General features: G+C 44.1%; 4 protein-coding genes across 5 annotated transcripts in view; 1 reads left to right on the top strand and 3 right to left on the bottom strand.

Annotated features, from left to right (window-relative positions):
- Positions 1–1,795, bottom strand: part of plekhn1 (pleckstrin homology domain containing, family N member 1) — a 16,243-nt gene extending 14,448 nt beyond the window's left edge. For both annotated transcript variants that reach the window (XM_080764577.1, XM_080764578.1), the window contains exon 1: positions 1,600–1,795. In XM_080764577.1, coding sequence (XP_080620703.1) covers positions 1,600–1,673 — 74 coding nt within the window. In that variant the 5' untranslated portion in view covers positions 1,674–1,795. The remainder of the gene's footprint in view (positions 1–1,599) is intronic.
- A 17,632-nt stretch (positions 1,796–19,427) lies between these two features.
- On the bottom strand, positions 19,428–33,688 carry klhl17 (kelch-like family member 17). The gene is made up of 13 exons (XM_080762773.1): positions 33,361–33,688; positions 30,768–31,032; positions 29,325–29,446; positions 28,936–29,157; positions 26,062–26,178; positions 25,336–25,549; positions 24,026–24,170; positions 23,619–23,786; positions 23,566–23,580; positions 22,255–22,343; positions 21,735–21,808; positions 21,222–21,403; positions 19,428–19,820 (listed from the first exon to the last, which is right to left on the bottom strand). The coding sequence occupies exons 1-13, from the start codon at positions 33,361–33,363 to the stop codon at positions 19,592–19,594; spliced, it is 1,845 nt and encodes a 614-aa protein (XP_080618899.1). The 5' UTR covers positions 33,364–33,688; the 3' UTR covers positions 19,428–19,591.
- Positions 33,689–35,113: 1,425 nt separating this feature from the next.
- noc2l (NOC2-like nucleolar associated transcriptional repressor) lies at positions 35,114–62,333 on the top strand. The gene is made up of 18 exons (XM_080763298.1): positions 35,114–35,153; positions 36,242–36,376; positions 36,485–36,668; positions 36,801–37,029; positions 37,400–37,490; positions 37,602–37,680; positions 39,495–39,605; positions 39,918–40,031; positions 40,392–40,580; positions 41,528–41,667; positions 42,462–42,573; positions 44,961–45,074; positions 46,660–46,761; positions 48,452–48,595; positions 54,342–54,455; positions 57,060–57,192; positions 60,316–60,414; positions 61,905–62,333. Exons 1-18 carry the CDS (start codon positions 35,134–35,136, stop codon positions 62,066–62,068), a joined length of 2,274 nt encoding a protein of 757 aa, XP_080619424.1. The 5' UTR covers positions 35,114–35,133; the 3' UTR covers positions 62,069–62,333.
- A 2,851-nt stretch (positions 62,334–65,184) lies between these two features.
- On the bottom strand, positions 65,185–71,595 carry LOC308314947 (sterile alpha motif domain-containing protein 11-like; the record flags this gene model as incomplete). The annotated part of the gene is made up of 7 exons (XM_080762771.1): positions 65,185–66,251; positions 66,608–66,718; positions 67,167–67,300; positions 68,686–69,455; positions 69,781–69,859; positions 70,247–70,362; positions 71,555–71,595. 7 exons carry the CDS (start codon positions 71,593–71,595, stop codon positions 65,961–65,963), a joined length of 1,542 nt encoding a protein of 513 aa, XP_080618897.1. The 3' UTR covers positions 65,185–65,960.
- Between the last annotated feature and the right edge of the window lie 494 nt (positions 71,596–72,089).

Below are 72,089 nucleotides of genomic sequence, written 5' to 3'. Positions count from 1 at the left end.
ATAATGGCTCCAGCTTGAATCATGGTTTGTGTCTCGTGTCGCATAAATTGACCAGTGGCCCCCCTTTGTCCTTGTGTCTTCAATACTAGCCATTTAAATGAGCAGAACAATCAGGTCTATGTCTATGTTTTAGATAAGGAGGCCAATGCCATGTATAGGGAAATCAGCATTCAATGTCCCCCTTGTCTAGTGTGACCCTCATCTGTTATCATTAGTGTCACATCTTTATAAGGAAGCTCTTCCGTTGCAATGATAAGGCCTGGGAGTCTGCTTTTACAGTTTCAACTGAGAGTTTATCTGCTTATCTGCTCATGTGCGAGTTGTCGTCCTTAGGATAACAAGGCAGGCTTTTGTTTATGCTGCTGGGAATCGGGGTCCATCTAATCATGACAATGACATGGATGAAGAGATAGTCTTATACATGTAATATTATTACACCCTGGCTATTGTTTCTTCTAGTTATGGATCATATCATCATAGGGAAAATATGATAATTATTTGTGCTGATGTAACCCACAGTTGCAAACGGAAAGAGGAATGTGGATAATAGACAGGTACTCTCTCCTCTGCACACCTAACATTCCCCAAGTCACTGCATTGGCATTCACACTCACTTCTTGGCTCTGTGGGGAATACCTGAGCCTGGCCTAATTTACTAAATACAAGAAGAGTGCAGGAGTCTGCGGGACATAGAGGAACCAGGAACACTGGGCTTATTGTTGAAATTGAACAGCCTATTCACCTGGGAAGGTGTAGCTATCACTGTTCAGGCTAAAAACTGACACTTCTGAAGCCCAACCGTTGGTTCCACTTTCGACCAGCTCTGTTTTTATTCAAACTCAAACGGTTCTTGCCCGAGGTAATGGAGACAGAACCAGATTCTGAATACAATGGCTCAAAAAGTAGCCTATAAAAATGTGGAGTGAGTGGTGCTGCAGTGCCTAATTAGAACCAGCTGTGGTGACCAATGTGCAGAGGTGGCCACGGGCAACATGCCCAGACACATGCCCTACAGATAACCAAAGACAAAACACAACTTCATCAATGAAGGTTGATCCATTAGGTTCTAAATGTGTACACTCCCAGAGTTAAATTAACCCTCTGTGTACTATGATGGCCCATACTAAGTTGGTGGGATATTATAACCATCAGGGTCAGGTCCTGATTTTGGAGGGAAACCAGATTCACTGACAGGTGGCAGATCAACTTCACAGAGAGACAGCATGGCAAATTGTAACTGGATCACTGACAGTCTGACACCGTTGGGCAGACAGGCGGCAAACGCGGGCACGGCCGGGCCGGCGGGGGACTATCCTCTATGGTATGGCTATGATCCTGACCACGGGGCCCCATAAAACTTCACAACCTCTGGTTAACCCCAGCATCTCAAACCCTGAGAAATGCCAAGAATTCCTTCCAGCTCAAACACACGTTCTAAAATAACACACCGCAGCCGAGGGCATGACATTGTCCTTCATCTTCAACACACATAATGACACACACACACACACACACACATAGTCACATACAGTAGAGGTGAGAGAGCGGGTATGATTATGAATGAAAGCCTGACTGGCTGGTTAGGCTGTTTGCTCTTACCTGTTCCTGCGTATGAAGCTCTTGCTGGAGGATCTGAAGTTGTGCTGGGGGACACATGACATGCTGCTCCCCATGTTGTTGGCTGTGTGGAGGGGCTGTGCGCTCCTGTTCCGGACAAGCTGACTGCTGTGTTCCCCCTGTGCGTGAAGCTGTGTGTGTGCGTAATCCAAGCAGTGGCGTTGTGCTCCTCACTCACTGAAGTCAGACAAGAACTGAGAGAGAAGTGGGCAGGGTGAGGAGTACTGATAGACCGGTGAGACTGAGAGTGTCAAAAGGGGGTGGAGTTTGATGGTATTGTGTGTGTGTGTGTGTGTGTGTGGGGTGGTGATTAACCCAGAGGAGTTCGCACCTACTGTGGGATTTTCCTGTTAAATCAATCCCAACAACAAAGACAGGGGGTCTGGGTGAAGTGTGCCGTTTGACACCTTCCAGGGGCCAAATGGAGGCGATTGTGGCTCCATCCAGTTAAAGACAGGTCGGTCACTATGAAATTGAGAATTGATGGTGTGTGTCAATCAGGAGGGAGGGGGGGCTTCTACTCACTGGCATGCCTGAACATGAAATGCAGGCATAGGAGTCTGTTTATTCCCACATAGCTTTACAGAAAAAATATAATATTGAAATTAGGGTTGTCCGAGTTATTGAACTAATTTAATGGCGATTAACTCACCGTTATGTTAATCTCTATTCATTATTTTAATCGCAATTTAATGACATATTTATTTATTTTAACCATTTGGACAGTGGTTCACAATGTGGGTCCCCAAATTATTTTGGGAGGTCCCCAGATGATTATTTTAATGTACAACATTGTTTTATCACTCAAACAAACCAACATACAGTATAAGTGTATATATACAGTCATACAGGGTAACAGTAAACAAACCAACATACAGTATAAGTGTATAGGGTATCTGTACATTTATAAAGTATACTTACAATCTGCTGCAGCCTGTTTAATACAGTATCATTATGGTTTCTTTTGGGTTTTTTAATTGATTTACAATAACAAATTAACATACTTTAGCTGTTTAGCATAAAGCCAACATGTATTTTTTAGGGGTATAAAATACTTGAAAAAAAGAATGATAGAAAGTGATGATACTGTTTTTCTCTTTCTTCTTCTTTCTGGCAATTTATTTGAAATGAAAGTACACCATGCATTACATGATTTATTGATTGAATACTTTATTAACGTATTGATGACTACAGGTAGTACGGTCAAAGGTTATGCAGAAAGCGGCCATTGCGCTCAATTCATCAGTATTACAGAAATACAATAACAAAGTCAGTAGAACCATAAGGTGTGATGATGTGATATTTACATTTAGCAGGCGCTCTTAATCCAGAGCGACTTACATTAAGCAAAAACATGCATATGCGGTACATAAAAAATAGATATTGTGAAATATAACGTGGTGTTGTAACAGTCAACATGGGTTTCAACAACCACCTTGAATCTGGCATAAGGCTTTCTGTCAGGGCTGGACAACCACCTCTTTTTGATCTACCATATGTGATCAGATTGGGCAATTGATTTCTTTCCTTCCCAGATATAGGCAGAATTGATCTTAGCTTCATAATTAAAGCATATTAAATGCTGTATTCATTCATTGTTAAGTTTTATAATTTCTGTAATTTATTGACTTATTCTATGCTTGTATTATTCTAATTAACAACCTATAATAAGGTATAAAAGCAATGGTGTAGTTGTAGTGGTTTTCACAGTCTAGCACTGGGTGATCACGAAAATGGCTAAGTGATCATGTGCCAAAAAAGTTGCCCAGGCCTTTAGCTTTATGGAATACTTGCATAAAGAGAGATTCGACTCGATTCGATTAGTGAAAATCGCAGTCTACAAGCACACCCGTGTTGGGAGCTTGTAGATCGGCTATTTTCACTAGCCTTATTATTAAAAGTGTTATTATTCTTTATAATTCATGGAATTTCTTCTAAGCAAGTGTTCTCTCTCTCTCACACGCACGCACGCACACACACACACACACACACACACACACACACACACACACACACACACACACACACACACACACACACACACACACACACACACACACACACACACACACGTACACACACACACACACACACACACACACACACACACACACACACACACACACACACACACACACAGTCACACACACACACACACACACACACACACACACACACACACACACACACACGTCTCACACACACACACACACACACACACACACACACACACAAGAAATGGGATTTTTAAAATTTGGTCCGTGACCCACAAATGGGTCCCAATGGGAACCAGTGTCCTAGAGACGATGCTTGTCATACCGTACACATGTCAGTGTAATGGGACGTTGGTCTAGTTTTAACAGGATGCTTGTGTATTCAAATGCTCTCATTTTACTAACATGGGAAGGCTGCTCAAACATGACATGTTTGCGTATGGATGTGTTCACTACTTTGTTAAAGTTGAGCACAGCGATAATGCTGAGCTAAACAGAATCATCCAATGAACTATAGGACTAAGGTCATTCAATTTCAGTTCACTTCATTGTCTTCTGTAAGGGAATTCACATACAGTGAGTGCTTAATGTATTTTTCCATTAAGTTTACATAAGGGTGACATAATGTCCTTAAATAGGCGGTGACTTATAGCGTGTATGTATCATCGAGACCTACCATCAGACGGGTGAGTGAAGTAACAATAATAGGCTAATCCTTTGGTCTTGGGTGATCTCGTAGTAATGATGATACACAATGTCTACCATAAACCGACTGACAGGTAATCCAGGACCACAACCTGCTCAACCAGATTGAGTGTAGACGGATCCACCCGAGGCAGCAACAGTCATCGGCACCATGTTTAAAACAACATTTGAGTTGTTCCTCCAACTGTTGAGATAGCGATCTGTCAACCACATCTAATAACACTAGCGTCAACCCCATCTAATAACACTATAGACACAGAGACAAGATTATGCCACTTAAATCGAGTAATTTAATCAATGAGGCATGGCGAGGTCATTGAATGTATAGGGAAAATGGAACACATGAGTAATGAGTAATTTGCATTCAGACATGTTAACATCTTATTTGAGTGAAAGTCTGCCACATTGGCATTGAATGGGTTTTGTTGTCCTAATCACCAGTAAGTAAGTGTGAAACATTGATTTTCCCTCCTAGTTGTAGCCGTGTATTAGATCAAAGATTAGGCCACCAAAAGGCATGGCATGGGATATCTATCCCTAACCTTTACAGTAGTATTTATAACGGTCCAATGGTATTAAAATGTACTTTCAATGAATGTACATTTTATGTCTAGGCTTTATTTGATCAAAACTAGAGATATTTTAAACTGGATAGTAGAAACACTGTGTCATAGTTTCACATTTGCAGTTGTAGAAATGTCATCATTTCAGAGTAATCTAATATAATTTTAAACAGATACCGTAGGTTTATCAGTAATCAATAACGTATTTCCATGACGCTTCATGCCCATGTCTGGACATGGGGCATCTTGGAAAAATGGATGGTGTGACTGGTCATACCATACCTTGTGCAAACGTACAACACAGTGAGTGACTCATCTGTCTGCTGCATCATTCTCATTCCCAGTAAAAAGTCTCAAATCCACGTAGGGTATTTTCACACTTAGGTCACATCAGTTTCTGTTATCCTGGTGAGGAGCACCAGACCATCAAGATTAAAGGATAGGAACGACACTTTCCTTGGAACAGTACATATCCCACCTTTAAAAGGAAAGATTGAAAACAGGTTCTTCAACCATACAGGATAACTGGCACTATGCCTAGGCCCTAGAGCATTTAATTGTTGGATACTTATCATATATAAATAGTACTGTCATACTTTCTCCTAAAAGGAAGGTAGAAGTTCCTTCATAATCTTATGTATACGCAGTACACACGGTTTAATAATAATACAAGTATACAACAGATGTCTCTACTTGGACTGGACAAAGTTACAAAATGTAATACCACAGGCTACTGACTGATTAACAACAACCTTACCGGTAAATTAATTTCAGATCAATCAAGAACAAGATTAAGACTATTTCAGGCATGGATTGGGCGAAATACCGTAATATTGGACATTTGTATTTTGACCTAAAGTGGAACTGTTGAGTAGCCTACACACACACACACACACACACACACACACACACACACACACACACACACACACACACACACACACACACACACACACACACACACACACACACACACACACACACACTGCATCGTTCAGTTTGCACGGGTGCGAATCTTTACTCGATGAGCAGCTTGGTGCCTTGCATGGTTTCCTCCTCCCGCTGTCGGTGTGTGTGTGTGTGAATGGGTGAATGTGAAGTACATTGTGAAGCGCTTTGAAAAGCATCATATAAATGATTTATGACAAAACGTACATATATTTTATGACAAAACTTACATATATTATATCGTGCATCTCTAGAAAAAAATCGTAGTTTACAATTTACAATTTAACTTAGCTACTTTAAATACATCTTCAGTCAATACTACGTACATTCACTCAAGTCAAATTTTGAATACAGGACTTTTACTTCTAAAAGATGAATCTTATATTGTAGTATACATTAACTTAGGTAAAAAAAATCTGGTCACTGGTCCCATGTAATTCTAAACTGCTACAATAGATGCCATCACTCTACTCTGTTTGACATTTGCATGACTGTCCTATGATCTGCGATCTGACATCGCTCTACGGGAAGTGGGAAGTACAGGGTGCTTTGCCAACACCAACACTATCTTCAGTAAGAATAACAGGCCGTTCATTTTTCACCAAAAGGGTTTTCATTTCCCGGATGAGTTGTATCCCGAGCATAACTCGCATATTTTCCAATTATATACATGATCTGTAGTTTTTAGAGTCTACCAGCCTACTCACCAATATTATGTGTTGAGTCACCTTCCGCCTTTAAACAGAAACATATGAGAGTCTGACCTGTTGGTGAAACCTTTGGACAGTTTAAACTAATAGTCACGACTTTTTGTAATATTTAATATTTTGTAATATGACATACATTTTGCATCAATGACTAGGAAGTCCCATTCCATATATTAAAGCTAAATCATGTGGCATATACTGTATGTATCTCCAAATATTATATATATATATCCAAATATAGTTGCTGTTGATTATCAGAAATCTCCGTGTTGACTTAACGGCAGCTCTCTACCACATTGTGAAAAATTCTCAAAGTCACACTTAAGCACATAAACAGCTTTATTTTTTATTTATTTTATATATATATAAATATGTACTTTACTCTCTGAATTAGGAGGATGATCTGGAACCGGATCCTGGATCTGAATCACAGTGTTTGTTATTACGAGTGTAAGAAATAGTATACCTAAAAATGTGTCTGTTTTGTAATTTTATATATTGGCAGAATTGTGCTTTAACGTTTAAACTGTTAAACATCCCAAGCCAAGTTTAAACACTGGTTTAGACCACCTATTGTATTTGATCAGATGTGTAATTATGTCTGGGACGGGTCACTGTAACAAGCAATAAAATAAAATAGAGCTGGCACATCGACGTATAGATGCAGGAGGACCAATGAAAATCACAACATAGAATTCCACACACTTAAGGCTTACAGGGCTCCCACTCAAAGCTTTACTGATTAACGTTTCGATCAGAACGTTCTGATGAAGACCTTTTTGTTGAAACGTTAATCAATATAGCTTCGACTGCAGCCTTGTGAGCCCCAGTGTGCAGACGTCTATTTTTTGATGTGCCTGGCTGGAACAGCAAGCAAAACACCCTCTAGTCTACCACCTACATCTGTGCTGAGTTGATCTCTGACCCCCCTGAGAAGTCACCCGCTTGTGTTTATCCAGACTCAGTGGGTGACAGTGCTGGTGCTAAAGTCACACGTTGGGCCACTAAAGGGGAGCCTGGGTACGAGGGCCCCATCATCAGGTGTCCGACAGAGAACCAGCCGTGCCAAAGTTCTCACACAGGACAACCATAAAGGAATCTTAATTGGACTTTGACCCTCCTTTGAAGGCAAGATCAATCAGAATCAGTCTTTCTGGATTTCTAGATCCAGAGCTCTTAATTTGATTCTTTGTTAAAAAATAATAATGAAAAAGATTGCATATGCATAAGTACCACATATGTAAGTAATTTATAGGAGGTGAAAATGTCGTTTATTTCAGAATGGCCTCGGCTAAAAGGTAATTATCCTGACAACGAGGCAGTCAAGGCACACCAGGCGGCAAGGATTCAATCTGTAAAATGAAGCCCATGTGAAGGTCATGAAAATGCTGCAGGTCCGTCTCAGTAATGACCCAGCAGCTGACGCTGATTCCCCTACTCTGACCGCAAAATACATTTCATTTCCATTGAAGTGAACGGGAACTTGACAGGACTTTACACGTTTTTTATTACCACAGTAAAACTTTAGAAGACGCTAAAGTCAATCGCTATAGGTTCAAGTATTTCTTTCACACAGCATGATATGCGTTTTTGTAAATTATGGTTAATTTTATGATGATAAAGCAGGGTAATGCTTTTGGGCCTTGTGACCCTCGCTCCCCTTCACACCAAATAGCCTGCACTCAAAGCCATCTTTTGCTGAACTGGAGACTTCAAAGCCATATCCCCCGTATATATCGAATTTAATCAGAACACATCAAATGTATAAATCTATCTGTTTGCGACTGTAGGTCGCAGTTTACTATGAAAACCTACATCTCCTGTCAGTCGGTTGGTTGGTCGGTCACGCCTCCATAGTCCATATATGGTCACGCCTCGTGACATCACGCTTCCATATAATGGTCACACCTCGTGACATCACGCCTCGTGACATCACGCCTCGTGACATCACGCCTCGTGACACGTCACGCCACCATATATGGCCGTCTCCATATATGAAGATCACGACACTTACCTGATCAAACCTGGCCATACATGGAGATCACCAGATCTGCATACTGTATGTAGCTGGCCAGCAACTCTACATCTGACCTCAAACCTTTAACCTTTAGAGGGTGAGGTCGCTGTGTGTGTGTGTGTGTGTGTGTGTGTGTGTGTGTGTGTGTGTGTGTGTGTGTGTGTGTGTGTGTGTGTGTGTGTGTGTGTGTGTGTGTGTGTGTGTGTGTGTGTGTGTGTGTGTGTGTGTGTGTGTGTGTGTGTGTGCGTGCGTGCGTGCGTGCGTGCGTGCGTGCGACGCGTGCGTGTGTGTGTGTGTGTAGGTACAAGAGGTATTGTATAAACAGGTGTGGCATGCATTCCCAACTGTTCAGAGAACCTGCATCGTTCTTCAGTAATAATAAAATATAATAATAGAAAAATATGAACAGAGACAGGGGGAATGGGACGTTAGTTAGACCAGTGATCATTACAAATGTGGCGTATAGAACATCAGATGAAACATGGAAATGCTTCATTATTATTATTTTGTTTTTGTTTTTAAAATCTCAGCCACAATGCAAATGAGGCAAATGTGTAATTGCATCACCATTTCAATGATCTTAGCACATTGGCATTTCTGAGATACAAAATACAACATTGATTAGACATTTTGACGTAAATTAAACGTAAAACATATTTTATCTACTCTGAACTTCAGGGGCCAATTACTGTAAACATTGTACAGTATCAAAGTACGGCATGCCCAATTGAGGGCTCTGATAACCAGTTGATATACTACACATTGGTAAGCCAATATAATAATACACGCCTGTTGCCTAGCGCCTCTCCTGTTCTTTCGGGAGCATGAATGTGTACATGTAATTCCGTGCACTAAACACCTGCCCCATGCCAAAACTATTCATACTGTAAATAGTTTGACACGGGCTCAACAGATTTTCCATTACAGTGCTGTCTTATCTGGAGTAACAGGCCAAAGTGCCGTAGGGGCCTCTCTCTCTCTCTCTCTCTCTCTCTCTCTCTCTCTCTCTCTCTCTCTCTCAACGTGTCGTGGTCCAGTTGACACTCCATGCCGTTAGTGACAGCATCTCCAGGGCCAGATAAGACCTGGACAGAGCCTGACACCAATGGACAGCACAGAGGACTGACTCTGGGACTGAGGCAGGAATGCTAAGGAGAGACAGGGAGAGGAGGGCGGGTGGAGGGGGGACGACTGACTGGGATAAATTCATAACCACGACAGACAGACAGACAGACAGACAGACAGACAGACAGACAGACACACAGAAACTGACACACTGGTATTACTCAACATTTTATAGCAATCATATAAATGTTTCTCTTTTTTTGTGTCACACTCACAGTAAGTTGTACTTACTGTGGTTGCACACTGAAAATAGCAGATCCACAAGCTCCCAACATGTCATGTTGCACACACGCACGCACGCACGCACGCACACACGCATGCATGCACACGCGCCTGTGTCTCATCTGTGTGATGGGGTGCAGACAGTAGGCATGGCATGGGTGTGAACGTCCCATACATACAGACAGGTTGTAAACTCATTAGTAACCTCCCAAGTGGCAGAGTGATAGGGATCTGTGCAGACACGACTCTGCATGAACTCATTAAACCTTCACACGCACGCACACACACACACACACACACACACACACACACACACACACACACACACACACACACACACACACACACACACACACACACTGTAATTAATTACATCTTGTCCCTCAGGGTGTAAACATGGATGGACATTATGACCAAAAGTCAATGGACACAAATGAGCATTTCTAATTAGTGACTTGAATGTGAATCAGAGAAATGGATTGGTGTGGAGTTGGTCCCCCTTTGCTACTATTAGCATCCCCCACTGCTGCAATTTGTTTGCATTCAGCCGCAAGAGTTATTGAGGTCGGACACTGCGATTAGGTCTGACTCGCATTTGGCGTTTCAATGCATTCCAAGGGTTAGGGTGTTTGAATGGGTTTAAGGCCGGGACTTTGTGCAGGCCACTCAAGTTCCTCCTCAGTCATCTCAACAAATAGGTTATGTATGGGGGAACGTGGCTGGGGCGCACAGGGGGATTGACCTGCTGAAACAGGAACCTTCCCAAATTGGAAGCACAGTCGAGATTCTAGACACAATTTCTAGACTCTAGAAAGTGGGCCTAATTGTAATTAAGATTATCATTCACGAGAGAAAAGTGCCACTAATTAAAAATACTAATTTGAAACATTCATTGGAAAGACTTTTGGATAGTAGTAGTAGTAGTAGTAGTATAGCTCCTGTATGTGTACTGTAGGTATATACAGCCCCCACCTATGCTAACATCTCTCATTCAAAGCCATAGGTGTATTTGCATGTTCGTCTATATGCTATGCTGTGTGTCAATATTTTTGGTGTGTGTGTGTGTGTGTGTGTGTGTGTGTGTGTGAGTGTGTGTGTGTGTGTGTGCGCGTGCGTGCGTGCGGCTGCGTTTGTGTGTGTGTGTGTGTGTGTGTGTGTGTGTGTGTGTGTGTGTGTGTGTGTGTGTGTGCATGCGTGCGTGCGTGCGTGCGTGCGTGCGTGCGGCTGCGTTTGTGTGTGTGTGTGTGTGTGTGTGTGTGTGTGTGTGTGTGTGTGCGTGCGCGGCTGCGTTTGTGTGTGTGTGTGTGTGTGTGTGTGTGTGTGTGTGGAGATGTATGCACACAGAGGCAGCCACAGGTGTGCATGCCGTGTGACTGAGGTCATAGAGGGTAAAGTGAGAGTGCTCAGCTGTCCACTCAGATCAGTGTGAAAGGAGAGTAGCCTAGGCTAGGTACCAAGTGATATACTGTATGGTGAACCTAGCAACAAATGCTGTTAGCAACGCAATGTGTGTGTGTGTGTGTGTGTGTGTGTGTGTGTGTGTGTGTGTGTGTGCGTGTGTGTGTGTGTGTGTGTGTGTGTTTCATAAATCCACTGTAGACATGTTATGAGCTATACTTTCTTATTCTTATTACTTATTTTTCATTTGACGGCCCATGCGTACCACCTGTTTTGAAATTGCACATACAGGAGGCAGCAGGACGTTGCTTTACTGAAAACGAGCGCTTCCAAACTCTGATGGCAAGATGGCCACGGTCTGCAAAAGGTCAATGGAGGCCAGCTAGTGTCTTGGTTGTTAGGCTGCAGCATACTACAACCGAACACAAACGCTTCAGTGGATGAACAAAATGAAGTCAAAATAACTAGTTCTGTTCTGCAGTTCTTACACCTCCCAATATTTTCTAACTAAACCAACACTTCCACTATAGCCTGGCTAATAAGCCAGACTCAAATCACACTGTCGTGTGGGACGGCAGGCAATTCGGTCTGGCTTATGAGCCAGGCTACCTCCACTAGCCGAACATCCTGTGTGATTTGTCAGAAAGTTCAAGGTGGCCGTAATTTGTTTCCGCATTCTGCCCAAGATCGCCAGCAGCAAACAATGGATAGTTGGGTGAGAAAGTTAGGAATCTCCATGCCAATTTATTTTCCTTTCCTTTCCTTTCCTTTCCTTTCCTTTCCTTTCCTTTCCTTTCCTTTCCTTTCCTTTCCTTTCCTTTCTTTTCATATAAGGCAGTGCCGGTTCTAGGCCTTTAGTGGCCCCAAGCAATCTTATGTGCCCCCCCCCTGCTGTAAATTTGCCATGAAAATGCTTCAATCTGGTGCATTTTGAGTGACGTGGCCCCCTCAGTTGTTGTGGCCCCAAGCGACCGCTTGGTTCGCCTATGCCTAGAACCGGCCCTGGTATAAGGGTCCATTTAGTTACCAACTCTCCATCATTTAGCTGGGAACCACCTGGAACCCCCTCAAGGACCACTGGTTGAAAACCACTGGACTAAGCCATAATGGTTTTCCCTCTACCAGGTGAGCCACCACTGGCCACCAGGGCAACTTCTCAAAGTCAAAGTCGTACGATTTGTCACACACGTTACTGCAGTGAAATTTGTTCTCCGCATTTGACCCATCTCTTGGAGCGGTGAGCTAAAGCCGTGCCACGCTCGGGAATCATTTGATTAGTAGATTTGACCCCCCAATCCAACCCTTTGATGCTGAGTGTCAAGCAGGGAGGCATTGGGTCCCATTTTTACAGTCTTTGATATGACCCGGGCGGGGATTGAAACCCGACCTCCCAGTTTCAGGGTGGACACTCTAACCACAAGGCCACTGAGCTGGTTCTGCTATGGGTATGGGTTATGCAGGACTGCCAGGACAGGTGGTAAAACTGCAGTTCTGGTAGTAGTGCCACTCACTCTGTGCGACTGCGAGCCGCTGCGTTGCCGGGCAGACTGCTGAGTGGGCGGTGTCTTGCATTCATAACTCAGAGCTGAGTCGTGGGGAGTATAAAATATTTTTGTCCTCTTTATAAGTTTGTTTGTTTCGGCAAGCCCCGCCAAACGGTCCATTCCTACCTCATACCAGCAGTATAAGAATAGCATCTGCATGACACAATCACAGTACACATCCACCCCTTCTACTGGGTCCTCTTTCACAATTAAGTTTGCTAAAGCTGCATATAAGGTCCTTTAAAAAAAGATATACTTCTGAGAAGTTCAGATCACTGCGCTACCTACTGTATTAAATGAATCTATTTTTTTCACAACACAGTCGAAAGACTCAAATTGACCCATTTTGAATGTATCGGTTGGTTAATTGGAAATATTCTATTTTGCACACATACCTGGTTCAAGGAAATAATAGCTTTGTGTGTCAGCAATACAAGTTGATGCATGGATGGTTGTAGAGAATGTTGTTGAGTAAGTTTTGGATCCATTTCAACAATGCAAGGATGAGGTAATGTTAGTATGTTACTACATAATACAGTTTGAAATGTGTCTAAGAGGAAACGACAGCGCCTGCAGTATACTCCATCAACTGTCTCAGGGCCTGTATTCCTTTGGGGGAGCCATAGCTGAGTGGGTATCCTTTGGGGGAGCCATAGCTGAGTGGGTATCCTTTGGGGGAGCCATAGCTGAGTGGGTAGAGGCCATCTGATAACCAGAAGGTCACCGGGTCGGTCGGCTAGGGCCAACATATACAGTGTGTCTATGTGTTGAAGTGTCTCTGAGAAAGACACTTAACCCTAGAACAGCTAGAGTGCTCATCATGACCATCTGAGCAACCATCAGCTGGGTGAACTCAAAATTCCACTGTGGGCCAAAGCCCCCCTGTTCTTCCCCCCCCTACCTATATATTTGATTAATAACTATGTCCTTTTACACTGTATTTTTATTTGATTGTCCTAATAGCCAAATAGACTACATTTGATTTATTTCACACTTGTTATGCCATGTGACTAATTTAAACCATGGCACACACACGCAAAATGTGCAAGTGCCAAGTACTTGACAGGTATAATGACAGAGTATGACAGAGTACAGCCATTGCAATGGGCCTGGTCTTCAAGATACTCAGGACTATACAGAAACAACTATGTACAAACAAACTACTTCAATAACGTTAAAGACACACACAGGGGGAGCTCAACTGATCTCGTACAACCCAGATTCGGCACAAACATGGGGTTAAATTTGTTTTACTGCTATGCCACCAAAATGTGGAATGCCCTTCCAACAGACATGAAAAAGTGTAACTCCTTAGCTTCTTTCAAAACCGCCATAACCGCACACCTGTCTGCAGTTAGTGACTGATCCAGAAATGACCCCTCCCCCCAACTGTTTACTGTACATATACATTTTATTGCAACTAGTGTTGATGGTGTCTTGTATATTATTATGTATTTATATGAATTGAATACACAGAACCACAATGGAAACAAGCCCTTAGGGCTTTTTGTATTATCCCTTTAGTACCATTGTATAATCGTACCACTGTACTATTTGCAAACTGTTAATAAAGAAGTATTCAATCAATCAATCAATCAATCAATCAATCAATCAATCAATCAATAAATAAATCCAGGGCAATAAATCCAGGTGAAGGTACATGTAGAACAATATTGCCTGTTACTGCCACCTAGTGGAGCAAAGGAGCACTAAAACATTGTATTCCCTTGCTGGGTGATTATGGTAGTAAACAATAAACATGCATGGCAGAACCAGACTATAGCTACAATCCTAAAGTAAAAACATTCACTTTAACTTTGATTATATTATTCTATAGGATTAAAAAATACCTGATATCAAAAGAAAATAAAATAGTTTCAAAAGGCTGTAGATCTCAATCATGCCATCCCTTTGTTGTGGGAGGGGGAGCAGCCGAGCAGGTGTGTGTATGTGTAAATTGTGTGTGTGTGTGTGTGTGTGGTGTGGTGTGTGGTGTGTGTGTGTGTGTGTGTGTGTGAGACGCAACTTGGCCTGTTGTAGCGCCACCATGAGGCTGATTTGAAAACTGTGAAAAAGTGGCATTTCTTCCTCAGCCTATAGTGGGAGTAGGCATGCACGGCTTGGGAAGCCGTGGATATGCACGGCTTGGGAAGCCGTGGATATTATAATCTTTCTTTATATACTTTTATTGCAATTAGTTCATATTACATTTCATATTGCAGTACACATATTACATCTCCTTGCAATTAAAATAATTGCAAAATAAATTATAATCTTTGGCACATGCTTCCAAATTAATGCTATAGTTGCTGTATGATATAATTGCACAGTGTCTCTCTGTGTAGAGTTTACTCTTACTGCTTTGTCATTGACATCAGCGTAGAACCACCAATAATACTGTCAAAAACGTCCTGATGAAGGCTGGTGGAGAGACGAGTGAGAAGGAGACGCCACATTATAGTGCCATGTTTTGGATGGTGTGTAAACAGAGCCTCTCAACAACGAGATAAGAAAAGCATGCTAATCCACACTGTAGTAGTCAGTGTAACACCATGGTTTATTCATGGGGCTGCGGCGTCAACTGGTTCCCCCTGCTCCTACCCTCCGTTACTGACACACAAACAAGTGTGCATGGGTGAGTGTGTCCTTTTGAGGGGAGTGGCGGGGGAGGAGGGTCCGGTGTCTCCACAAAACCACTGATCCGGAGTCAGTTCCTAGTATAAGGCCAGTCCTTCCAGCACACTGATATCTGTGCTGTCAACGAGGGCTTCCCCTTTGTCTACCAAGGCCTCTAACTAACTGTTGTGGCAATGGGTCATTTGAGGGAAAACATTAAATTAGGTTTGTTTTCCAATACAGTGGAACGTAATCAACAATTGGAGGTATTCTCCCCCACACACAGAGAAAGCACTTCAAGTACCGGTGTTTCTATCATATTTTAGGGCTAGATTTGTCTCAAAGGGAAATATCACAAGAAAGTATTTTCTTGTGAAATGGTTCTTATTGGGTTGTTTAGGAATAGTAAACCGTTCATAAAAACAATCAAACGTCTTCCTCCTGCAGACTGACCTGACCTTGGGGTGGAACCTCTCCACTGAGTTGAGGCAGTTGGTGCCATCCTTGCCCCCTACCACACACAGCATGCCCTCCAGCACGGTTAATCCTGCGACTCAACATGACGATGGTGTTCCACGTGTTGCCCTGCTCAGGTAAATAACATTAACCAGACTTTGGCCTTTTCATTCCTATTTTGGCCATGTCAAAGTGGTCCTTTAATATAACATTTAACAGTGTGTTTTTCACTGCAAAGAACTGTGAGAAAACAACAATCACACATGAAATAATTTTATTCCACTTCATACAGTGTATTGCTCCATTTCACAATAGTGCAAAAAAATTCATTGTTTTTAAGGTTGCTCCTTCCTCATAAATAACAAACATAAATAAACAATATTCATCACATCGAACAAGAACTAAAAAACTGACAAAGCTATAGTCACATGGACATTGCACAACTGGATATAACATAAGTCGAGGAAGCTCTCCATTTATTTACAGTTTGATCCATAGAATGGAGACCAAGGTCTTATATGTGGTTGTGTGCACAATGACCCCTCGTGGTCCATTCCTACATCATACCAGCAATACAGAATAGAATCTGCATAACACAATCATAATTAGGGTTGCTTTAGAGCCGCATAAGGTCCTTCAAAAAAAGGAAAAAAAAGGTCAAACTTCTCAGAAGTTCGGAATGGTATCACTGCGCGCTACATATTAACTGAATCTATGTTGAAAGACTCAAAATGACCTATTCATAAGGGCATTTCTTCCCCCCCCCCCCCCCATCACTTAACTCAGATTAATCAAGTATCAATTCATCGGAAATATAGTTTTCACTTTTCCCCATACCTGGTTCATCAAAATAATAGCTTTGTTGCAGCAAGATGCATGGTTGTAGATAAGATCAACTTTTGGATCCATTTCAACAATGCAAGGATGAGGTAATGTTACAAGACAGTATTTTGAAGTGTGTTTAAGAGAAAATAACAGCACTCAGTATTCTGACAGCAATCCAGTTGACCATTACTGGTTACCGTCATCGTGTCATTTTGAATGGGTACCGTTCCCCATGAAATCATTTAGGATTGGACAACAGGCTAGCAAGTGACAAAAGCCTTTAGCACATAAGTTGTGGACATGATATGTAATTTCATTAAATCATGCTTGTGGCAGTGAACAAATACCATTTGCAAATGTGCATGAAATGGTGCATTTTAAAACTTGTAATGATAGCAGACCAAGAAATAGCTTGCAATAATCTTTCCACTTAACTACCAAAATAACAGATCTCAAATGTACAACAATAACTGAAACGGAACAGCTGTAACTTCTAGATAGACGGCTCTGTTACTTCCATCCATGATACGCACATCACTTAAAAATCAAATAAAACTCTTAAGAGGCATAGATGTGGTCCATTTGCTTCACAAAGCATTATTAAAACAATATATTATTCTTTTTACATGTTATAAATAAGAAATATAATCCAACATAATTATTATCTTATAAAAAAGGCTCAGTCATTTACAATTTTGAGTAGCATGTAGGACATAGGTTTCCTAGCTTGTTGGAGTTCATGCACATTTTGTGATGAAGGTAGAACAACAAAGCCTTTTACTGCCTCCTAGTGTGGCACAGGAGCACTACATTTTATTCCCTTGGCTGGGGGATTATGCCAGTAAACATGCATGGCAGAACCAGTCTATAGCTACATTCCTAAAGTAAAACCATTCACTTTCTCTTTGATTATATTATTGAAAAATAAAAAAAGATATCAAAACAACACAAAAAAAGTCAAACCAATAACACTTACAGTACACATGATAGACGTTTATGTGACCGCCACGGTTAAGGGAAAGAGTGTGTGGTAACACTGGAGTGGTGAGTAAGTAGTAGGGTGTGAGGAGAGACAGGTGATTGTGTTTATAATGTACAGGTTTTATCTGTGAACATTGTTTTCTGTTGTATTGGTCAAGACAGAGACAGGGCGCTGGTAGAGCTGTACATTGGAGCCTCACAAATTCCAATTTAGCACATTCCAGAGTTATTGGCACCCTTTGACGAAGAGTCCAACAGTATGTAGAATTTCATAATACAACTATTGGCATTCAGGAAACTATCCTTTTTTTAAATTGCCTAGTTTGTTTTTTTAAAAGGACGGTTGGGTCTCAATCATGCCATGTCTTTGTTGTTCCAATTAAAAGCATTGTTAACTAGCAAAACCTTGCCCAAATGACGTCCACACTTCCTGGCGGGAGTACAAATTGCGTTTCACTCCGAGTGTGTGGACCTCTCCAGTTTTATAGATACAGTATACGCGTTTCAAATATAGTCCCTCAAGGTTAATAAAATATGTATTTTTTAAACAATTTTTAAAAGCCTCAATGGTGTCAATTTGCATCTCAGTAGTGAACAGAGTGAATACTACTTACTGTAAGTCTTATGTCAAAACCATGCACCCTGGATTTTTTTTTAATCATGTAATATAAGAACTGTGTTCCAAAAGAAAGGACCCCACTTTGAGAACCACTGTTAGTGTTCTAGTTTGTTTGATGAAACAAAATCCGATGAAACACAACGTAACATGGCTTCAGTGGCCAGAGAATTTTAATCAATTTGTAGGCAGCGTTTTATTGTCTTACTCTTTGCATAAATTTGTAAGTTTTTCACCGTCAGCTGATGCTTCGTAACCATAATGGAGTAAAATGCCCTGGAACACAGTTCTTATATTACATGATTAAAAAATAAAGTGTATTTGAATGGGAAACCCTCTTCATGATCCAGGTGGTGAGGTTTGACTTGGGTACTTTATTCTCCTGGCAGCAGGCCTGAAATACCATACCTTAATACTACACAATGATGGCACCACCTCATCCAAGTCATAATGCGCTTTTTGGTACATACAGTTTAAGTTAATGGTAAAGTAGGGTAAAAACTGTGGTCTTTTAAATGAAATATATATGGTTTTTCTCTCCTTTTTTACATTAATCCTAATTGTCGTTATGCCGATTTCCCCCATGTACGAGTAATGTATCACTGCCAATCCCTACTGTTGGTCTTGCGTATCAGGAACACGCCATCCCTCCCAGTTGGGCTCCCTTTAGAACAGGCACCCTGACCAACTGGAAGAGTCCCTCCCCTGCTAGCTTCTCTGTGTTTGTTACAGGAATGGGAACTTTACCCATCCCACCCGGACCCTTTTGTTTTGTGTTTACCACCAAGTTGTAGTTAAAGTTCATTGATTGTGTTATATATTATATATATTAGATTTTCAGTGTTTGTGAAGTCATTAGAAAAAATAAAATAAAAGATTCCACCCAGACTCCCCCTTTTTTACCACCCAAGTTGTAGTTAAAGTTCATTGATTGTGTTATATATATATAATATTTTACATTATATTTTTATAGTTTGTTCAGTCATTACTAAAAAAAGATGCCAACAATTCTGGAGTGCACTGCATACCAGAACCGTTCTATCCTCTTCCCATTTCATCATCCATCCACCCTCCCTCTTCCCCAATTTCACCCTTCGTCTCCCCACACAACCCCCCCTCCCTTCTCCTCCTCCTCACCCTCTCTCTTCTCCATCAAACGGAGCAGTTGCGTCTCTTCCCAGAGCCAGTCTGGGCAGTTGCAGCAGCAGCAGTAGAGGCAGGGACAGGCGCTGAGGTTAGCCGGGTGGTGACCCCGTGTCAAAGGCTGGTCGAGGAGACCGAGAGGGTGGGCGAGGAGGGCGGCGGGAAGTTGAGCAGCTCCAGCACGGCCACGCCCACGCTGCTGCGGCGCGTGAACATGCAGGAGGCCGCCACCCACTTGTTGCTGCGCGGGTTGTACTTCTCGATGGAGTTGAGGCTGGAGCTGCCGTCGTTGCCGCCCACGGCGTACAGCCAGCCGTCCATGGACACCAGGTCGTGGGTGCTCCTGAGGAGAAAGAAGCACACCAGGAGAGGATGAGTCAGATTCGGATCAGTATGGAAAAGCTTTGATATATCAGCCCAAGTTAGGGTTGGCCCCAAACGTCCAAATGTACGTTCGTTACATTGTTGTTTCGGATGTTAATCAGATGTTAACAGTTCTCGTCTAAAAGGACCCCAGCAAACGATAATTTATTTTGCCATTTTATATGGACAGCGTTCTTGCGTAAAGGGGGCCTTATTCTTTTCCAAAGGTGCTAGTGCTCACTGCTCATACAGAATGTCTTGGGCTTAGGCTTGAGGGAACAAATGAAAAGGAGATGTGACATTATATTGCAGTGTTTTGGATGGTGTAAACGGAGCCTCAGCAACGAGATAAACACTGCTGAGGAACACTATGGTTTATTCATGGGTGTGCGGTGTCAACTGCTGTCGGGTTTCTCTGCTCCTACCTTCGATTGTTATTAGCCCCTTTTACACAGCCTGTTCAAGGCAGGAATGCCGTTATTCTCTCTTGCTGTTCTGTATAAAAAAGGCATCTACATCGAACAGGGGGCATTGTTGTGCTGCCTTTGAGCTGGCAACGGAGGTAGTCACAGAGCCAAATCGACATCCGTTTGAAAGGCGTGACAGAGGTTACATGTCATCGACGCATCTATTTACACAACACGGACCGGACCCGCTGTCATAAAACACAGTATTTTCAATGGGAAAATCTATTAGTCTACAGTCTTGACTAAATGAATAACAATACATACATATTTTGAACAAGTATTTTCATATTGTTGTAAATGTAACGGTAGGACTAGGAAGTCTACCAACAGCTACCATCTGAAGTTATGCCTGCATGTGTGAGAGACAAAACAAAGAGAGCAAGACACAGCCTTTATGTCGCTGCTACGTTGTCAGTGCATTTTGTGCCAGCATTTTGTCAAATAAATTCATAGACAGCATGAACTGACAGCAGCTGTCATCTTAAACAGCATAATGCTAGACGCCGACGTGTTGCACATCAGGCCTCATACTGCTAAATCACTACCGCAGCTGGTGGGAATTTGGCATGAGCATGTCAAACATGTTAGACATTTAAAGCCTCAATGTTACCGGCGTCATCAGGTTTAAGAGGCCAAGCTATTTTAATATGATATAATACTTTATTTGAGAAGAAACTAAGTGTCAACATTTACAAACATAAATAATTGATTGAACCTGTGGCATACCTCTTATTGATGTCATCAAAGGACACTTTATGTGATTTAATAACTTAAATCTTAAGCTATTAAATCACATTAAAAATAAGTTGGTGCAGACTGTTTCGTTGGGTATGTAAGAGGAGATAGTATGTAATAAATATTAATTATCGTGTGAAAGTTGTAAACCGTTCGTAAACCTTCTCCCTCATACAGACCTGCGGATGTTCATGGGGGCCACTGCCTCCCAGGTGTTGGACTTGGGGTTGAACCTCTCCACTGAGTTGAGGCAGCTGGTGCCATCGTTGCCCCCCGCCACATACAGCATGCCCTCCAGCACGGCTACTCCTGCGCTGCTGCGGCGACTCAGCATGTTGGCGATGGCGGTCCACGTGTTGCCCTGCTCAGGTAAACAACACAAAGCACAGGTTTCACCATTAGCCTTCACCGTTACAGGTTGCACCATTAACCTGTGACCCTCAAAGTGACACACAATGCTGACTGACAAAATAGTGTTTAGCGTAGTTTAGGTACGTTTGTTTGTTTGGGGGGGGGGGGGGTTAAGAAGAGCCGATCCTCTAACAAAAGTAGGGAGGTTGAGAATGACAAAGGCACAAGAGAATGTCTTCTGGTGCGATTCAAATAATTCAGCCAGGACAAGTGTCACCATTCTGTAGGTCAGCGTCACAAACGCTACACAATTAAATCAGCACAAGAATTCAACGGTTTACCTGGGGGTCGTATCTCTCCACGGTTGCGAGGTGTGAGGAACTGTCATAGCCTCCAACTGCATACAGGCTACCATCTGGAGAGGAAAAAGGAGTGAACTTTGTTTGAGGAAACTTATTAATTATAAGTAATGTAATTAATTAATGAAACGTAAAAATAAATGTAGATAGATCACTGGAGCATTCGTTGCCCGTGTTTATTTAACAGAGGGTAGGCTTCTCAGCCTGAACCCGAAGGTCCAATGATGGATAATCTAAATAAAGGGCAACCAATGCAGACATTATTCCAATTTGTTTATCACAGCCTTATGACAAGGACAATGCAGAAATAGGACTTTTGGTCAACACTAATACTAACTAATGAATATCATATCTCACCTTTGTTGGCAGACTACAGAATTAAAATAACAATACCAGTATACACATCGCCTGGCGCCAACAGTGCTTTCCAGAAAACATGGGAATGCATGCATCCGTGCGTGCATGCATGTATGTACAGTATGTGTGTGTGTCAAGCTCCTACCCAAAGTAGCTACACGAACATATCTCCTGCGCGTGCTCATGGCAGCAATGGAGGTCCACGTACTGGTAAGAGGGTCATACCGCTCTGCACTGTAGGATGTAAAATGGGGACATCAAATCAATCAGGCTGAAATTCACACCGACAACATTTATTTTATGTTTGTAGTTCCACAATACAGCAGTCCAGGGAGGCACATTATTTATTGGGCAAGAAGGGGAAATTAGCATCCTCCCGATTCCCTCGACAAAAGCCTATGGGATTTTGGATTATTGTGAAAAATAAGCTCTGTGGTGAATAAAACTTTGATACACATTTTCTTTTGCAAAATAAATGTCAAAACTGAACACCAAAACTGAACACCACTTGTATAAATGCATCGAACACAAATCACTAGAAGTAAAAACGAACGTTGGGCTATAAACAAACTACACTACAGTCACGTGACTCACCATCACCAGTCACCATCTCGACATATGACATATGTCTCCGACACTCTCTAGTCTCACGTAGCCTCTTGTCTTTTTAAGAACAACGTGCAGGAGGATGCTATACTCCCAGCAGTCTTAGTAGTGGTGCCGGTCCACGCTAGAACAATCTCAATGTGAAGTCTTGAAAAGACAAAGGTGGCCGCACACACTCGTAGCCAAAGTGCCGATACTTTACCGATATTAGAATAGGCAGATGTAACTGCCTTCTTCAGGGTATGATGTTCTAGATTAGAACAAAACGAAAAAATCTCTTAAGCCTGTGTTCACAACATACAGATTTCTTTTTTAAAGGAACGAGACGAGGAAGTCGTCTGTCCAAAACTGCTAACTCATTTCCGGGTTCCATGTCTACACACTTTACTGTGTCACACAAAAGCAAAGTGATTAGTTGACCAAACAATTAGCATTAAATTCTCTCTGGGTGCCACATTAGGCTGCTTTGAAAACACCATGGTGCCCGTGTGTGTGTACAGGAAGCTCTATCGTAGCCCCCAGCAGCATACTGTGTGTGTGTGTGTGTACCTCTTGAGACAGGAAGCTCCATCGTAGCCCCCAGCAGCATACTGTGTGTGTGTGTGTAACTATTGAGACAGGAAGCTCCATCGTAGCCCCCAGCAGCATACTGTGTGTGTGTGTGTAACTATTGAGACAGGAAGCTCCATCGTAGCCCCCAGCAGCATACTGTGTGTGTGTGTGTGTAACTATTGAGACAGGAAGCTCCATCGTAGCCCCCAGCAGCATACTGTGTGTGTGTGTGTGTAACTATTGAGAGAGGAAGCTCCATCGTAGCCCCCAGCAGCATGCTGTGTGTGTGTGTGTGTACCTATTGAGACAGGAAGCTCCATTGTAGCCCCCAGCAGCATACTGTGTGTGTACCTATTGAGACAGGAAGCTCCATCGTAGCCCCCAGCAGCATACAGCAGCCCATGCAGAACCGCCACGCCCAGACAGCTCCGCCGCGTTCCCATGGAAACCTCTGGTTGCCAAGAGTTAGTGACAGGGTCATAGGATTCCACGGATGCCAGGTCTGACGTGCCATCGTACCTACACCACAGGGGACCATTCATTATGGACGTTAGTAGACCGTATTCACACACACACACGGTGGCATCTAAAAAATGCTAGACCCCCCCCAAAATGATATAAAAAAGATGTGTCATCATAACAGCGGAATTTTTGTTTATATCATCATCATCATACCATTATCGAGCGAGAGGTTAGTGCATCAGCTCACAATCGCTACCGTCATATCAAAGGTCAGTCCGTTGATAGCTGCCACTCACCCTCCCACAGCGTATAGTCGGTTACCGATGGCCGCTACGCCCACCCGAGCCCTCCGAGTGGACATGGAAGACACCATGTGCCAGCGGTCTGTCCTGGTGTCATAGGCCTCACAGTCTCCATGGATGGCAAACAAGCTGCCTCCACCTACAGCAGGTTTAGTAGAACAGGTTTAGCAGTTGAGATCTCAGTGTTTATGAAGTAGCACAGAGCAGTGGTTCCCAAACTGGGGGTACCCAAATAAGTTTTTGGGGGTCCCCAGATAGTTAGCTGAATGTGCAACATTGTTTTCTCACTCAACAGTAAACAAAAGTGTGTACAGGGTATCTGCACATTTCTAAAGTTACAATTTAATGACCTTTACGACCTTTATAATACCAAGTTGTCAAATATTACTTAAGAAAGTAAAATTGTGAAAATAGTCAATCTACAAACTCACAACGCATCGCAGTGTGAGCTTGTAGTCCAGCTTCCCCAATATTTATCTCTTATCTCTGTCATGGCCTGAAAGGTTTGGGAACCCTCGAGTAGTAAATATGTTTTTTGTTTGCGTTATGCATTTGTACAATACATGTACTGTAGGTAGATGCCAAAATAAATGAAACGGTAGAAAAGGAGGAATTCAATGGATATTGGAAGCAGTGTCCTTGTGGCCGACCTGGCAAGGTTTAAAGGTCACCAATAGAGCGCAGATGCAATGAAAAATGATTCTGTGCAAAATGAAGCATGAATGAAATTCGTTAGCCCAAATTACATTTGTTAAGCCCTAACCACACCAAAGCGTCACCATGCAACTCCTTGGGTCCAAACGGTTGCAAGAATTTAACGCTAAAACCGTCTTGACCCTTTGGTGTGGTTTGGGCCATTGAATTCCATGCGTTGAATCACTAGGGTCAACGTGGGTCAACGTGCAACAAGACATATCACACCGCAGGGACTGTCTTGACCCTTTGGTGTGGTTAGGGCTTAAGAGAAACAACAGCAAGAGAAACCACACTTTTGTAAGTGGAGACCCACTTACAATCTGTTTGATGTAGGGGTGCAACAGATCTAATTCATTTGAAAAACAATTAAAAAAAAAATTGTTTTCCAAAATAATGAAAATCTCAGATAGATGGATTTGTAGATAGATGGATTTGATGATTCTTAAGAGGTTTTGTCTAAATCAATCTAAACAGCATAACAAGAAGACTACTGTGCAAATTCCCCATTTAGCGTTTCTTTCATTTGGGCATTTAGCAGCAGTAGGTTCATGTTATGGTGAACCGGTGAGAGAGTGTACCCTAGTGGGTACCTTCGGGAGCACACTGACCGACGGCGAAGAGTACAGGGCTAGCGCCCTCACAGCGTCGCGGGCGCGTGCGGCAGTTGCTGAGCACGCCCCTCTGCTCGGGCATCAGGTGGTACTTCAGGGCCTCGATCAGCAGGTCCTTGCACTCCGAGTGGTGACGCACCAGCAGCTCTGTGTCCACATTGCTCATCAGGAAGTCTCGCCTCAACAGTGGCAGGCGCACGCACTTCATCAGCTATCGGTGAGCACAGAGAGGGAGGGGGGTGGAAACATTACAGAAAGGAGGAAAATTGTAGAGGACCGGTTGAGATCACAGTACGTTGTTGTTCATAATGCAGTGAACGAGGTAGGTAGAGAGAAGGGAAATAAGCTGCAGTCAAAATGGGCTTTTGTATACTGTCAAATTAAAATGAAGGAAATTATATTACGCACAATTCACTTACACTTGGGTGGAACAGTGTTCACACATTCAAAGTAGGGTTTTGCGACAAACAATTATTTTCATAATCTATGAATCTGTCATTTTTATTTGAATGATCAAGACCATAAAATTGTTAAAGAAAATAAAGCTAAAGATGATAGTACATTGCAAAATGACATCATTGTGTTCACCCAGCAGTCAAAAGCATAATTATTCATTTTACAATTTGGAACAAAGAAGATACAGGTGAAGTTGTAAGCATCAAACAAAGTATTGGCCGTTTTATGAGTGAACCGATTATTTGAATTGTAACATTCAAGTCATACCCATGGTACGTGTTGCCTGCGTCCGTCTACGTCATGTTTGACCCAGCTCAGCACGGCCCGGTACACTTCCTCTTCCGACGGCACGTTGAGGTTGTCACTGGATATCAGATCCAACACCTGAATGAAGAATCACAGTACGCCATGTCATTGTCTATTCACAGCTTCAGCCTTATATTGTGCACAAACCATTTTCCTGTGAAGTGGCTTTATTTTGGTTAACATTTTCTACACAGTTAAGTTGAAACAGAAAGGTCTGCACTCTGCACACCAAATTTCTCCCATTCAAATTATTTTTAATCTTCTATAATCTAGAGTGGCAACAAGGCGCTCTCTCAGACACAGCCATGTTGCTCAAAATGTGACTCAAATTAAAAAGATTTTTAAACAGGAGCTATTTGGTGTGCAGACTGCAGATCTGTTCTTTTTCAACTTCATTTTCAGTACCCATCACACTTGGTTTTGAGTCATTCAAATGTTACTTGAACATACTTGAATAATAAGTAATGGATAAAGAGTAATGGCCGCGCTGGTTTATCCAATTTTTTAACAAAACTATATTATGAATGAACTAGCTACATCAATGAAGGCTAATTTAAAAAAAAATCCACCAGGAGAGTGGTTTGTTTTTGAGTGGTGCAACCACTCCAAGGAACAGCAATGTCCGTGTTCACCTATGTGCCTATGTTGGTTAATGAGCACCAGTATGACTATTAGTACCAGTAGTATGGGCGCTGTTGTGCCAGAAACAGAGAGAGTGATAGTGCTGCACTGTTACCTGCTAATGAGAGAGAGAGAGAGAGAGAGAGAGAGAGAGAGAGAGAGAGGAGGGGGAGGGGAGTTGCACCACTCCGTTCACACGGGTGTGATTTTTTTACTTTGTAAAGTAATCATGGACATTTGAATTCCATTCGGAATTCAAACTTTTCAGGGACTTTAGATCAATCTAATTCAATTTATTTTATTATTAAGCCACATCTCTGTATACTAGTGTGGGTGGTTAATATGTAGTATACCAACTAAGTGTGGGACGGTCTGTGGCGTGCTGTGTGCTGCAGTCACAGAATGGTGAGTGGCCTGGCTGGCACCATTCCCAGAACGGGCCAGGCTGGGCGGGGACACAGTGGCCAGCTGCTGTTGCCTGCCCAGACCAGGGCAATAGTTAGCAGCCTCACAGGAACAGCATCCACTAGTCCTCAGTCACACAGAGGAACACTGCTACCACCACTATTGTTGCTACTGCCCTTCTCTGCAGCCCCCCTCCCCTCTGCATGCACATACTGCACCATATTAACTAAACACATACAGTACAGTACAGTAAACAGACAGAGCTGTATTCTCAGCTGTGTAATGCTACAGTATATCTGAACTCCACCAGACCACCACCACCAGTCATGAAGGCACGTCGTAAGTGTGCCTTTGTGCTATGCTGCTTCCCTCAAAGCCCATGGGACGAAATAAGGGGCCAGTTTCATAGCTCTGTGTGCTCAAAGTTGCTAGTAGCGACTGGCAAATAATCCAGCATTGGTGCAGAGCTCTCTCTGATGGGCACACAACAGCTGCAGGAGTAGGGGAGGGGCAGAAAAACTAAATAAAGGAGACAGAAAACAAATAGAACAACATATTTAAAAAAAGAGTGGACAGTCTATTTTCAAACTGCATTTATGCAGCTTTGCATCTAAAACTTTCCTGTACACGTGACGTGACTATGCCCCAATGCGCCAACAGCAGTACCCGTCTGTAGGCAGTGATAAGCTGATCATTTGAACTCTCACGGTCACGGAGCACTCTCTCTTTAGACATGTGGGGATTTGTTGAGGTAAAAAAGAAAAACGATAATAATAATGTTGCCAACTTTTGGGCTTGCACGTTTTTTTCCACTGCCACACAAGTTCCCAAAGGACTTCTACCACAGCAAATCCTGTGTGTGAGATAGACAATTGTTATGAGTAAACATTGTTATGAGGATAGTTACAGAGCACAACGGCTGCTGTGGAAAAAACGTCACTAGCTTATTTTAATTACTGCTGGCAGCACATGGCATGACCCTCAGCACAGCATAGCCACAGCCGAGCATGGTTGATGAATAAGTGATGAATAAGACCGAGCTAAGATGGCGTTCCAGTCAGATAAAGGTACTGCATGGCATCACCGTGGGACGACTAAACCACAAGAGACAATGATTGACGCAGAGAGTTGAGGTAGCCGAGATGCCGTCATAATGTACTGTATGTAACCGACTTTTAACTGAGTATATGGACCTGGGCCATTTTTACATGCTCAGCATAAAAATTTAAGCTCCGATTTTCGCTGTAAATTTCTCTTCTGTTGCCCATTTTGAAGAGTCTGTGGAGTGAAAAGTGGAAAGGTTCAGAACGCAACCAGCTGTGCTCATATTGGAGGAAATGGGGATTAACAATATGACTAAATTGAGCTAAGCTCATGCTAATGTACTGTACCACACATCTGTTCATCTTTTTGGGCAATCCACCAACCGACTAAGGGGATTAAATGAGGGCTTCTCATTTCTCAGACTGAAATACTGTATAGAATCAAGTTATTTAACCAAAAACTACAACAATGAATGAATCCACTTTGAAAACACAATCATAATCCCAGGCATGGAATGACATGACCAAAACAAAAAACTCTACATGGCAAAATTGGCCACGTATTTGATTTGCCAGATAATTTGCAGGAGATGAAAATCATGATTGGCTGCGAACAAACAAAACTTCCAAGCCGCAGTTAAAATATGCCTGCATCAGTGTGGTGACTGATGCTAATGGTGACTGATGGCATAATGACTATGCCACATTTGAACAAGAAACCCTCAGTACATCAGCAAGGGATTCTGTGAAGACGTGACGGTGTTACCTGTTTCAGTGGCAGCAGCATGAACTCCTCCGTCTTGGACACTTCCACAAAGTGCTGCAGGACATACTTGTGGGCCGACTTGAGCAAATCACTGCAGGAGTGAGTGTCTGCAAAGCCACGGATTCCCAAGCAGTTGGAGGGGTCCAGCTGGCTGAGGAGAAACTTACAACAGGCGTCCCGCACCCCATTGAGCTGCAGCAGGCTGGCTGCTGGGAGCAATGTCTATGAAGGGGAGCAATTTATGGGACATGTAACTGACAGCTTTAATGAAACGGAATGAAAATGAATCCATCAAGTCTGCTTTTGCTCGTTGAGATAAGCTTTAAAAAAAAAAGAAGGAAAAAGAAAACCAAGAGGCTATTCCCAATGCAGAACACATGTTTCCCTACCTGGACATTTCCTTCCCCCACCACTATCTCAGCTGTGTAACCATACTGGACCAGCTGTTCCAAAGCCTGGGAGTCGATGTCATGGAGGGTCACATGGGTCTGTCGACTTTCTGACATTTCATCTGTATGAACACATATAGGACAAGGACATGTGTTGTGAAATCTACTGCATTTTTGTTTTTATAATGAGAGAATTGAGATGTGTTGACTGTGTGATTTTGGGAAATTAAAGGTAGTATAGACAACATTTAAACCTAAAATATGTGTATATTTATATATTTAGTCTTTTCCCCTCTATCAGCCACTATATAATTGTGCTGGGGTGTTTTCATGCAGAAAGACACGTCCCTCTGGCTGTATTTTGGTTTTATTCTAATGTTTATGTTCACATTTCACTATTTATGTTGACGTTGATCCCTTGGCAGGGACGCCTCTGTCTGTGTTGGGAGGAGGGGGAGCTCAGAATTGATCCCTTTAATTGGGCCATACATACATAGGGCCTCCCTCCTGCTGAGCTCCCCCTTCCCCCACAGACAGAGGCGTCCCTGCCAAGGGATTGCAATATAGCAAAGATTTGTAAAGAATAGTAATAGTACTAAAGTGGTGGCTTAACCACCAGGGCTTCTCAAGTCAACCAGGTTCAATAAAAAACATTAACATTTAGTCTCACAATTGGGAATTCAAAAGGCTCACTTAAAAAAACAACACGTGCCACGTGCCATACCAGCTGTCAGAAATGTATTCTATCCATTACCAATCTACATATTATCCTTCATTATGGAGCCAAATCTACTGAATTAATTCACCACCGTCCTTCCATCACACTGACGTAAAGCAGAGCTCCAGATGTACACTGAACTACTGCCAGATATGAACTCATTTATCAGACGTCTTTTAGCCCCTTCATCATTTATACTCCACTAGAGCAGCGTTTCACTGCATTTAACAGATATGGCCAAAAGTAGTAAGTTGACCATCAGAGCAGGAAGCAGTCTCTTACAAGGATACTGTACCCTAAAAACGTCTATTCTGAGCTGCAGGAGGGTTTAGGAAGACGTCTGAGACGCACGCCTCATGTGACCACCTGCGACCCAGGTGGTCACATGACGGGAAGAGAGGATGCAAGTAAACGATGAGGAAGGAACTTAAGGAAGCGATGATGCTGAAAGGATGAGGCAGCTCTACTGTACTTTTCCACAAATAAGCAGTCAAAATAAAATCACTCCTCACAAAACAAAACAAAGCACAGATTGATGAAACATATTGAGACATGCCACCAATTTAGGACACCAAAAGAACAGCGGTAATGAGTGTCCTGTGCCGAAAAGTAGTAGATTTACAAGCTTACAGCACATGTCATCAGTTATGTTTGGCACTGGAGACAGCGCTGTACATTGAAAGTACACTATCAGAGACAGGCTTTAGTGGTGATCTTGAACTTACTGGTAAACATGGCATGGAAGTAAGGGCTGCAGGAGGCCAGCACCACCTTGTGCGCCTTGATCTCCTTGTTGGAGACATGGAGGACGATGTCGCACAGCAGGCCGCGCTGTCGCATCCTGTTCATGGACACGAATGAGTCGTGGTAGTGCCGCTTGGAGTTGTGCGAGATGCTGTGGCCGTCGCGGTTGAGCAACTGCATGCCCCCCTCCATCATGGTGCCTGTTGTGGTGGTGGCCGGCTTCTGCCTGGGCCTTACGCTGGACAACTGGAACACACAGAAGGGAAATTCATGTTAATGCAAACTATAACATGTTTCATCATGATACTAAATGGGTGCCTTATTAACCACAGTCATGAACCCTAGCATCCCTATTCTGGGGGCGGACTTTTGGCGAAAATACCAGATCTACAAGCTCACACCGTGTCGCATTGCTTTTGCCGAAGAGAGTTACTTTGTGGACGATCCATGATTAAGCATTAGGCGCTTGATTCATACTACTATTTTAGAGCAGAATAAAAGTCGGTTCGGCTCTGTAGAGCCTACAATGTGACGCCATTTGAGGTTCGGGGGGGCGAGTACCGCCCTAAAGTCGGCTCTTCGGTGCTACTGAAATTTTCTGACAAGCCAGTATACTGTAAAGCAAACAACAATGATATGGTCACTTTCAACTACACTGTTTATCACTCTACTGAAAGAGTCTTCCATGTCATTTCCCGCATTGTCACATTTTGAGCTTGGCTGGCTAATTTCGTATAGATTAGATAGTATGAATCAGGCTTAAAAGGCAAGAACACTTTGGTAGAGGTTTGTGTTGTGTAGTTTTCTCAAAACTGACCTGAAGAAGATCCATTGCGGATTGAAACATTGTTAAACTTTCTGGTAAATACTGGTTAGGTAGTCCTTTACCATGCAGTTGGTAAAGGCAGTTGGTTTTGTGAGGTTTGTTCTTGCCCTTTAAGCAAACATCATAACTGTTTTTGTTATTTGCACACTATGACAGCCTCACTATAATAAAATAAGGTAAAGTAAAATGATAGCACTTAAACTGACATTGCACCACTCTGGGCTTTTCAACTCTTGATTAGACTAACCAAGAAAATAATTTATTTTGTATAGTCGAGTCAAGTCGACTCGTTGCCTGTATAACTGATCCATAATTAACCTAGCCGAGGGCCAAATCCTTGCCACACTCAAGCTTCTATTAAGCTTCATTTATAGTAATACTGCACTCACTGTACTTAGATGACCGACTGTGTCACCAAAATAACAAACTGAAAAAACATGATGCATGATTTCCCAAGTATAAATGAGCCATTAGATGGGGAAGTAGCAGGAGGATGTACAGCATGTTTAATCACCACATCATTCATTTAATCAAATCATTCATTTGTAGTGGACTCACCTACCCATATTTCTCTGCCAGAGAACAACCACCACCACCACAACAACATAACTAGCTGTAATGAAGAAATTAGACTACATTTCCTAAATGTCAAAAGTGCTAAAATAGACTAAATCAACTGATTGTTTTCCCACACAGACATTTAATTTAAGGCAACAGTAGCCTATTTGTTACAAAAGTGGGCATTTGATGCCAAAGGAAGCTCGTCTGAACTCTGCAAGGAACATACATACAGGTAATGTTGCTCAACATCAGTGCAGCTTGAGATGATCTTATGCAAGGCACTTGATTTGCTGATTTCCACAGGGGGAAAATATCAATACTTACTGGTTAAACCGTACAACCCATGTGCCAATGGAAAACTCACTTTTTTTTTTTAACTTAATTTGTATTCGCAGATTTTCATTCACATCTACAGTCACAGTGCAGGGGAATCCAGGCATTATATAGCGCAGCAACCATCATTTATGTGTCAGGTGGCAAAATTATAGATTGAAGTCTGACTAATTTAGACTGTAACACAGTCAAAACATCAGGAGATCCAAGATTCAAATCTACAACAGTACTGTAAAGGATGTTGAGATAAAAAACGTGATATACCCCTCTGTCAAATAGCAGAGTACCAGACGTTTAGCATCTGGTGTTTATTATCGCCATGGTGAAGGAAGCAGTCTTTCAACAAATAGCCTATATAAGTGTCCAAGTGCTGATAAGGGACCATCTCAAATGTCACCACAGCGACATGTATCTCACCTTCCAACATTAAACAGACCATAACAAACACACCAACATACATAGGTTACCTTTATGGCCTAGATGGGGCACAAATAATTGACAGGAGATAATTTGAGGCATTTGTCACAGTTTAAGCAGATCATTACATTGTTATGGCTATTGCCATTGAGCCATTCAAGGACCCAAAGCAGATGCAACGCTGTCCCCTTGCCTTGATATCTAAGGCAAGGACAGCCAAATTTGACTGATAATATTGCCTTCATTTTGTGGCTCAAACCCTTGGCACACGCAATCACACACACACACACACACACACACACACACACACACACGCGCACACGCACACACACACACACACACACACACACGTGAGTTATCTAGCTAGCTAGCATACAATACAGGCAGTATTATCTCAAGTTCAGAATCATTATCATATGACTGTTATAACTACTGACCATTTTGGGGCAGCAGGTTCGTTTCTAGTATTCATCCATCAAGCTTTTCTCGTGTGGTTTTTTGAAGAAATCCCCCAACCCCCACCCACACTCTCTATTTTGAAAAGCAGTTAGCTTAGAATCAAATCAGCAAAAGGCTGGATATGAGAGGAAAGAATAGAATTTACCCCGGCGGTGGCTGTGAAGCGGTTATATCGTTAAGCAGAGCCACGTCTCCTCAAGGATGAGGGCAAATCAGTCACTGTCGCATTCGGATGGATGCGAGTGTGTAAAACACACTGCCTAGCTATCTATCCATATTTTCACTGGAGCTATAAAGAAAGCGTCGTGTGCGTGCGGTGCGTGTGTGAGTGTGTAGCTCGATGCTGTTGACGTAAACGCAAACCGCATGAACGGCGACTGACATCCCTTTTTAAGGTGGAGCTGCACCTCCTAATCTGCTGGTATAGTTCCAACTTCCAACTCTGTTCTGGTCACCCAAAAAGCCAATGGCCGCGTAGACATTGACCCGCACAAATGGGCAAAAACACATGTCTCTTTGCCAACGTGTCACATTTGCATGCAGAATTGCAGATGTTTTGGTGACATCTGTTTTTTTGGACGACCTTTATAACTGCCTGGTTATTCAAGGGAGCACACACGTCCCATGTCCCCAAACATTGGATGCGCTCGGTTAATCACCCACTGTACGCACAGGGGGTGGAGCACTGGAGCTGGACAGATCGACTGGGAAGAAGAACCCGAGTTGATCCTCCCGTCTTGGCTACCCGCAACAACAAATCCTCATATTCACCACCAAACCCCCAGCGACAGCCGCCCTGCATATGCAAATTAAATCTAGGATTAAATCACATTCTCGCCACATAACAGAAATTGGTTACAAAATCTTAACACTTGTGTTTTGTACCCCCAAAACTCAACATGAATCACTTAGTGAAAGTAACGTTTAATTCTGCGAAATGCCGCTCTGTTCCCCTGCGGGTTAGAGGTAACAGGCACAGCTAGGTCAGAGGAAATACAATACTATTCCGCCCAGACAACAATAAATATGTATTTTATGGCCATCAATTCCTGGCTTACATGTACACTTACATATATCGTACCTTTACAAAACAAGCCCCACCGAATTTCGCATCTTATCTGCCACCGAAATGTTACTTGGGCTGTTATGGAAATGTGCTATCATCACACTATTTAGCCTGCCAAAAATAATAATAAAGACTTACTAGAAGCAGCCGTCTTCGATGTCGAAATGACAGCACCACTAGTCGTTTTCCGTTTGCATTAACCTTTCCCAGCTTCGTAACGTTGGATAAATAATTCTATGGAGTGCAATGTTAGGGTGGATTCAACGCTGTTCTTTAGCTCTCCTGTCTTGTGAATACAATCATTTAATTGCAATATATCACGTGTAGCATCAAAACACAGCTTGTTCTCTCGGGCCACACACTGGTGGTTTGACAGTGCAATTGTTTGGTTTCTCGTGTATTGCCGTCCGATTGTCTTTTTTTAGGCTACATTGTGGACACTTTTTTGTTTGCCCCGGGGGGATTAAAAATGCAGATGCAGGTTATACTTAGTATTATATTAAAATGTTATGTAATATGTATATAGAGTCCGAATAAGGATAATAAACGAAACGTCTACAAATACTGAAAACCGCTAGCATGTGATGTTTCGACGAGAAACAGAAAACCAACCCTTGTCTTTTTTTCTTTTGCACTGACTGATGCATTGTGGGTAGTGTGTTTGGGAGTCACGTTTAGATCCAGCATGGCAGCCACACAGAAAAGGTACGTACGAGGGTATTTAATGAGTCTTTATCGTATATTATGGGGTGTTATAGTGGTAATAGTCATACAATTTACAGTTTAGGTGTATTTTCCAGGCCATTGTTAGAATTCATGGGTGCTGTAAGACTCGGTGTTGTTTATGTTAAATGAGGTAACTGGACAACCTTACCATGCATGCTAGCTCTACCTTGCATGCTAACTTGTGTTGATTGATATAGTAGGCCTATAGCCTTAGCTGTAAACATAACATTAAGACCACCTAAACAGCTTTCCAGGAGTTTATTATTCCTCTAAAATGTATGGTTTCTAACCCATACCAAGGCACGGTCAGTTTGGAACTATGCTATGACGTTAATAACGCTTGTGTTACAGTATGTAAGGACGTGATCAGTAGTGGATTTTTTTTTACTAAAGTAAAAGTATATGGCATTGGATAAATACTGTTACAATTAAATGTCCGGTATTCAAAATCTACTTGAGTATAAGCACACACGTATTGGTATCAAAATATGAAGTACCAAATAAGTACTCAATCATTAATATGCATAATGTCCTGTTTCACAAGTTAATATGTCTACAATTTATTTAAAATTAGAAAATAGTGGATCTACAAGCTTGAAAGGGCTGAAGTCGTTAATGTTCTTTTATTGATTGAATAGTTTATTAGACAGAATGTATAAACAGTACAGTCAAAACACTCAGTCCTAAAGGGATAGCACAAAAACAAATGCATGTTTTGTAATAATAAACAAACCCATTTCAATTATTTGTCTCTGAGATGTAGGGGGAAATGCCATTAAATGGGGGTCTGTACTCCGTAGCCTTAATGCATGTCAAACTGGGGGTCCTTGGCCTGGGCCGTGGCTCAGCGGTCCAGGCACCTTGGCCGGCAGTCCAAGCCTGGCAGTGTGCAGCGAGCTTGACTCCCGATCACTGCTAGAGCCGTAAACATCTTCTCTTATGGGGGTTCCTGGCTGGCATATCTTTTCAAATTGGGGTCTGTGGGCTGATATGTGTCAATTTGGGTGTCCTTGACATTAAAATGTTTGAGAACCACTCATCTAACTCGCCTGTCACTACTATTGTAGGAAGCTGGAAGACCTCAACGTGGATGAGTTCCTCCAGTCAGGTTTTGACTCTGCAGATGAGGAGGACCCTGAAGACACACCTACACCAAATGGACTGAAGAAGAAGAAAGCGGGGCAGTCGGCTGCTCCCGAGAAGTGAGTTTTCGGCTGCTTGACCATCCATAGAAATTTTAATAGCGATGGTAAGGAAATCAGCAAGGAATCGTTTTTAAATGATGTGCCTCTTTCCACTTTTGTCTTCAGCGCTGAAAAGAAGAAAGGCAAAGCTTCTGAGCATAAGGACCAGTTGTCCAGGTTGCAAAACAAAGATCCAGAGTTCTACAAGTTCTTGCAGGACAATGATAAAACACTCCTGAACTTTGATGACTCGGACAGTTCTGAGGATGAAGAGGAAAGAAAGTACCACACACTGCCTGCTGAGCTGGAGGTGTGTTGTGTGTGTGTGTGTGTGTGTGTGTGTGTGTGTGTGTGTGTGTGTGCGTGTGTGCGTGCGCATACTTGTGATGGCTTTTCCTACAATAAAGTCAGAAAATCTGACGCTGATATCTGTTGAACGTAGGAGGCTGATGATGATACTGAAGAACAAAAAGGGCCTGCCAAGAAATCCAAGCAGCCTCTAGAGACCATCAAGGTAACAGAGAAGATGATTGAAGACTGGAGAAAGGCTATTAAAAAGGACCCGTCCCCTCGTCTCTTCAGAGAGGTCACTCAGGCCTTCAAGGCTGCTGTGGCCACCACCAAAGGCGAAGCAGGAGACCCAAGTCGATACAAAGTGGCTGACAGTTCAGGTAATGGCGAGTTCACACTGAAATATTTTAGCACAGATTATCCAGTTGTCAATGTGTTTAATTTCTCGTAGGAAAATCAGGATTTGCTTGCTGTGTGTGAATAGTTAAGACCAAGTAGAGAGAGAGAGAATTATTTACAATAAAACTGAGGAAATAGTGCCTCATCTTGCACATGGTATCTCATAATTTAAAATCTTGCGTGCTTTTGTCACCAGGCATATGTGGAGAACTGGAGATGGAATACAAAAATACTTTAAGCTGCACTATGTAACTTTCCTTTTCTACCCTGGATATGTATATAATTGTAACATTTACCTAGTAGTGTCATTAATTTGTTCTTCATTCCTTTCTTTGTAAATGGCTTCTGCAGTCTTCAACGCCTTGGTCCTCTTCTGTATCAGAGATATATATACTGCACTGCAGAAGATGCTCAACCTAAAGCCAGACAAAGACCAAAACAAGTAAGAAGTGGACATTACGTCAGTTGGTCTCAGCTTTCCTCAATTTACTTACCGGTATGTTTTCTGCACATATGATACTCCCCTCATTCTATGTTCTTCTGATGTTCCCAGGTTAGTGCTACCATCATCCAGTACCAGATGGACGAAGACCCACTTGGACATCAAGATGTACCTTGCTGGATTAGTTCAGGTTCGTTTAATTATGACACCAAATCAAACTATATTAACACATTTTGATTGTCCATATTATGCACAACAACCTTTTTATGTATCCTTTTTCTTCTTTTGAAATGTTTTATTAGGATGTGGTGATCATTTGATTCAAAGCACTAACACACCTATCTCCCAGTCTCCCTCTCCAGTCAAGAGTTGGGAATTTGAATGGATGTAGAATTATTATGCAGGATGTAATTGGCATACAGATAATTTAATTGACTACATTTTTACAAATATTTCTTTAAAAAAATAAAAATTCTCTCACACTTGCGAGTGTGATCACCCCCCCCTGTGCCCAAGGTTGCCTATCCCTACTCCAAATAATTTGTTTGCTTGAGATAGATAATCCAATGCACAACATTGTATTGTGCCGTTTTCTTTTTTTTTAAAGTATTAGTTATTTCAGTTATTATTATATTATATCATGTTATTGTTTTCTTTTAATGCATTTTAAAGTGCAGGTTCATTTGAAAAGTCTAGCCAAAAACATTCCATAGAGAAAGTCCATAACTATTAACCACAGAGTTTTGTTAACATTAACTCAAAAGGAAAGTGACTATTAATGAAAATGTGAGTGTGAGTAGACCGATGTATGGTCCTTTAAATCTGTTTTAATAATGTTAGCTGCGTTTTACTTTGGGTACTGCCACACTGTCTAAAGAGCGGCGGACGTCCTCGGCTGTCCGTAGCTTCTTTTTCCGGGTTTTTAGACAACTGGTGGATGGAAAAGAAGCTCCACTTCCGCGGACGACTGGAGGTGGAGGTGGAGCTTCTTTTCCATCCACCAGCTGTCTAAAAACCCGGAAAAAGAAGCTGCGGACAGCTTCTTCTGTCCGCAGCGCAAAACGGTTTTCCGCTCAGGTGTGGAAACCCGGTTTGCTAGACTTGTCAAGCCACTCCTCCAGTATAATACTTGTGTATTCCCTTCCCTGGCTTTCAATTTAAAACTCTTTCAGCGCCACCTGGTGGTCACCAGTTTTGGCTCTTGTTGCCCCGAAGCCCATTATAAATAAAAGAGAGAAAATGTAATTCTATTGTGCATGTGCATGTCATCACCTGCACACCAGATTAGAGGAATAATAAAAATAAAATATCGTCCCTGGCAATCAGTGCATAATTGGATTCATCTCGTCTTAACATCCCTTGCATTTAAACTGGTGATGATCAATAAGGAATTAGGGAATTACCTGTAGGATGTGATCCATCCCTATACCCCTTCCCGCCTACTTAGGTCAGCTTCCCCATGACACCCTGGTCAACACATTTCTCCCCATTTGATTCATGCTAGTAATCCTTTGCAGATAGATAGATGGACAAAATCTTTGCTTGTTCCCAAATGCTAATCATGTTACATATCATGTTTAGAAAGATGCTAGGTTCTTGGCATCCTAGTTACAAGAATTATTTTCATGGCACTATATTTCCTTGACCACTTAGCCTGTTTGTTAATTATGGTTAATTTACTCCAATCTGACATTATGCAGAACAAGAGTTTTAAGTAAATTTCCTTTGTAGGCATCACAGTCAAGAAGGTCCAAGGCAGCTCTGTTCAGTTCAAGTATAAAAGCTTTTATTCGATAAAGCAAGGAAGTTAAAAAAGTTAAAGTAAAGAAATGTACGATCATAGGCGTTCATCAGGGTCTTTACACTATGCTCTTGATAAGAGCATTTCAATTTCTTGCTTGTTATGTATTTTATGATCAATTTCTTGTGTATAATCTTATCTTGGATGTAATGGATTTAATTAACATTTTTTAAACAATTCTGTCTTTCTCTCCTCCTCTTCAGCTATTGTCCTGTTTGACAGAAGCCACAGTCATCTGTGCTGTACTCCGACACACCAACCAAATGGTGCCTTATTACCTGTGTCTGCCTAAACAGTGTAGGCACCTGGTTAAGGTGAGGCACAAGTACTTTTAATTCAAGGGAGCTTTATTGGCATGAGAAAGCATACATTTACATCGCGAAAGTGGAACAAAATAATCAAAACAAAAATGTTATTTTTTGCTTGTGTTTTCTGTTTGTGCTTGGCATTATGACTTAGACCCTTGCACTTCTATTTGTTGCTGTAATGTTTGATCTATGAATGTAACTTGTGAAATCAAGGGATTATATGATTTCAGATCAGACTCTTAATTACTCTGTGTACAGGATTTGAACCATAGTTCCTCTATGCTTTTGGATACAATCTTCCTCTTTGTCTTGATTTAGCAACTGATGAAGCAGTGGAGCACGGGAGAGGAGACAAACCGGGTCCTTGCCTTCCTTGCCTTGAACAAGCTCTGTCGACACAAGCAGCAGACATATCTTAACCCCATTCTTAAGGTAACTTGACTGGCTATTTGGCTAACATTGAGAATGGCCAATTGGGCCAAAATGTTGGTCAATGAACCTTTCTTTATCATCTTTGGGTTTCCAGGAAATACAGTATGATGGCTAAAGGAATATGCCATTTCAACCTGTTTCCTGTCACTCCACTATACAATCCACCCCCCAAAAGATGGAATAATAAAGCTCAAGTTTAGTTTCACTTTAATTCCGAACACCACAGTTTCACATAGTATTTTATATGTGAAATTTGTATCTATAAATAACTAGTACTTGTGGATTTAACCAGGATGGCTTTAACCACAAATACTTCAACCGTGCTTAATATTTTTGCTCCCCCCCCCCCCCTCTCCACAGCAAATGTACATTTCCTATGTACAAAACTGCAAGTTCACGTCTCCCAATGCGTTGCCCATGATCAACTTCATGCAGAGGACTCTGACAGAGATGTACTCCCTGGACACCCAGGTCAGCTACCAGCATGCCTTCATCTACATCAGACAGCTGGCCATCCACATCAGAAACGCCATGACCATGAAGAAGAAGGTTAGAACGTTGACTTAATTTCCTCTTCACATCCCTAACCCATTTAGACCTGAGGCTGATTCTACAAATGTCTTCTAAAATCATGACAGTTTAATGATAAAAAGCCTTTTCAATGGTTCTCAAATTATCATGTCAAGGACTACCTTTAGGTCAGACAGCCTACAAAAAGGATGTTTACAAATATAGCCTGATGAAGGCTGCATGGGCAGAAACGTTGCTGTTTCCCTATTAAAAGTTGGTTCACTGCATTTGAAGACAGTGTGCGGGTGTTTGTTCCTATGTCAAGGACCCCAAAAACTATATGTAATTGGCTGCCGACCTCCATCTGAAAATATGTTGTTCCAGGGACCCCCCCAGAAGCAAAGATATGAGTTTAAAATGTTTGTTGGTAAAGAATATATATTCAAAGATTTGCACACATTTTCACGGTTTTTCAAAAATAGCAGATCTGAAGCTGAAGTTTAAAATAATGGTTAAAGTGGTTAAAGGTGACACATCATTGATATTGACTTGAACCACTTGAACCATGTGTCCCGGCTCTGGGGTGGGGGAGAACATTCAGCGGAAATAGTAAATCTACAAGCTCACAAGTTATTATGAGCTTGTAGATCGGCTATTTTCAGCAAAAATGTTATGTTAAAACAGGAGGCGGTCTGGTAAGAGCCCTGCATTTCTCCGGTCACCTAAATATAGGGTGTAACGTGTAAGTGGTATAGAGAAGCTGAACGCAATTTTTATCTGCTCTCTTGGATAATGGTAATATATTCATTGAATTATTGTACGCTTTTCTGTTGTAGAAATGCAACTCAATAAATCTGTCCGGGTTACATCATGCTTTGGGCTCTATATATTTTGTTTCCTAAGTGTCCCAGGGCTTATTTTAAATACACATTTTGTATTGTACATTCTGCTAACATGTTTGGTGCTTGTGCTTTGCTGTTCTTTAGGAGACATACCAGTCCGTATATAACTGGCAGTATGTCCACTGTCTATACCTGTGGTGTCGAGTTCTTAGTACCCTATACCCCAGTGATGTGCTGCAGCCGCTCATCTACCCACTCTGCCAGGTCATATTAGGCACTGTCAAGTGAGTATTTGTGATTTTTATGAATTTTTATAGTCTGCAAAGACAAAATATCCACATCACTTGTTGGGTGCTGGGTTGAGTATGATCATCAGAAAACAATAGAATGGCCCGGACGGCTGGCGTAGCTGTCTAAGCACCTCGGCTGCTAATGCCGCCTGGCGGCGCGTCTGGGGTTTGACTCCTGATCCCAGCGACCGTCGCTGCGTGTCATTCCCATCAGACTACTGTAATCTACCAATAAAGGCAGAAAGAATCCCCAAAATATCTTTACCTATCTGCACACTCGTGCTCTAGTCGAATGCTAGATTTATTGATAACATTTTGAGCCTCAGCTCTTCATCAATTCAACCTGGCCTGACCTGAGGAAAAAGTTTAAATAAATGAGAATATTATTATTTCCTTTGTGATCCTCATGCTGTACAAATTGACATGGGAAGTTGGGCATAGATGTTATTTCAGCCACATATCAGAGGGGGTGTAGTTTTCCTCAACCATCCCCAAGACGGCTCAACTCAAACTTTATTTATAAAGCACATTTTACACAAAGAAACGAGACAGACCAAGACGAAGAAACACAGATAAAGACGAGACAAAACCTCAAGGCATTACAAGGCTGTACCCTAGAATTGGCATAGTGACTAAATTGGGTGAAAAAAGTAAAAACAAAACTCTTTTTCACATTGCTGCTAAATGTGAAAGCAGAATGACATTTGAAACTTAACTACCAGGTTGCTGTACCGGTTGCCACCAGCAGGTGGAGACATTGACCACAGTTTTAATCTTCCTATCTCCAGGCTGGTCCCCACCTCCAGATACTTTCCTCTGAGGCTGCACTGCTGCAGAGTCCTCACCCTTCTGTCCAGCAGCACCAACACATTTGTACCCGTTCTGCCTTTCCTGCTAGAGGTGAGAGACCCCATGGCATTGAGCGCCACCGTTCACTCCATCACTCATGTAGATCGCTCAGGATAAATGGAATTAATACAGAGGTTAGATTAATAGTCAAGTGGCCCCCACTGATCTAATCCCACAGCCTTCCCCCAGCCAGCCACCAGTGTGGTTCCTGGATGAAGTAAAACAGGTGTAGGTGTGTAGAAGGCATTCTAGTCGTTGTCTATTTCTGTAGTGTCTCTTGTCTTTTTTTGGTGGCCGCAGATGGAAACAAAGAACAGTAGGTATGACGAAATGTTCCGTCGACTGTTGGCAGTGGAAAACAAGCCGGTCTCGGTGGCTAAAACATGCATGGGCTCGAGAGGAAACTTGTTTGTGTGTGTGTGTGTGTGTGTGTGTGTGTGTGTGTGTGTGTGTGTGTGTAAGAGAAACACCTTTTGTTATCAGACAAATCAAGGGTCCCCAACTGCCAACATTGTCTTTGTTTTGGGTGCTTTGTGGTTGTTCAAAGTGTGTGTGTGTGTGTGTGTGTGTGTGTGTGTGTGTGTGTGTGTGTGTGTGTGTGTGTGTGTGTGTGTGTGTGTGTGTGTGTGTGTGTGTGTGTGTGTGTGTGTGTGTGTGTGCGCGTGCGCGCGTGTTTTGTGTCAGCATGGAATCCTGCTGTGGTTTGCCGGAGAGGGACGGTGTGCAGGCGACAACCACTGGGAGTGGTCAGCGCCTGAGTGTGTATGTGTCTTCCTGTGCACACGCACACGTGTGTGTGTGTGTGTTTGTGTGTGTTTGTGTGTGTGTGTGTGTGTGTGTGTTTGTGTGTGTGTGTGTGTGTGTGTGTGTGTGTGCGAGTGCGTGTGCGGCAGTTTGACCGTAGCGATAAAGGCAGCGTTGTGGTTTACACACTGTTGCTAACGCGCTGCATAGACCACATCCTCTCTGTGCCTATGGCAGACACCCCACTCCCCAAAAGACCCCCCTAGCAGCAGCAAGCCCTGTTTATTTGTGACGCACACCATTTCCTGTGTTTTTTTCTTCTTCTTTTTTCCTCCTTTACTGTTCCCCTCGTTAAAGGCAAGGCTGAGGTACACTCACTGCTACCGTTTTAATTAGAGCAGCAGAAGCAAGCAAGCCCCTTCCTCGTGTTTGTGTGTGTATGTGTGTGTGTGTGTGCGTGTATCTGAACACGAGCGCGTGCGTTCGTGTTCTCGCATCTCCAAGGGGGGTGCATGATTTGGAACTTCCTGTGCGTGTGCGTGCGTGTGCGTGCGCGTGCGCGTGCGCGCGTGCGTGCGTGCGTGTGTGTGTGTGTGTGTGTGTGAGCGAGCGAGCGAGCGCGCGCGCGCGCGCGTATCAGGGTTGGCCCATGTTCTCCCACTTCCCCTCTGGCTCCCCCGCAGACCGCCACCACATCCTATGTTTGTAGAGACGGCACCGGCCAGAAGCGCTGCTCTGTTCTGTTCTTCTCCCCGCACGCTGAGCGCATTAACGACCTCACACACATACGCGCGCACACGTAGGGAGACAGAAATAGATATACACAAATGAAATGTAGAAAAATATAAACCCAAACTGTACACAGTGGGCACAAATGAAACCAAAAAGCTAACAGACAAATGGCACATGGTGGGTGGGTGGTGACACGGACTAATTGAAATGTGCATTTGTATATGGAAGATGATAATGTGTTTTCTCACTTAACTTTAGTATTGGAGTTTTTTCGGTGTCCTTTTAAAAACAAATGAGCAATAGCAGTTGGAGAATAATAATAGAAATACAGTGGTGTGTATAATTTGTCAAGTTTTGGGGATCGTGTCATGTTTGAGACATACTATTGATGGAGATCTCCGGCATGTCTAATCCAACGCTTCACCGCCGATCTCCGTCATGTGGTCTTTTCAGTGGTTTATGATAGAGGGCCCTCTTCTAGGTTGCCAAGCAATGGATACAGCTGAAAATGAAGGTTTCGCCTGCTGTCCGCCTCCACGGTATCAGATTAGAAAAAATGCATTTATCTTGGATTCTTTTCCCAGATTGAGTTTTTGGTCAAAACAAGCTTTATTCAAGGACCTTTAAGATAACTAAATAACCGATTATCGCGGTTAGTATGTATATTTTTAAATCCGGTTCACGTCTCTGCTCCCGGCAGGCTTTCAAAATAAGGGCTTCACTGAAAAACACTGGCAGTTTTGGAAGTGAATGTGTTGAAGAACAGACATAAGTACTATCGCCCTCATAGTAGTTTAATCTACACTGCAGACTGCACTACCCTCCTTGTTTTCTTCTCTGAGGTTCTCAAACAAGTTCTCTTCTTTGCGGATGAAACTGAAAATACACAGTCAAAATATATATTTTCAAAACACTTCAATCTCAGTTAAGCGTCATTGATTAACACATTTATTTCTTTACAGATCTTCCAACAAGTGGACTTCAACAAGAAGCCTGGTCGCATGAGCAAGAAACCCATCAATTTTGCAGTCATTCTGAAGCTGAGCAATATTAACCTGATGGAGAAATCCTACAAGGTCGGTACTTTTAAGTCAAGCCTTTTAACATATTTTCTTCCTACGCAGTACGCAGATATATAGGACAGATTATTTTCCTTTGCCGTATTCGAAATGTGTTCAGAATTACGTTTCCCCGACAAATTTGCGGTGCACCGTGCACGCTGCCGTCGGCGCCAGTGCCGATGATCGCTCTTGCGTTGAGAAGGAGCAGAAAGGTAATCAGATCAGGGGTTCAGGTCCTGGTTAATGTATTTTCACACTGCTCCCTGACACCGTGTGTTAGGCTGCGTGTGTGCATAAGGGGATTGAGGGCACCACTGAAAGCCCCTTGTCACTGGGCCTAAATCGCCACGCTCTGTGCGGGTGCCAAGAGGATTGCGACACGGCCCTCTGGGATTATCCCCTCGCTCTCCGCTCGCCAGAGCCGTTTTCACTTCTGTCACCTGGCAGCACGGCGACCGCCGCAGTCCCTGTTCTGTATGTCCTCTCCAAATGAGGCTAAATCAACACCTGATCTGTACAATCAGGAGATGAACATATAGTCATCTTTTTCAATGAGGGACTGCACAAGACTTTGTGTAGGAACATTGGAAGTGGGCAATTGTAGAGTGGGTAGAATTAATAGGCCGTTTAAACTAGTACGTTTAAAATTATTTCCCTCAATATTATGATATCCGAGTGACGCTGCAAATATTTTTTGACAGATGTAACTCTTTCTGACAGTTGGATTGGCCTGACTAGGGGCCAGTGAGGTTAATTCCTTGTGCGTGGCAAACAGAATAATCCCCGTGCCGAGTACGGTACCCTGTGGGACCCCTCTGGCTTCAAGCCGTAGGTGTCAGCCACCAGGTGACAGCTAGAGGCTAAGCTGTTTTTACAGTGAATCTAAAGCCGATGGTCGTCTCTGTCACACATTATGCTGAGCTGTCAAGTTTCTCAAATAAAAATGTGAGGCATTTTGGTCTCTTTAATCTTGCGCAAAGTTAAGTTTTGCAATTTGCACCAAGGGTAGTTTCATGAATAAGTGACACCTCTTTGTAGCCGTTTTGAATGTCAATGAGATCTTCAATACACTGAAGTTTTGCACACCCAGCTGTACAGTTTCAAACAATGTTGAACTTTGGTAGAACCTTGGATTGTTTAGCTACCTGGGAATGAAATGAGGCCACGTATTGTTGGTCTAACCCGTTATGTCTGCTCAGGTAGTGAGGGACATTTGGTGTTTAATTCACTCATTGTGTGGCAAAACATGTCTCCAAATATCACTTTTGGCACGTAAACGACCACAAGCAATGCAGATTCTGCGAGTCCTGGTACTTACAGTAAGTTTGGGAAAGTGTATTCATGTTGTATTACTCTGGACTAATTTGTTTTCATTGCGGCCATATTATGTGCTAAAAGTGTGATTTTCAGACCTGTTGGGCCATACATACAGTATTGAAGTATTTGATAAAAAACTATTCTGTGATATTTTGCCCATATTTTGCCAAACCGATTTTGAACCTGGAATATTGCATTTAGGGTAAATGGCTGAGTTCTCGCCCCAGCCCAGTCTGTGTGTTCGTTGTGTTTGTTGAACTATGGTTTTGGTGATGTGTTTCAGGACGGTTTGATAGACCAGCTGTACGATGTCTTCCTAGAATACTTCCACACGCAGTCCTGCTCCATCGGTTTTCCAGAGTTGGCCCTACCCACCATCATCCAGGTAAAACGCTTTGTGAAATATCATTCTCCATCCATTGGAGAAATTCAATCCTTTACTACAAAATTAGTCAACATGCACATGAAGCGATCATCTTGTTTTGTTTTAATATGCAGAGGATTAGTTATAAATGTATGTTCTTCCACACCAAATTAACGGGATCATAAAGGTCTGAGTTGTTGCTTTAATCTGTGGCAAGTCACTAAAAACAATAGGCCTCGTGGATCCTAGATGAAGGCAAATAAATGTTTTGCGTGTGTCACCTGGCACAAATCATAATTGACTTCCATAATAAACCATGTCCTATCGATTATACAGCTCATTGCCTTCGTAGCGTAGGTCCTTGGAAGCTTAACCTCAATAACCATTGGGGATTTCTTGATGTCGGGAAGGAGATCGTGCCTGAGCGTAGATTATTTATGCTGGAAGAAAAGGTCAACACTTGACCAGTTGCCAGACCAAAAATGATAAGGGAAAAATCTGGAGTGTGGTTATTAAGAGCTTTTGTTTTAATCATCTCTGTGACCACAGCAGCCACATCCTGTTGGATACAGTCTATAGTCTGTATCTGGGCCAACCATTAGTCCCGTATTAGAGTTCCAGCCCTGATCCACTGTGGCCATTGAAGGTTTAACACATCTAGTACAGGAAGTGCATCAAAATAGAAGCTCCGGGGTGCCAGAGTAGTCGCCAGAGTAGTGATCGCTTTTACTCTGAAAGCCATGAACCGGAAACACTTTCTTAAAAAAGTTGACTGACAAAGTGACCTCACAATCCCTGATCATCTTAATATATTTATATACGCTCCAAAAAGCGTTATTTTGCGGGAGAGACGGATGAGGAGCAGAAATGAAGCGCCAGCATGTTTCCAGACGTATTATGTACAGAATGTGTTGATGAGCGCTGTGCTGACCATTTCCGTTGCCTTGCATTCGATGGCTGCGTCCAAGCTCAAACCATTGTGAGGTTCAATTCTCAATGACTAACGCACACGTCCATTCACACCCAGTGCATTCAAATTCTATATTTTTTAAATACATTTTTTGCAACCCATTTTTTCACCCAGTGTCAATTATCTAATGTAATCCTGGGCGCTACACTTCCTCTGTGAACCTGAGGGGCCAGCGGACTGACCTCATGCTTCCTCCTGCTGCTTCTTTTCACCTGCCAGGGGGGGGAAGTTTCCCCGGCCGGACGTAGCCCGTGGAAGGAAGACGTTATTCCGACCAGTTCCTTTCCCCTCCATCAAGCGCCCTGGCTGGCCAGGGGGAAGTAGTTTAGAGACCAGGATCCCTGCATGTTTTTTGTGTTGATAATGGAGCTCCACCATTAGAGAGCATGATTTTAACAGACTAATAACGTGGAGACAGGTTATATCCAGCTTCACCGTTGCCTCCTACTACAACCTGTGGGAACGAGGAGGTCTTTTTAACCAACTGCCAAATAAAGCTGTTTTTATATTATGGTTTTGGGTTCGGTGAGTGTCAGATGACGTTTCGCCAATGTAAATAACATCTGTAGGGAGTAACTGAGGCTGAATGTGCCGCCCTCTAGCCCTCCCTAAATATAATCGCTGGATCGGCTGATCATTTACATCTTTTCCTCTCCTCTCCCTTACTCTCTCTCTCTCTGTATATCTCTCTCTTCCTTCGCTCCCATCCCTCCTCTCCCCCTCTTCTTCTGGCCCGTACAGCTGAAAGCATTCCTGAAGGAATGCAAAGTGGCCAATTACTGCAAGGCGGTGCGCCAGCTGCTGGAAAAGGTGAAGGAGAACAGCAGCCACATCACAAACCGGAGACAGAGGGCCGCCTTCGGAGTGGCCGACGCCACCGCGGTGGTGAGTGGGTGCGAGTGTGTGTGTGTGTGAGAGAGAGAGATTCAGTTTATCTGTGTTTGTGTGAGCGTACATATATTGGCATATGTGTATTGTAAGTAGTACGTCAGTGTGTGCATGCTAACAAGTCGTGTGTAATGTGTGCGTGTGTTTGAGAAATGGAGAAACTGAACAGAGGAAGGAAAGCGATGTGCCAGGATTGCATGCCTTGCTGTTCCTGCACCCTCATTTCACCTCCTACACAAGTGTACCTGTTCTGTCCCCCAAACCTTCTAGATGGAACCACATGAACCCCACATGAACCCTAGCATACAAAATAGCCGGACATTCACCGAAAAAAGCAGATCTGCAAGCCCTCAACACGTAGCAACTTACACAACGTGCTGCTAGTCTCTTCTCGCCTAAGAGAATTGTGTTAAAAAAAACAAGGAAGGGACCAAATAATGACTCCTGGGGGACGCAAGTCGACGTTTCTACAGTAGGGTTTAAGTGGTTATCCATAAGTGGGGGCTATCTGTGACCTGCTGGAACGAAAACTATTACATGTGACAAATGACAAGAAAGTGTGACCTTTGACAATACTGTGATTTTCTTCGTCTTACTATAAATTTCACACATTTTTCACAGGGTCTTTCCCTGTCTAACCACATGGGAGGAATAATATGAACTCAATGTTTCTTGGTTTTTCATAGAAGAGCTCCGACACCTGAGCACTTGAACACCCCTGTGCTGGTCCATTTATATTCACACATGCAGCCGGATCAATTATATTTAGTGCTAAAAGAATCAAAAAATAAATTTGACTTTATTGAGGCTTATGCAATTATTTGCCATTTCATGCTAAACCTGTGATCTCTTCCATATCATTTTATTGAAATATTTCCCCCTTCGAACCTTGAAGCATTTTTATGATTTTAATACCTGGATATCGTTCCGCACTGTGGGAAATCTGTCTCTGAGGATTGGAGCTTTTGCCATTTCTTGTGACAGTTTGTGTTCATGATTTGTCACACTGGAGACTAGTCCATCAGCCAAAGTCTGTTCCCAACTATCGCTGCCTTTACTGCTGGCAGAATGGAGAATGCGGAAACAAAAATAAATATATCACGCTCACCGAACTAACGACCAATCACACCGTCCGAACAGTGCAGGAGTGTCCGAAAAAAGTTCAGAGACCTCAAAGTTCCCATTTGTAGTTATAACTGAATTCCAACAAACCCACCTCGAGCGTGTTTTAAAGCGAGCATTCCGGATACCTTACACCCTACCCTGTCCAAAGAAAGTTTGGATATTGGATGGGGGAGGCTTTAGTTCCGACATACTATTGGTCCAACTGTCATTAGACCGACACCCTACCCAAAACTCTATCCGCAAGCACGGACCAACGCATGTCGGACCAACGCATGTCTGGAGCGACGCGTGTTTTCCGCATGTCGGACCTTTGGTGTGTCGGATCTGCGTGTGCACCCCCTTAATCTTTGCTTTCATAAAAGCAAAGATTTGTGCAATTTGTGATTCCTTCAACTGGTTGGTTTATATTAGATTTAGGTTATATTGGGTTTAGAATGATCAAATCATAATTTTATATATTGTGCTAATTGTTTAGGAAACACATCACTAGTGTGGTGAAGCACCTTTCATGCTGTTTCACAAATGTCTTATTGGGACTTGGCCCAACAAGTCCTGATTTGTTTTGGCTTTTTTTAGCCACAACAATTCTTCTGCATGTTGCACCATGGCCATGTTGCGAGTGTACAGAATACACACTTAAGTCCTGTAGCTACCAACACAACATAATTGCTGCTTTCATTCATAGAACACCTAAGCTACTAGTACAACTTCACTTCTTCTTGCTAATTCCAACCACCTTCACTTTAGAGAAGAATTACACAATCAGGACTAAGGAGAAAGGGACTTACTTTACCTGGTTTAACTAGTAGTAAATGATGCCTGATTTATACTTGTAAACAGCCAATCTACAAGATTACAACTTGTGAAAATGCAACACGTTGTGAGCACTTAGATCTATTTTCACTGGCGCGCAACTTCATACATTATTGTCGAGTCCAATTATGGATGTACGAGTTTTATACTCAGAATTTTATTCAATGAAGGGTGGCTCCACTGCCCGCGACGCCCCGCGTTGCGTCGCGTCTCCGTCACCATTAAAATTGAACCGGTTCGTTTTTTGACGCACGCGACGCAGACGCGCCCAGTGGAGCCCTGGCGTGACTTGATCCTTCCTGCCGTGGAAGGAGTCTCATTTATGACACCACAGGAGGAACGTTGGTAAAAGCCTAAATAATAATATCTATATGTTTTGTGTTCATAATGAAATAATAAACCTATAAAAAGCACGTTGAGTTCGTAAAGAGAAGCGTTTATTGAAGCATTTAGTTTAGCCTATGCGTATTAATCTTTAGTAAAAGTCTGCCTGCTCCCGTCGGAGCTCTGTCTGAAATATGAATTAGGGCATTAACCAAACGTGATTTTTGATAGTCGACTCGACTACCATCAAAATCGGTTTATAGTCGATTATTCTGCGGTAATATTTTTTTCCATCCAATCAAGCATTAAAACACCGTGTTCTGAAACGACCAGCGAGTGAAGGATTAACTGCAAAATCAAATCATTAGAAAGAAGAAATTAAAGGCAGGAGACAACACTATTTGTTTTGTTTTTCTTCTTATAAATTATTTGATCGGCCCAAAACATTGTGTTCATTGTCATGATTTGTCACGATCCGAGTTGGCTTTGTCCACGGCGTAACGGCGTCTTTAAATAAATACTTAAATATAATCCTATGGGAGAAATACATTGCATTTCATTTCCTGGGCCACTCGTCGTTCTGAAAGGGGGAGGGACTGCGACGCTCTATAGGCCTATCTCACAGCCCTTCCCCACCCCCTTTCCACGCCCCTAGTGGTGTTGATGTGATCTCACTCCATAGACATTACATGTTAAAGACCTACATTCAGAAGCCATAAACAACGCTTTTTCTGACGGTAAACGTTATTCTATTTGGTTTAGCCGTCTTAACATCTTGTTTTCTTCATAAGAATATTGGTCTTTTACATTTTAACATTTGGAAATGGCCTCAAATGGTGCAGAGAAAGCAGGTAGGGATGTAGCTCTGGTCCATGAGTAAGGCTATATATACCCCCTTCCGCACCGCAGTACCACCGACAATACATTCTGTGGGACAGGGGAGAAACAAGATAAGCATAACTTTGATTCTCCTCAGTTCCATGCTTTGCACAGTTTTCCTGGTTTTTCAGAGATACATGTGATGCTTCACCAATCACTATGCCAGGATTGAAAATGGAAGATACTTTTCTCTCAGTTTAAGAGGGATCCTGTGGTTATTGGAAGCTCTTATATACGTTTGAACCGGAAGCGTCTGGCTTAACCCATTCTGACCTGAGATCAGATTCATACGAGGTTTCCACTGGACACACACTGGTCTGATTAACCCATTCTGACCTGAGATCAGATTCTAAAAATGTCAGTCGCTCTTCGATTTTTCAAAAATAGCAGACCTACAAGCTCGTATCGCGCCACTCGGTGGCGCGATATGAGCTTGTAGATCTGCTATTTTTCAATAGCTAAAGCATAACATGATGCTGACACCAAAACGGGTTCCCGTTCAGAATGGGTTAATGAGTGGCCATTAGGGGGGAGAGAGAGAGAGTGACTGTGTGTGTCTACTGTACATTTGCCCTTGTGTGCAAGAAGAGAGTGAAGTGAGGACGGTGTGTGTGCGTTTCAATTCTGCTCCATTTTCCAAAACGACCTGTTCTACAAAATGCATATAAACTCTAAATCTCATGTGGCTTTTTTCCTCCGTTCATACCGAGATCCTCGCCGTGTGTGCACTCCTGATAAATATTTAACAGCTTTTGTGGCTGAAATTAAAAGAGAAGCCTTCTCGTGTAATTTGACGAGAATGTGCTTGTGTGTGTTGTGCAGTGCGCACACATGCCAGTTTTGCTCACGCGCGTTCGTGCGCGTGTTGACAAAGCACAACACACAGACAGCCAGGCACCACAGCAGCGCCAGCCCCTGTCGCCACGGCTCCCAGCCCAGCGGAGGCTGTCGCCATGGTATCCGTTCCCCCAGCGAGCGTCGTGGCAACGGGGAGAGAGGTGTCACCACGGGGCGAGGCAGAGGGGACGAGCCCTGCTGTTGCTGCCGTGGAAAAGGCCACGACTCCCCTCCGGCCAGCAACACCCCGCTGACATGTCATCCAAACTGAGAGAGAGCTAGAGCCTAATTAATGATGCCCTGCCTCTCTGCAGGCTCCGTTCTCTTGTCTGTTTTCTCCTTCCCTCTCACTCTCAAATGACCCCGCTCTATCTCTTTATCGCTCTCTATTCCCTACAGTATGTCCCCCCCCCGCCATGTTTCTGTCTCTGTTCCATACAGTATATGTCTTTGCTCCAGTCTATTTTTCTGTATCTCTGTTCACTATGTCTTTACCCCCCCCCCCCATTTATCTCAGTCTCTCCCTCCCCAATGTCTCTCTGTCTAGTCTCTCCTTCCATTTGTATGTTATCGCTTGTCTTCCTGGCTCCTCCTCACTTATTTATCTAGACTTTTTGGTCTGGGTTTTGACAATTAGGCTTAATTCAAAAGTTGCAACTGACACTTAAGGCTTATTTCTACTTCGTTGACTGAAGAAAGTGCAGCCGGGGCCTGGGAGATTAGCAGCCAGTCGTCACTTTTAAAAAAATCAAGTGACACTTGTCGAAAGGGACGTGCATTGAAATATAAATTGGCCTTTAGCCTTTCCGTCTCCTCTGCTCTCCTCTTGTGCTCAGCGCCGCCCGACCTAATAGCTGCACGGCAAATTGCGGTAAATGCGTTAGTCTAACGGGCGAAGGAGGCCGCAGTCTGTGCTCTCTATTGGATTTGTCGGTCAGATAATGCGATTGGGCTTAATCAATATCGTCCACAAAGACCTTTAGGGGAAGGCTGGAGAGGATCCGCTAGTCTCCGCTTTCAGACACCCTCACTCTATCTTTTTCCTCCCTCGTCCAACTGTCTCATCCCTGTCTGTCTCTCCCACCCCTCGCTTTCTCTGCCTCCTGGTCAATTGATGTTATGTGTTGGAAAGACACAACTGGTCATCTAAGAATCAATTGGAAGCTCTGCTAAATGCCCTCTTAGTGGAATCTTGTATGATTCCACATTTCTCTATAGAGTGCGCAAGTCTACTGCCTATAGCAAGAGACGGCCCTCGGCAGGTGACCCAGCATGGTGAAGACCTGTGCTCCTAGTAGCACCCTTTTCAACTTTCATTCACCATGATTACGTTTTACTTTTCAGAATTTTTACATTAACCACTGGAACCCTCGCATCCCTATTCTGGGGGGAACCTTAGCCGAAAATAGCAGATCTAAGAGGTTGTAACGTGTAGGTCTTCTATTTTCGGCAAAGAGTACTGAGCCAACAGTCAAGTTTACATGGGTTTACAGGGTTTAAGTTGTCAAATGTCTAATAACACACATTTAGCATGAATGGAATATGTAGTGTGGGTCCCTGCTAGCCTGCTTCATCTCTCACTCTCTCTCAGCTAAGCGGTCCTCTGCCTGAAAAACATTGAAGACCCCTGGATTAGTCTGAATAAACACTCAATCCCTGTTTTATATTTCGTCATACAACGATATCACGCAAAACTAAGTGTTGCAGGCAGCCCTACAAGGTGGTGATGGTGGCTTCTGTGTGTGTGTGTGTGCTCTGTTGCCAGGCGGCTTGGGAGAAGCAGGTCCAGGAGGAGGGGACTCCTCTCACCAGGTACTACACCCAGTGGAAGAAGTTGAGGGAGAAGGAGATCCAGCTGGAGATCTCCGGCAAAGAGAGGGTAACTATCTCACCTATAGTGTTGTTCCCGTTCCCAACCTTTTCTGGATCACAGCCCACCCATATTTTATACCGTGGCTATTCAAAAATAGCAGTTATACAAGCTTGTAAATTCTATATCTTATAGATCGCCAACGTCTGACGTCAATATCGGTAGAGGGCGCTAAATCCTCGGGTTCATGTACTTTTTTATTTGCATTGTAATCCCCATAGGGGGATTTTAGATCGCCTCATATAAGAACTGTGTTTGAAAAAAAAAAAAATCATCCAGGCCGTTTCACTCATATGTATATGAAGAATCAACTGGCCGAGAGAAAACGCTAATGTTACAGAATTAGTTATATTTTCGCTAGAAACGGACTGTATCAAATATGACTGACTGACTGACTTTCATAAATGATACAGAGACACCTCCCCGGCAATATCGCCAGGACAGTTTGTTTATTTTTGGACCTTATAGGAGACTATTTTAAGATGACCCCATGTTATTCTCCATAGAGGAAAAAAACCTCCATGAACCAGGGGATGAGCGAGTGATGTCAGGACTTCGGCACTCTATAGTTTCATTGTACAGATATTCTACTGTTAGACGGATGTTTGCTTAGGATCCTTGATGACTATTCCTATGTATTTGATCTATTACCATGTGGTGTTACTGCTTAAGGAGTTTGCACACAGAGTGCGTTTTTCGGGACGAATGTCGGATCACGGAAAAAAATTATCTACCTCACATCATGTCAATCACGTTTGCACACTGCCACCGAATATTGCATTTGTATAAAAAATTAAAAAGTTTTGGGAACTGGGGTAAATTTTTGGGAACTGGGGTCTGCCGGTCTGGGGAACTGGGGTCAAAGACAGCCGTTTTCGCGGCTGTCTTTCACATAGCTAGACATGGTCTTTGACCCTTTGAGCAGTGCTGAGCCCTTCGAGACCAACATGATCTCCACTGATCATCTCGTTGAAGAGAAAGTACTTTATGAAAAGCCTGAGTGGGTGAGGCAGCAGCGCATGCAACACACACACACACAGAGAGAGAGAGAGGGAGAATGAACTTCTCTTCTCCAATTTATTTATTCTATTACATTTCATAATTATCAGAGGGAATGTCGTCGTTGAGAAGAATCTTTGCTTTATTGGCCTAGATTTGCTTTATTAGCCTAGATGTATTTAAGAGTTGTTGGCCATTTGTCTGTTACTAATACTGTATATATTCCTCCATTGAGGTAAATAATAGGTATTTTTATCTCTGATCTCCTCGCTTTCTCATTCCCATTCTCCTCACCGTTTGAACACGCGCGCGCACACGCATCTCTCTGTCAACTTCTGAGTTGCATAGAGAGAAGAGAGCTATTGCCAGATTTCTTTGTGCTTTGATCGTCGGAGCATACATTTAATTGGTCGTTTAATAGATTGATTACACCTGCTATAGCTATACGTCTCATCTTAGCTTGCAGGCAAGTTAGTTATAGGATGGACATTATAGCATTATATCAGCTGAGGGTTCTGATTGGATCAGAGGATCATCCTCACTGCTGCTGCTCCACTCAATTTCCTTCTGCCAAAACATTGCTACTAATTTAAATAATTCGCATCGCACTCAGTGTGCAAGGTTGTTTTGCGTGCGTTTTTCTTCCCCGGATCTGCAAACTCTGTGTGCAAACACCTTTACTGTATGTTGGTTCTGGAAAAGTGTCTGCTAAATGCCTAAATTGTAGATCTGCTATTTTTGAAAAGTATTTCTTTGAGATGAGGGGGGTTTCAGCGGCCAAATGGATATAATTTTGACGGTCCTTTGACGGTTTCAGCAACTCTGATATATATAGCAACACAGGTTTTTCTGAAAACTGTCAGCATTATTATTTTAATGGTCAATCAATTGATCGTGTACACATGCTTGGCTTAAAGGAGGACTTCACTACTTTTCAACCTATCTTCATATAATTGGTCCTCACTAATGTTCATGATAAAATACCACCATTTATTTTTCTGCTCAGTCTGTCTCATAGGAGGGCTGTGGGCAGTTCAGAAACTTGTCCATCAGTGACATTTATTGATTTGGAATCCAAGCTAATAGAAACTGCAGGCTTTCTATTCCTGAAAAGTTGCAATGAAATAATGGAAGACACGGTTCTCACGATAATAATAAAGAAAATCTGCCTAACGATGATATCACTGGAAGACTGTCTGAACTACCCACAGCCCTCCTATGAGACACAGGAAGACTGTCTGAACTGCCCACAGCCCTCCAATGAGACACAGGAAGACTGTCTGAACTGCCCACAGCCCTCCTATGAAAAATATGTGCTATGAACATTTGCTCATGAACATGAACATATGTTCATGAACATCTGCTCATGAACATTTGTGACTAGATTTGACTGAGGGACTGCCATTGGATGTTTTTAAATTTTGGTTTTTTCATGTCATATGAAATCATGGAATCAGCAGTCCTTTAACATAACTCGCATGCTGTAATTTTAAGTTAATATTTACATTTGCGGTGGAACATTTTAGCTGCTAATTTGAGCATTTTGTTTTTCCCGCCATCATTGTCTTGGCTGACTTCCGTCCTGACTCCTTTCTTTCTTTGTCCTCTGTGCAGATGGAGGACTTGGAGCTCCCTGAGATCAGGCGCAGGAAGGAGAAGGACAAGAAGGAGGAGGACAAGAAGGAATTCAAGGATCTGTTTGACTCTGATGATGATTCAGATGATGAAGGAGGTCTTAAATTCAAAGGTAGGCTCATTTCTCTCGTGCACTTTCACCCTGTTGTCTGTCTCTTTCTGACTCACTCTTTGACACACTGGGCTGTATTTTGCGTGTCTTAAGTACCAGGTCTTATTCCCTAACTTGAGTAAACCAAAGACCTGGAGGCGTAAATGGTAAATGGTAAATGGTGCATTTATATAGCGCCTTTATCCAAGGAGCTTTACATAGATTGTGCATTACATTCACCCATTCATACACCGATGGCAGCGGAAACCATGCAAGGCACCAACTAGCACATCGGGAGCAATTAGGGGTTCAGTGTCTTGCTCAAGGACACTTCGACAGTAACTCTGGGGGAGCCCGGGTTCGAACTGGCAACCTTGCGGTTCCCATCCAGGCACTCTACCCCTGAGCCACCGCCGCCCCAGGCGTGATCAATGCTCTTTGGCCACTCAGAATAGCCAAATGGCATTGATCACGCCTCCAGGTCTTTAGTTTACTCAAGTTAGGGAATAAGACCTGGTACTTAAGACACGCAAAATACAGCCCACTGTCTATTGCAGTGGTTCCCAATGTGGGGTCCATGGAAATGGTAATTAGGAACCAAATGGACCCTTATGGGTCTGTAACTCAGAGAGTGTACAAACTAACGGGTCCATTTGGAGTTAAATTAACTTTAATTTTACAATATAAATTAGGGTCTCAGAGATAGAAATGCCATTAAATGGGGGTCCGTAGACTAATGTACATGTCAAACTGGGGGTCCTTGAAATTAAACGGGTTGAGAATCACTGCTAGAGCTGTAAAAATCTTCTCTTATGGGGTCGCTGGCATATCTTTTCAAATAGGCGGCCGCGGGCTAATTGGTGTCAATTTGGGAGTCCTTGACGTGAAAAAGTTTGGGAACCACTGGACTATTGCTCTCTCACACTCTGTACCTCCCACAAACTCACCCTAACAGTATTTGTTGTTGGAAATACAAAAAACAAACAGGATAATTATAATAAGTGTGTTCTACCCTTTTTGGCCACTAGGGGGCTGTGTTTTGTTGCGGCAAGCCCAGCCACCATAGACACCTCTGTAAAAGCCAAGTTCAACAAATATATAGAGTATATATACATATGCTCTCTGATGGGGTAACAGTTTTTTTTGTGGTACCGGTACTTTGCAGATTAATGTGTGTGTGTGATGGTATTACTTGAAAACCGATCACAGGGCAAACCGGTTGCCTAAAAGTCTACCATGGCCAGCATGCAGATTAGAGAAACAAAACAAAAAGATGGAACAGAATCGCCCTCTGCCAGTCGGACGAGGTGATCCTCTCTCTCAGCCCCCTCCCTCGCTCTGTCCCACCGCCGAGAGGAGGATCTAAATGCTGTCTTTCTATTCGAGGTGCTTGTGGAACGTTCTATAGTCCTTCTATCTTTCATACCTCCACCGAGAGGAGGGTCTAAATGCTGTCTTTCTATTCGAGGTGCTTGTGGAACGTTTCTATAGTCCTTCTATCTTTCATACCTCCGCCGAGAGTGTCTCTTTAACCCCTGGGTGTCCCGTCCTCCCAGGGTCGTGTGCAGGTCACGGGCAGCCGCGCAGCCCCACTTTTTATAGCTTCACGCCCGGACACGCTCAGAGCAGGGCGGGGGAGAAAAAAAGCCCTTTCGCAAGGTCAGAGAGAGGAAGGGAGTGAAGGGAGCGAGGGAACGAGGGAACGAGTAGGCGGCACGGGGATTTTGGTTGCATCTGGACCTCATTGTAGGGAGAGTCCCAGCAAACGGATGGGCAGCTGCCGGCGAGCCGTTGGCCTCCACTCCCTCCCTTTCGTCCGTCCTTCCCTGCCCCCCCCAAACCCCCCCCCCCCCCTCCCTCCCTCCCTCCCGCGCTGACAGGAAGTGCAGGCTTGGATCCCAGTGGGGGTTCCTAATTCAAACCAGCCCAGTGGAGCTGCCAGAGGTGGCCACTCCCACTCCTCTGTGTGTGTGTGTCTCTGTGTCCCCCCCACCCCTCTCTCTCTCTCTCCCTATCTCGCCCTCACTCTGTCTCTCATGCTCCTGCTCTCCAGTTTTTGAAGGCCTCAGACTGGCTTCCCCCGCATGTCCTCCAAAAACTCTTGCAAACACATAATATGAGCAGGCTCTCTCTCTCTGTCACACGCACGCACGCACGCACACCATATCTTCCTGCCTTTAACAGCCAAAACCTTTGGGCAGGTCACCAAACTCTCTGTGGTGTGTCTCTCTCTCTCTCAATGTCTCGCTCTGAAAGCGCAAGGCTGTGAGAAGAGGGGGCCGGTGATTGAGATGGATGTGTGTGGCGCAAGCGTGGGGCGATAAGTCGTCCAGGTCATGTGGGGACATCCTGTGCCGTGTTTGTCCGGTTCTCTCCGTCACGCAACCGAGTTCTAAAAGAGGGAGAGCGAGGCAGACCGAGAAAATTATGTTGTTTCTCCCTTCAGCTTTGAATTAAAAGGGGAAGTGAAATGAGTAGAAAAGTTTAAGTCTATATATGTTGCGTGTGTTTGCGTGCGTGCGTGTGAAGGTGCATGTGAGCCCATTGGAGTGTCACAGACAGAGGAAGTATCTATACTTTGCTCCTCTCCCCTGTGCGCCCTTAGCGTCTCATCACAGCGCTACTTCAAAGCACATGGACCTCTTCTCATCCCTTTGGCTAGTCAAACGCACACACACACACACACACACACGCACGCACGGTGTCGTATACCACACAATGTTCAGACAAACTTCACTCCCAAGTTCTCTCAGGCGACTGCATGAGCGCTCACACGCAAACCCAAGTACACCCTCACCCATCATCATTGTAGCAGCCTGCCTGCTGTGGAACCTGCCTGCTATCTCCCTTCGCTATATTTAGGCCGTGAGCATAAGATGTTTGAAATTGCCAGTAGTAAACTGTCATGGGTGTTTGTGCTGTAATCGACTCTCAGTTCCATCTCCAGGGGAAATGAGACACTTCCAGCAGCCCTCTGAAGTCTGGCCCACATATAGGTGTCTCTAAAGTCTTCAAGACTGCAGTGACAAACATGGAGCAAAACTTGGGGAAGAGCTGTGTTCGCTGGCGTCTGTGTTGACACAAATTCATGTGCACGTTGAAGGATAATATGGGACCGTCTGCTCTCTTTCTCTCTCTCTCTAGGTAAAAAGCAGAGTCGGGGGTCAGATGATGATGACGATGATGATGATGACCTTGCGGACCTGTCCGACATGAGCGACGAGTCCGACGACGTAAAGTTAGGTGTGTATAATCCTCACACACACACACACACACACACACACACACACACACACACACACACACACACACACACACACACACACACACACACACACACACACAATGGGCTATATGCACACAGAGTAACTCTTCCTACTTCTGGGTTGCTTCCCTACTTCCTTACCGATGACACTAATTAAGGCTCTGCTCCATTTAGTGTGCAGTGCTTCTCAAACTGTTTAAATTTCAAGGACCCCCATAACTCTGAGAGTGTACAAATGGAACCGAATTGAACCTTACGGGCCCATTTGGTTGCATTTGTACACTCTCAGAGTTACATACCCATTTGGAACCCACCCAAGGACACTTTGAGACCGACTAGGGGTAGCAGAGTGTTTCCAGTGAGCCAAAATGCACAATAGCAGCACCATAGAGTATTAAAAGGATAAAGACTGATCTGGCGCAAAGCTCCGCCCCCTCCACTATTATTATTATTATTATATAGTCAGTGGAAGTTGCTCAGTGGCGTTTTGAAGCACCCGGGAGGACCGTCTATTTCCACCTTTTTGGTGGTCCAATGCGGAAGTGCAACCGAGCGCTCAATGTTAAAGCCCAGCTGCACGGGTTTACTCGTCATGAATCCACGGGTCCGCCTGCAGTCCTTCCTCTTACCACTAGGGCCCCGTGCTTCAACATTGGAAAGCCTCACTGGCCCCTTGAGCAGCACCCTGACTCTGTTTGACCAGGATGGAACAGAACCTTCATTAGTATTAGCGGTGGTAACGCCTGTGAAGGAAGTAAGGAAGGCCCTTTCCAAAATGGCATGTGTGCAAAAGCACAGTGGTTCCTAAACCTTTTCATGTCAAGGCCCCCAAAATTGACGCTAATTAGCCCCCATTCGAAGAGATAATGCCAGAGACCCCCAATTTATATTGTAAAATCAATGTCAATTTAACTCTTGGTGTACAAATGGAACCAAATGGACCCATTTCTACACTCTCAGAGTTACAGACCCATAAGGGTTCATTTGGTTTCAAACTACGAGTAAGACGCGCGAACGCGGGAAGCGAACGCAGATCGTAAATTGCAATAACAATTAGAATAAATTACGAATTAGTGTCACTCAGCTCCATATATGGGCACAAAAGGGGCCAGGTCCACAACAAACAAATCACTGGCCCCTTTTGTGCCCATATATGGAGCTGAGTGGACCTGGCCCCTTTTGTGCCCATATATGGAGCTGAGTGATTGCTGATGCAACACACTCCATATTTGGATAGCGGGACAGACACACGGACAGACAGACAGACACACACACACACACACACACAGACATGATCTGCTAGGTCTCATAGTAAGTGCTCACTGCGTTCGCAATCATTTAGCTGGGGACCCCCTGGAACTCCCTCAAGGACCCCTTGGGGTCCATCCCTGGACCCCACTTTATGAACCACTACAATAGAGCCCGTTCCCTTGCGATTGGATGCAAATATAACCCTGTCGTACTCCAGATGGCAGCGACGGTGAGGAGGAGGAAGGTGGCGATGAAGACGAGAAGGAAGAGAAGCCCTCCAAGGCTCCTAAGCAGCTGTCCACCTCCGCGCTCAAAGATCTGGCAGCGGGAGGAGAGGATCTGGTGGAGGACCTGGAGCTGTCTGAGGACGAAGATGATTGAGTCACGCATGGCGTGCACACACACAGCAGTAACGTTTAGTTAGTCTCTGGACCCCGCTTCATCCCACCCCGCGCTGAAACTTTACTTCAGTATGCTTGGAATCTCTTACAGGTTTTCTTTTGCTTTTTTAGTTGGGATTTTATTATGCTTGACAGTATGCTTTGTACAGTATTGTGTTTGTACGAACGAACGTGTCTGTGTAATTTTCTACCACTGGCCGTGCAAATGTACAAATAATATAATAAATAATCTCTGAATCCTCACGACATGCGTCTGCATTTTGTTGAACACTCGTTTTTTTTTTTAATATATTTTTTATCCCACGATTTTGTAACCCATTTTTCACCCCTGTGCCAATCATCTACTGTGATCCTGGGCTCTACACACCCTCCGCCAACCTGGGGAGAGCAACGGACTTAACTCATGCTCCCTTCATGCCTGAGTGTCCAAGTTGCTCCTTTACACCTGACGGGGGGAGTTTCCCTGGTTGGACGTAGCGTGTGGAAGGAACACGTTATTCTAACCAGTTCCTTTCCCCTCCATCAGGCGCCCCGGCTGGCCAGGGGGAGGCAGTTTAGAGACCAGGATTACTGCATGTTTTTGTGAGGGTACCTACCCTAGGGGACACGGGGAGAACATGCAAACTCCTTGAACACTCGTTAATGGAAGAAAGTTTGTGTGTGCATGAGCCAGCCTGTATGCGTGCAGTAGGTAAGTAGGTAATGCATATTTTTTTATATTACTCAAAATCAACAAAGTAACTAGTAATAACTAAAGTTTTCAAATAATTAAGTAAAATTGAATAATTGAGTAAAAGTGCAATATTTATCTCTGAAATGTAGTGGCCTGGAAGTCAAATTACTGGAAATTTTAAATACCCAAGTAAAAATGCCTTAAAATTAGATTACAAAAGTACAGTACTTAAGTAAATGTAGTTAGTTAACTTTACACCACTGTATTTATGCCCTTCAGACATGTGCACACCTGTGGGCACCCTCAGGCCTTTGTGAGGTTGGACCGTTGAGAGACAAGCAGATAGTCATGCTGCTCTGTCTGTGCTGGGCCAGGCTGAGCCGAGCTGGGCCCACGCCGGCCGAGAGGGAGGGGGATGGGGGGGAAGCATGGAGGCGGGTGTTGAGCCCCGAGGCAAGTAGTGCCGTGCCAGGCTGGCAGGGTGGTGTCTGATGCGGTGCCAAGCCTCTCTGCCCAGGTGGTAGAGCAGCAACACAGGCTGGTCTGTTTCTGTGCCAAACTTTACGACCACCCCCCCCCACCACCACCAGCAACCACCCAGCCCACTGTCTTCTCTTTCTTCTGCCTTTTCATTCACTCTTTTAATTTGCATGCTCAGGCATTGCTTTACTGGCTCCCATATTATCCACTTTCCATTTTCCCGTAATTCTTCAGAGTTGTTTTTTGACAGCACTCACTACTAAAGTTGACACCGGCCTCCTTCAGAGAATGAATGCATGAATACCAAGTACATACTGTTGTACAATGTAGGGCCCAACGGTTATTTTCACACATACACAAACGCCAACAGACACTTCTTATAGAAAGGAAGATTTGTTTGTGAAGACTTTTTTTTTAAAACTTAGATCTCATCTCTTGTGTTTCTTGTTGTTTGGTGCGAGTACTGCGCTGTGCCTGCTACCTACATAAATGGCCACTGGCATAGGGTATAAGGCCCTGCCTACAGTCTGTGTGTGTGTTCTAAGAACACACACACAGGAGACATATCACCCTTGCGGCTTCAGTGGAAAGTATTTTCTTTTGAAGCGGAAAGGTAGGTGCGACTGGGGGTCTGTGCTTGTTTGGTCCGCGGTCTGGATGTATGCGAGTGTGTGTGTGTGTGTGTGTGTGGGAGGAGGGTCAGGTTTATCCCCACAGGCGAGGGGGGCCATGGCCCGCGGCTGAACCTCTCACTTTGGCAGCTGGTGTTGACCTGAACCAATGGCCCCGGGGGTTCTCTCCCCACACACAAACGCACGAACCACATCATTGGGAGCCAATACTCTCCTTATGCACACTTTTGTGTAAGTGGAAAGAAAAAAACACCCTAAAACAGTGTCCTGCATTGCAACTCACACATTGGCAACACATAGGCATGTCTGTTTCTTTTAGGATTTATTTCACCGAGTGGTGAATAGAAAAATAGGATGAAGACAAAACTTGAAGGGAAATCTAGAGACCATTTTTAATTCATTGCTTACATTGTTTTAAAAAAAACAAAATCCATAACAAATTCAAAACATTTGCATTAAGAGCTTTGTGCCTTTCCTTTCCCTGCAACCAAGAGAAAACAAAGAAGTATCTTTGGGATCCATCTCAAGGACTAATTATAATACATATCATAATCTGCTTTATCTACTACATCAAAAGTCCTATAAATATTTTTTTTCTCATATTTATATGCTGAAGTAGCATTCAAGATTGGGGCATCTTTTAGTATTACACTTAAAAAAAATGGCAGAACAAAAAAAGGAACAAAGTACCACCAAAGTTCAGCAAGTCACATTTGTCAGCAAAGAAAACTGTATTCGTGCAGCTACATTTAAATGGGAAAACCAAAGAAAAAAAGTACCACGTACGTAACCTTCAGGATATTTAAATCCTTAGTATGATTCTGTACAATTTTGCACGTTTAAAAACCAAAACATAATCCCCCGCAGTAGTCGGCACGATCTCAGAACGATGTCAGTGCTACATGCCTTAGACATCGTGCATTCCTCACTGGGGCTCAATGATTTCCATGCCTTTTGTGTGTGTGTGTGTGTGGGGGGGGGGGTATTGGTAAATAATGACCATATCCAGGGCTTTAACTACAGCATGGCGTCACCTTTAAAAAGACCCCACCCCTCTCTTAGTCAAATTTTAAACAAGGCACCAGCCTAGCTTTGCCCAGGTTTATTCTCCAAGAAAGACCTTTTATGCAAAAAGAAATGACAGAAATACGCGACACAGTTCCAATTCCACACATCCGGTCATCTTTGGTTTTTGGGACAGTGGAATGCATAGTTTGCAGTGAAGAGAAAGAGTTGACTAGTCCCGCTCAGCATATAGCTTTTAAGCCTAGTGTATACTTCGTTGTACGACCGCATAACTGGGAAGATCTGTTTTTCAGATTTCCAGCGAGCGATTTGATCATACGACTTGGTATAAATACGATCATACGACTTAGTATAAATGAGTCTTCAATCTCGTGCCTCTACGACAGCTTCAAGGAACTGTTTGGCCTCAGGAGGGTGGTAGTAGGCGAGAGGAGGAGAGAAGGGGCGCGGCGTCTGTCTTTTTTTAATTCTTGGGATCTGCTGAGCTTGTTGTGAGAGCAGAGAAAGTGAGAGAGAGAAGAGCTTCCTTCAGCCCAGGAAGGAAGGAAGCATTTCCGCTAGCGTCTGTCTGTCTGAATTGCAAGAATGTCGTATTTGTGGCGCGGGCTTCGCTCCTTTTTTTTCTTCTTTTTTTTGGCAGGCTCTCTGTGGCCAGCTGTCTGCTTTTTCTCCCTCTTTCTCTCTCTCTCTCTCTCTCTCTTCCTCTGTCGCTTCACGTGTCTGTCTCCCTCCAACCCAGTTTCTTTGGATTCTGCTAGGCTACAGCCTCTGTGTGGAGCAAGCCCTGAAGCTGATTGGTTTGCCCAATAGGGTCCTTTACTGCCCGGTCTTCTTTCCTTTCATTCCAGTCCAGCACTCCTCACAATGTTTCAGGCTCAACTTAAAGGTCCCAAAGTGGGGGAGAGGAGACGGTCAAGCCAAAGTCTGTAAAAATGGCTCGAAAGTCACATAATATCCCGCGTGGTTTAGGTAACCGACCCCAGCCCCCGCTCCCTTTCCTTTGGCCTTCTAGTTGGGTTGAGGCAGGGCCGCGGCCGCCCGCCGCAGCCCAGGCCCTGCTCCTACGAGGGGCTTTTGGCCTCGTACCCGCCCCCAACCGACGCAGAGGACCCAGTGCCATTCTCCTGCTTGGGGGAGGAGCGTCCAGGGGTGGGGCCACTGTAAGGGGAGGAGCTGCTGCTGGCGGAGGCGGGTCGGTGGGGGTGAGAGAAGGAGAGGGGCAAGTGAGTGTCGGATGGTGTGGCGTGGGGTTCCCGGTCCCTCTCAGCATGGCGCAGGGCAGCAGATGGTGGCAGGGGGAGAGCCAGCGGGAGGCTGGTCATGTAGAAGATCCTGCCAACGCGCCGTGCCACCTGAAGAGACAAGAGGGAGGAGGAGGAGGAAGACACCGCCACATGGCTGTCAGTGAGAGCCAATCATGAGCGAGCACTGTACTTATGATCACAGGCTGTATTAAAGACAGAGAGAGACAGAATAGAGGCAGTAGCGCTACAGTCTATGGGCAGGCTGTCTGCTAATGCTACGCTATTAGCTTCATTTAGACAAACCTACCGAGAGAGATACCCACGCATACTGTACTACAATACAAACACACATACACTCGCAAACGGACGTTAACATTCATCTACCTCATTCAATAGACTCCATCATACAACACACACACACACACATGCACACACACTGGCGCACAGGTCTGTGGTGTGTGTACCTGTGAGCGGATCTTGAGTGCAGGCCCCAGCTTTAGTCCCATGTTGTTAAGTAGATGCTCCTCAGTGAGCAGGGGTAAGGTCTCTCCATCAATGGCCTGCTCCCGGAACACCTGGCAGAGACACAGTCCCTTCAGCCACAGTCCCGGCAAACACACTCATTCACACTGCCTACACACGCACCCACAAATATGCATATTCTGTACCCACAAACATCCAGTACATACACTCGCACCCTCTTACACACTGCCTACAAAGTACACTTGGAAACATGCCCACACAGCCAGTGCACGTGCACTGCACTCGCGCACACACATTTACGGAAAACTCACACGACATTCGCTTTCACTTCCCTGAGCAAACGGAAAATGTGTAGTAGTAACTGCGCAGGCTTCCGTGTCCTTCTAAAAGCTATAACAGATGCCCTTTGATGGCAAGTGTGGCTGACGTAGTCAATAATCTGCTAAAGGTTTGCAGTCAGCCTAGGCCTGCCCTCTCTCTTCTCTCTCTCTCTGTCTTCCACGTCCCCCTGCTCCCTGCCGGGGTCCTCAGACTCCTCACCTGGGCGTATTCGGCGCATCCAGCCAGGCTGCTTATGAAGCCACACACGTCCTCCACACTCCACTTGCTGATGTCCTCCGCCGAGGCGGCAGTGGCCGAATCCTCCCCGTCCATGAAGAGACCTCCCAGGGAGCCTAGAGGAGAGAGACGCTACGGCGTGAGTCAACAGGACCGGCCTCCAGTCCAGACAGCACACACTGTCAGATTGAACTTGGTCTCGCATAGCCACACAAACTATTCTCCAATGCTATATAGAGTCTGGAGCTACACCTCCACGAAAATATATTTTATCTATATAAAATGTATATAGCTTCACATTTTTTTTTCTTTTTCCCATTTCTGCTAAGTGGCAAGCTATATATGTTTAGATTATTTCTATTTATATTAGGATAAATGTGTGCGACTGTAAAGACGAAACGGAAGTGGGGAGGAGTCTTCACATCTGCTTTATATTGTACTCATGATCAGAGCTGCCGTGCTCCAGACTGTATGATGTAGACTGTATGATCAGAGCTTCCGTGCTCCAGACTGTATGATGTAGACTGTATGATCAGAGCTGCCGTGCTCCAGACTGTATGATGTAGACTGTATGATCAGAGCTTCCGTGCTTCAGACTGTATGATGTAGACTGTATGATCAGAGCTTCCGTGCTTCAGACTGTATGATGTAGACTGTATGATCAGAGCTTCCGTGCTTCAGACTGTATGATGTAGACTGTATGATCAGAGCTTCCGTGCTCCAGACTGTATGATGGAAGCGTTTGAAAATTGCGAGAGGCAACAGTCTGGCCACGCGAGACTAGATTTAACTCGGAATGTGCAGAGTTACAAAACACTGAAGACTTTAATATTCGGACCTGCTGATTGTCAATAGGAACTAGGAATTAGGGTCCCGATCGGAAATCGGGGCCAATCACGTCGTTTTCAAATGATCGGAATCGGACCGGGAGCCAAAAAACGTGATTGGGACATCCCTAATTACGATCATAGATTGATAGAAATGCTTTGTAGAGATGCAGAACTTGGATGAATATTCAGATTTAGTTTTACAAATATTTGAGATGTATTATTGTGTGTGTGTGTGTGTGTGTGTGTGTGTGTGTGTGTGTGTGTGTGTGTGTGTGTGTGTGTGTGTGTGTGTGTGTGTGTGTGTGTGTGTGTGTGTGTGTGTGTGTGTGTGTGTGTGTGTGTGTGTGTGTGTGTGAGTGAACAAATAATAGCCTCCCTCTCTCTCCCCACGTGGATATACTGCTGGTGGTGGTGTGTAGGGGTCATGCGAGGGTCAGAGGCAGGGCCCCTAACAGGGAAAGGTCTCCACACTGGAGACACACAGAGAGAGTGACGCTAATGGCTTTCACATGTCTGCCCTGGACTGTGTGGGCGTGTGTGTGTGTGTGTGTGTGTGTGTGTGTGAGTGTGAGAGAGAGAGAGAGAGAGAGAGAGGGAGAGAGAGTTCAATGTGCATACTGTATGCAGTTGCACAAATCTGTGTGTGTGAGTGCGTGTGCAAGTTCCCTCACCTGTGTGAAAGTAGGGGTTAGCATAGGGGAACCCAAAGGGCAGCGTCTGGGCGTGCAGAGCGGGTAGAGGCGGTATGAACCCGGGTGGCAGGTGGTACTTGACGTCTCCTTTGCCCAGCCCAGGAGTGAAGAGGTGGCGCCCGGGCGACTCGGCGCCCGCCGAGCTACAGGGTGCGCTGAGCCGCCCCGATGAGCTCTCTCCCAGCTCCTTGTCACCCTTGCGTCTGCGCTCCTTACTGGCGTCTCTCTCCCTGTCCCTGGGTCCGTTGCTGGTCTTAGCGCTCGCACTGTCCCGCCTGTCCTCGCCCATCTCCGCCTCGCTGTCATCAGAGTCCTGCATGTCCTCGTCGTGGCACTCCCTCTCCCTCCTCCCTCCTCCCTGGTGGTGGTCCCCGGTGCGGAGCTGTGCCGCAGAGGAGCCCCGGCGAGATCCCTTCCTGGAGTCGGTGGCTTCGTGCCCAGTGGTGGAGCTCTGCGCCTGGCTGTCTTTGGACGTGGAGGAGGCCCCCTGCTGCTGGTGGTGGTGGTGCTGACTGAGCGTGAGCAGCGGCGTGGCGGCTCCGTGGCGCAGCACCAGCATGGCGTTGGAGCGGCGGGCCAGCTCCTCCCTGAGAGGGTGTCCCTCTGGGATGTCGTGGAGGCTGCGCAGGGCCGGGTGGTCGGCAGGCAGGCCCATCAGGCCACCGCCCAGGAGGCGCTGTTGTTGCTGCTGTCGATGATGGAGGCTCTCCAACTCCTTCTGTCTCAGCAGCTCCGCAGACATCTCCAGTCTGGAGTACAAAGACACAGTGAGTAAATACCCCAAAACTGATGCTAGTACATTAACCACTTAACCCTATGTACTTTGACCGGACTTCCCCATGGACCCCTCCTTTTTCCCCTCTACACCAAATCTCTATGCTGAAAATGGCAGCTCTACAAGCGATAGGTTGAATGTTATGCCATGCCCAGAATCGGGACGCTAGGGTTCATGAGGTTAGTTCTGGCTCATCTCGTAATTTTAGCATGCTATAGATTGTTGTAGGCCTACTGTATATACAGTAAGCCTACTGTATATACCTGGACAATATAAGTGTAATTACACCATGCACGCACCTGGCCAGGTTCTGCTTCCTCAGCATCTCTTGTTGCCGTGCAAAGATCTCTGCCTGTGCTGGCTGGAGGAAACCATAACCTGAGACAAACAGGAAAATACACCTATTGAACATCGGTGACCACCACACATCATGGATATGAAGTTATAGGGTTAGCGACCTACGTGGCCGGTTAAGACTAAGGTTATAGGGTTAGCGACCTACGTGGCCGGTTAAGACTGAGATTAGGGTTAACGACCTATGTGGCTGGTGAAGACTAAGCTTATATGGTTAGTGACCTGTGTGGCCGGTTAAGACTGAGATTAGGGTTAGCGACCTATGTGGCCGGTTAAGACTGAGATTAGGGTTAGCGACCTATGTGCATTGCTAAGACTAAGGTTATATGGTTAGCGACCTGTGTGGCCAGTTAAGACTGAGGTTATATTAGGGTTAGTGTTTGGGATAGTGTTATTTTGAGGATCACTCACCAGGGGCCTGACACAGAGCGGAGGGCATGCCCAGGAAAGGGGGCCGCAGGTGGGGTCCCAAAGCGATGTGAGGGGCATTCTGAGGGGACAGCAGAGGTGGAGGATGGGACAGCTCCCTGAGGACACAAACATAAAAAAGAAGACATTAAGTTGTGTGCTTATTATGCATATAATAGAATAAAAACAATAAACATTTAACCTGTATACATTTTATCATACAGGATTTACAGTCTATAACACACATTATTTACATGATGTTCATTTGCATGTAACAAATAAAAAAATAAGCCTGCTTTAAAATCCCACTGCAAAAGCAAATGGAGGCGTGCCCCTGGCCGTTATTGAGTGACGGGCAACTAGATTTGACTCTATTCATCTGGGCCGTGGCTCAGCGGTCCAGGCACCTTAGTTGGCTGGTAATCCAGTCTAGCAGTGTGCCGCGGGTTCGACTCCCGATCCCGACGGCCTTCACTGCATGTCACCTCCCCATTTCTCTCCCCATTTCCTGTCAGCACACTTTCAATCTATCCCTCTACAAAAAGAATAAAAAGAAAAGGAGGACAACGCTGTCCGGCTTTTTCTCCGTGGTGGGAAATATTACTCAGTGTTGGCATTGCCTTGGGGGTGTAATAATAATAATTATTGTTATTATTACTAGTATTTTATTTGTATTTATTTTTTGAGTTTTGAACCCAGAATCTTTGGTTTTTATACCCCTGACATTATCTTATTATCTTATTGTCTCGTGCCACGCTGGCATGGAAGATGCAAGTGAGAAGGAAACACTTAACCTTGTAGAATGTATATTAGATGGACTGGAGTATTAAACTGTTGCCTAATGGTGGCTTACAGGCACCTCCCCCGTCATGCTCTCTCTGTTTTGATCTAAAACAATTGACAAAACGGGGATGATTCTTTTTGTGACACTGCTAAGGCTAAAACGAAACGACTCTGTTTGCTTTGAGGGGAAGTGTAAATCTGGGTGCAGAGTAAAATAATAATATAAAACAACCTGAATCTCTGTTCTGTCATAATGAATCTGGTTCATTGTGTGTCTGCCTGGTAGATTCGCTCATTTTGGGCATTGGACTTTATGGGCCAGGTGCCCAATGGGCCCGGGATAGTCAAGCCTGCATGGTCCATAATCTGCCCATGCTTGTGTGTGCATTTACTTTGGTGCACTTCTGTGTGAAATGCGTGAGCGTGCTTCAGTCAGCCTGTGCGAGCAGTGCACGCATGCGCTGGCAACTGTGTGTGCGGTGTATTTTTATCAGTGGAGCTCCAGAGGCCCCCATGTCGCCCCAGTGCCTCATCAGTCTTGTCACACTGCAGCCAGCGCCGCTGGCCATGGTTGTACCCTGGGCCACAGCCTTGCCTCCCCCTGCCGCCACACGCACGCACGCACACATGCACGCACCACACACGCACGCATGCACACACACACACACACACACACACACGCACGCACGCACGCACGCACGCACCACACACGCACGCACGCACACACACACACACACACGCGCACACAATGCATTGCTCATGCGAGCACACACAAGGGTCCATGCACAAAAATAAACACACACAGACAATGAATTGCTCATCCATACACACCATATACACCCAGATACACACACACAAGTGAACACACACGCACACACACATAATGAGGGCTGAATGCACAATGCCAGTGTGTCATGCTCCGACAGCTGGGGCGGCGCCTGCGTCTCGACCAGGGCCACGGGCTGAAGGACCTTCTAATTAACACTCATCCCTCCTCTCTCTCTCTCCTCTTTTTTTAAACACCCCTCATCCCTCTCTCACCCTCCTCCCTCCCTCCCTCTCT

Source organism: Protomyctophum bolini (assembly GCF_963924005.1).
Source record: "Protomyctophum bolini genome assembly, chromosome: 5".
Lineage (NCBI taxonomy): Eukaryota > Metazoa > Chordata > Actinopteri > Myctophiformes > Myctophidae > Protomyctophum > Protomyctophum bolini.
The sequence above is the reverse complement of the archived record's forward strand: the minus strand, read 5'-3'. Positions and strand labels throughout refer to the sequence as shown.

Bases quoted from the DNA above. Each gene is read 5' to 3' on its own strand.
- klhl17 (XM_080762773.1), bottom strand. The intron at 24,171-25,335 runs GTCAGTGTGCTC...AACCTGCTGTAG, and splicing joins CCCTGTACTCTTCGCCGTCG to GTGGAGGCAGCTTGTTTGCC. The intron at 19,821-21,221 runs GTCTGTATGAGG...CTTTCTCCTCAG, and splicing joins GCCCCCATGAACATCCGCAG to GAGCACCCACGACCTGGTGT.
- noc2l (XM_080763298.1), top strand. From the start codon at position 35,134: ATGGCAGCCACACAGAAAAG. The intron at 36,377-36,484 runs GTGAGTTTTCGG...TTTTGTCTTCAG, and splicing joins CAGTCGGCTGCTCCCGAGAA to CGCTGAAAAGAAGAAAGGCA. The intron at 46,762-48,451 runs GTAAAACGCTTT...TGGCCCGTACAG, and splicing joins CCCTACCCACCATCATCCAG to CTGAAAGCATTCCTGAAGGA.